This window comes from Juglans microcarpa x Juglans regia, chromosome 6D, assembly GCF_004785595.1.
Source record: "Juglans microcarpa x Juglans regia isolate MS1-56 chromosome 6D, Jm3101_v1.0, whole genome shotgun sequence".
Taxonomy (NCBI): Eukaryota; Viridiplantae; Streptophyta; class Magnoliopsida; order Fagales; family Juglandaceae; genus Juglans; species Juglans microcarpa x Juglans regia.
This window is the reverse complement of record NC_054604.1, coordinates 19,150,053-19,222,141: the sequence shown is the minus strand read 5'-3', so window position 1 is coordinate 19,222,141 and position 72,089 is coordinate 19,150,053. Positions and strand designations below refer to the sequence as shown.

The 72,089-nt window shown below is 37.6% G+C and overlaps 3 protein-coding genes across 4 annotated transcripts in view; 2 read left to right on the top strand and 1 right to left on the bottom strand.

The window, feature by feature from the left end:
- The window catches only part of LOC121236226 (probable pectinesterase 68), a 4,538-nt gene extending 3,464 nt beyond the window's left edge, over nucleotides 1-1,074 (top strand). The window contains exon 5 of the mRNA XM_041132765.1: nucleotides 789-1,074. Coding sequence (XP_040988699.1) covers nucleotides 789-945 — 157 coding nt within the window. The 3' untranslated portion in view covers nucleotides 946-1,074. The remainder of the gene's footprint in view (nucleotides 1-788) is intronic.
- Nucleotides 1,075-23,952: 22,878 nt separating this feature from the next.
- Nucleotides 23,953-52,906, top strand: LOC121234461 (asparagine--tRNA ligase, chloroplastic/mitochondrial). The gene is made up of 15 exons (XM_041130401.1): nucleotides 23,953-24,474; nucleotides 28,342-28,410; nucleotides 28,784-28,894; nucleotides 34,030-34,134; nucleotides 34,279-34,416; nucleotides 34,899-34,979; nucleotides 35,276-35,353; nucleotides 35,446-35,514; nucleotides 35,623-35,697; nucleotides 35,872-35,955; nucleotides 36,108-36,194; nucleotides 37,297-37,392; nucleotides 37,532-37,606; nucleotides 51,835-51,961; nucleotides 52,644-52,906. Exons 1-15 carry the CDS (start codon nucleotides 24,031-24,033, stop codon nucleotides 52,757-52,759), a joined length of 1,755 nt encoding a protein of 584 aa, XP_040986335.1. The 5' UTR covers nucleotides 23,953-24,030; the 3' UTR covers nucleotides 52,760-52,906.
- Nucleotides 52,907-71,308: 18,402 nt separating this feature from the next.
- Nucleotides 71,309-72,089, bottom strand: part of LOC121234040 (protein transport protein SEC16B homolog) — a 9,064-nt gene continuing 8,283 nt past the window's right edge. For both annotated transcript variants that reach the window (XM_041129841.1, XM_041129840.1), the window contains one exon: nucleotides 71,309-72,089. This exon is cut by the window's right edge and continues 228 nt beyond it. In XM_041129841.1, coding sequence (XP_040985775.1) covers nucleotides 71,801-72,089 — 289 coding nt within the window. In that variant the 3' untranslated portion in view covers nucleotides 71,309-71,800.

Sequence of the window (72,089 nt, the reverse complement as noted above, 5' to 3'; positions counted from 1 at the left end):
CTGTTTTTGTACGTCATCATTATTAGGGACCCTCCACCTCCATTTTTTGCCTTTTGACATTTTCACAACTTGGGGGCCATTTGTGTTTTTGAGCATTAATTTGGGTCCTAGCTGTTTCACAGTTTTCAAGAACCGAAAGGCAAGATTTAAGGGGTTGGCCTGTGGCCCTGGGAACAAAAAAGAGTAGGGCAGTGGATCCCCATTATGGCACACAAATCAGTCAACAAAACATGTCGTTGAAAGCACAAAAACAGATAATTGGAGCCCTTAAGGACAACAGATATTCAGATTTCTCTTAATTCACATAACATAACATAACATATTACTACATGCATGCTCTTGGATTTCTATTTACAAGTCGTGATGAGATACATATTTCATATTGATGATATTCCTGATAGGATTTTGTTATTTCATATAAAAACTTTATCCTTCACATCAGTTTAGAGAAGTGTCAGTTACAATCGCAAAATAAATTTATAAAAATAAATTCACAAATTAACGCGAATTTATGTGATTCATTACATCTATTTTATAATAAAAATCATTTTACAATTAGATATATTACTCATTTATTCACGTCAATTTATAAATTTACTTTTATATAATCAAATTCCATTAATCTTTATATGTGTGGGGGAGAGATTTGGCTCCATATACCTTTTAAAGTTCTCAATAAATAGAAAATAGTGGACAACCTAATTAAATTTGATTCTAAATATATAATTGCCAAGTTGCAATAATTAGTTGAATTAATGACGTTAATGGGTATGTTCCCTTACACGCAGGACTGTGTTTGTAGGAGTGTATAAGTGCTGGGGCCCGGGAGCTGAGGCACTGAGATGGATATCTGGGGCCAAAGAGCTAGATTACGACTCCGCCCATCGTTTCCTTGTCAAGAGCTTTGTCAATGGGAGGCATTGGATCGCACCCTCAGACGCCTAACATCTATACATACAGAATCTATTTGTTTAATTATTTATTATTTATTCTCTCTCCCACTCTTTATAATAATATAGGAATCATTATTTTTCAAATCTGCTAGTCCAATAAAATATTAATATATTAATATAATTACAGATCACTACATGGAAATTATTATTCATTTACTGTACTTATATACCCTGCAGAAATCGAATATTTATTTTTTTCCCTTTGGAAATTCATTTTATTCATGGTTTTGTTTTTGTAATTATTACAATTATTCATCATATTAAATATCGAGAACTCAATAAAGTATTATAAACTCTTTATTAATATTCGTCTTTTGGCCATTTCTGATATTAATTGACGCGTAAATAAAAAGCAGTGACCAAATCCATGGCTGAAATTTATAAACACCAATTATTTTCTCACAATTTTTTACAAAATATTATAAATATATCCGGTGTTTAAAAAAATAAATAATACAAAAATAAACCAAACCAACCCTTCATGTCTTTGGAGGCCGAGCTTTATGGCAGCAGGGCCAGCTCTAGTGGAGGGTCTGTTTTGGAATATTAGAAATGAAGAGATTGTCAAAGATTTGGCATGACAAGTGAATGCCAAAACCAAACTCTTTTAAAGTCCTGCAAGGAGAGGGATGGATGAAAATGCATTGGCAAGATGCCTAATTGACAAACACAGTTGCTCATGGAAGACTGCACTGATTCATGATACCTTTGAGCTAGAGGAAGCTAAGCTGATTTGTAGAATTCCTTTGAGTATTCATAGTGCCCCTGACAAGCTTATCTGGAGATGTACTAAGGATGTGAAATTTTCTTTTAATTAAGAGTGCTTACTCTCTTATTAATGAGGTCGAAGGTAGGGCAATAGCAGACTTCAGCTGGCTCGTATAAGCAGGAACTATGGCCTAAGATCTGGAAATTGGGAGTACCTAATGCTACAAAGATGATGCTTATTTGGAGAGCTTTTCACGAGTCCCTTCCCACTGAGCACAATCTGTTCAAAAAGAAAATTATGGATTCCCCTTTCTGTCCAATATGTTTGATTGAGGTTGAAACTGCCACACGTGCTCTTTAGTCCTGTAAATCAGTGCAAGATGTCTGGGAGGTTTGCTCTAAAAGACTACAGAAATTCAAGCTAACGGTATCCTTATTCCTAAAACTCTTATCCAATATGTTTACTGTCTTGGATGGACAAACTATAGATGAGGTTGCTGCAACAGTTTATCAAGTCTGGAAAAGACGAAACAAGTTGGTATTTGAGGAAAGATTTTGGTCTCCAGAAGCAGTGGTAAAGTTGGCTCAACAGACAGTTAGTGAATTAAAGGAAGCAAATCTGAAACCTGCAGTTGGCTTAGCACTGATCAAACCAAATGAACGCCAATGGAAAGCCCCTCCCTTAAACTTCATCAAAGGAAACTGAGATGCAGCTGTGGATAAGGTCCATTGCAGAATTGGAATTGGAGTTGTGCTCAGAGGCTTGATTGGATGGATCATTGCAAGCCTAAGGTCTCAGAGGGATTCATTCCAAAATGCTCATCTGGCAGAGACAATTGCAACCCTTAAAGCAGTAATCCTATGCTAGCAGCTTGGTCTAACACACATTATACTGGAAGGTGATGCCCAATAGGTGGTCAAGGATATCCAGAGTAGTAACGAAAATTGGAGCTCAGCTGGTATGATTGTTAGAGACATCAAGGAGCTGCTTACAAAGATGTCTAGTTGGTCTGTCAATTTTATTCCTAGAATTTGTAATCTTTTGGCACGTAATCTTGCAATGGATGTTTTGAAACTCTCTGAGGAGAGCATTACTTTGGAGGGTCTTCCCCATTGTATTCATCCTATGTGATTATTTATGAATAAGAGATCTTATTCTTTTTTTTTTTTTTTAAAAGGACATGATGATATACAACTCCAACTTGAGGGGAGACATTGCCTCACATTACACACGCCACAATTGGAATGGGATTTAGGGTTTGTTTGGCAATACAACTGTTTTAAAGTATTTTCAGATATTTCATTTCCAAACATCACTCAAGGAAAAAATATTTTTAATTTCAAATTTAAAAATATATATATTCAAACAATTTTTTCACTTTATAATATTTTTATTCAGCTTTTTTTCTCTCATTTCCTAAAATTAACTTAAAAAAAATCTTAACTCAAACCATTTCACTACCATTCATATACACTACAAGAAAAAATGATTTTTCCAGTACTCAAAATCGTCACAAATGCCCCCAATAATAGCTACATTTAATCAATTTTAGTGATTTTTAATTCGCTGCATTTTGGACGAAATTAAGATGCCATTTCTGATCAATTTCAGCGATATGCAAAAATTGTCGCGAAAAACTGCTATTCCTGAAAATTTTCGTCCATTGCAAATTTCCCAAAATCGCTGGAAATAATGTTTCCGTTTACCATTAAATTGTTGAGAAAAGCTTAATAAATCATCGCAAATGACTAGATCTTTTTTCCAATGATTATTGGTTGTTGTCGCTATTATGGATTCCAAGCGGGTTATTATCGCCAAAATAGATCATTTTTGGCGATCAAAGTTCACCGCAAATAACTTACATGGACGAAAAATTTATTGGTGATCATATTAGAGACCCTTATATATAATATATGATATATGTATATATAACTGTAAGATATAATTAATTCACCTAAATAGTGCAGGAACCCCTCACATTGACTGTTGTTTTAATACTGCACACACATATATATGTGCATATCAATGAAATTGGAGATTTTGTTGAAAAATGATATAAGCTCACTACCTATTTATTATTTATAAGCAAAAGCCAAGTTTTAAGGTAGGAATTATTAAAGTTGAAACAAAAAGTCCTCACAACCAATTTTCAAAGCAATTTTTTTCCTTAAGTAATCACTGTATATAGTGTGATTCCAATGAGTATAAAGCTCATGGGCTTGATTAATTAGTCTTTTGTGATATATATATATATATATATATATATATATATATATATGCGTGTAGATCAGGGAGTACTGGCGTAATTTAATTATGAATGTACAATTTTTTCTTGTTTTTGTGGTCCAAACTTTGTAACATCATTTGATTAGAATATGAACGCGAAGCTGAAGTGGCTACTGATATTTCCCCAATTACTAACTTATTTGCTCAAATAATTAGGTGAATTAATTATAGAATAGATATATATATATATATATATATATTATATGTATATTAGATATAATATATGTATATATAACTGGAAGATATAATTAATTCACCTAAATAGTGCATCAAATAGAAAAACTATACCCAAGCATGCATGATACATCTGTAGATAAATGAATTAAAGCCAAAGAAGAGTATCAAGAAATCAATCAGTCTTGAATTCATAATTCTATGCACAGACTGCCAAAGAATAAAACAAAAGATTACAATCTAATTTGAGAAAGTTCTCACAGATACCTATCTTGGAAAAATCCTATTATGAGCAATTAACTTGCTAAGCTATGGAAAAATGTGTGGAGTCTTGATGAGGATTTGAAAAGAAAAACATGGGAACAGAATGCGACATACTTAAAGTTTATTGGCAAGCTGTAAAACAGTTGGTATCAAGATTTTCAGAAGCTAACTTAGGGAACCCTTTGGCAGTACATGTACACGTCCATGTGCTTCCATTTTCTCCAGCATCTACATTAGAGGGTAATTTACCCAGTTAGTGTTGTAGATCAAAGTGATCTCAACTGCCCTATGATATATGTTCTAAATAAAACATTAGAATTAAATGCAAGAAAGAAGTTCTGTTTCTGCCCTTGATACGCAAAAATCGTTGCTGGAAAAGGTAGGAATTCTTGTAGTGATATATATATATATATATATATATTTATATATTGAGATATTCGAAGTATTTAAATGGTCCAAGACAGTTAACTTGACATGAATTGATAAGGTCAGACAATTAGCTATCTAGCTAGATTAATTATGGAAATTAATTAGCAGTGTTTATTCTTGGAAATGGTGAAATAAAGCAAATAAATTAATTAGCTAGATTAATGATGGAAATTAATTAGTTGTACAAAAATCTTACTAATTCTATTTTCTATAATCTTCCATATTCCACTCATACGTACTCCTTCCTCTTCGACAATCTACTACAAGTCTACAGAAAATCACCAAGCTACTTGCAAGACTACCATGGGTTTCTTATTTAATTATTGTCCATTGTAGTCTGTTTCCTTGCTAGATACTTGATGGACACCAAGATGGACCTAATCTTAAAGATCCTTTACAAGTTCCAGATGAGTCAATTATAAGGTCAAGAGCCAAGAAGATCAAGGAGACAATGCAAGGATTGGTACAATCCACTTGGAATGAAACTAGCAAGACTCCAACACTCAAGATGAGCTTCAGAGAAGGAAATCCAGTTTTGATCCACTTGATACAAACTATGGAAGACATGAGTTAGAGTTATTGTTTGGACCTTGTTTAATTTATTAAAAGGACTTATTTTATTAGTTATAGGAATTAGTTACGAATAATGGGGCTTGAGGATGTTTGGCCAACAAATGTTTTATGTTTTATGAACTATGGTTTCAAGAGAAGTTTTTAAGGGTAGTTTAGGGATTGTTTTAATTTGCAGTTAGGGTTTTTTTTTTTCGGGAAAGTCTTGTATTTCACCCAAGGGTATTTTGGGAAAGAATTTTATGTTAACTTAGGATTTTTGAGGAATTGAGATATGTAAGTTACTGTAGCCAAGTACTGTAGCCACGATACTATTCACTTAGGGGTATTTTTAGAAGATGAAGATTTATTTTGGTTAGGGTTTTAATTAGGTTTTGGTTTAAATACTCTTTATAATATCATTTTATTAGTTTTATAAAATTTGATGAATTTATTCATTGTGAATTGAGTTTATCTCATATTGTTCTTAAATGATCTTTTGAACTTATCAAAGACAAATCACAACATTTGTGGCGTTCTTCCTTATAATTTAGGTTCTTGAGATAAGTTCTTCAACAAGTTTAGATTTTCATATAATCTAGGATCTTGAAACAAGTTCCTCAACGGGCCTAAATTTTCCATTGGCTTGATTTTGGTTTTCGTGGGTGAGTTTTCAAATTGATTGTAGGTTCAAGGGATTCCATTCCCACGAGTTCATATCATTTGGTATTTAGAACAAGGTTTCCAATCAGGTCTGATTCTATCTTTTAATTCTTGCATCTTTAAATTTAATTATAGGGTTTCATTGTTCTAGTGTTGCAAAAAAAAGATAAAAAAGTAGGTTGCCGACGTTCTTGAAACCCTAGTTCATAAAATAGAAAACGTATGTGGGCCAAACATCCTCAAGTCTCATTATTCTAGACTAATTCATATAACTAATAAAATAAGCTCTTTTAATAAATTAAATAAGGTCCAAACAATAACTCTAACTCATGTCTTCCATAGCTTGTATCAAGTGAACCAAAACTGGATCTCTTTCTCTGAAACCCATCTTGAGTGTTGGAGTCTTGCTAGCTTCATCCCAAGTAGATTGTACCAATTCTTGCATTGCCTCATTGATCTTCTTGGCTCTTGACCTTGTAATTGGCCCCTCTGGAACTTGCAAATGATCTTTAAGACTTGGTCCATCTTGGTGCCAATCAATACTACCTTCGAGGTTACGTCGAAATGGTAAAGGGGCTCACTGTTCAAGGCACATAATGTAAAGGAAAAGGATACTCTACCTATTATGTGGTTAAAAATGAGTTGATAAATCTGAGAGAAGCGGTTATGAAGCTTATTCAAAAGGTGGATCTAGAGATGAGCTTGAGCTTGGGCTCAGCAAATGTTTCAGGCTAGGCTAAAAGGAAGGGGCATAACCGGGTTGGATATAAGGCCCAAGAGAGAAGATTCACTTGGGGCTGAGAAAGGCAAAGCTAAGGCCCAGCCCGAGAAGTCTCACCTAATACAAAGTTGGTGGGCCGAAGAACCTGGGTCATCCTCGTTTGAAACAGGTTCTGTCTGGTTTGGTATAGAAATGCCGACACCATCGAATCATTGTCTGATAACTGTATAGAACCCCTCCTCAGTGGAAGGTAGCTAGGTTGGTAGTGTTCCGGCTGTCGGGCTACCAGAACTATCGTTGTCGACTACGAGTAGTGGAAAATGACAATTTTGGAGGAGAGTTGGCTTCTCGAAATGTCGAACATAGCTAGAATGTGGTTGAGAGAATCTTCGTGACTAATGGAAGCTATATGGATACAACAATCAAAGGGATTTGGGAAGAAATGGTTGTTGTGACCTTGATGGTTGAAACTTATGAAGATATGGGTGCAAATGATGGTCAAACAGGTGTTGGTGCTTTGGTGATCTTCACATCCAAAGAGTTTGAACAAAGTTATAACTTAGGGGGATTTGCCTGGGTGTGCGAGGTTATGGAGGTGGTCGAAGGTCTGTGTAATGGCAATGGATAATCTTGAGATGAGTCGCCGACTCTATTCTTGGTATATCTGAACCTTAATCAAGCCTCCAATTGGGTTCTATTCAAGGCCAAGGAGATTCAACGGGCTCCCTTCTATTGCTTTTGAAGAACAATTTATGGCCTTACTTGCTACAATCAAAGCTAGAAAGACCAACCCAAACTCGGTTCGAGAGTGTAACTCAACCAAGAAAAGAGATAGGGGACTAAAGAGTGTGAGTTGTGGAAAGACAAAGGGAAAGGCAACACCAGTGGTCTTGTGAAGCCCATAATTGTCTCGTGGAATGTAATGGAGCTAAAAGATTTAAGAGAATCGCGCCAAAGTTAGAAATCAACTATGTGGATAGAAAGTAGACGTTGCATGCTTATAGGAGATGAAACTAGAGCTCATCTCCCTAAGCACAATAAAAAGCTTATGAAGTTGTCTTTAAGTTGAATGATCATATTTGCCATCTAATGGAATATCGGGAGGCATATTGGTAATGTGGGATAAAAGGATGGTGGAAAAAGTGAATGTCTGTGTGGGGCATTATATGGTGGCCATTTCCTTCAAGAATGTAAATGATAGCTTTTAATGGGTTTTGTCAAGGTTGATGGTCCTAATTCAGATGGTGCAAGAAGACTTATGGGATGAACTAGCTACACTTCACAATCTATGGAGTCACCTTTAGTGCATTGGGGTGATTTTTATGTTACTAGTTCCCTAGTGAACGATTAGGAGGTCATAGTTCTAATTTTGCAACAGTGGCATTTTCTAACTTCATCATTAGCTGAGTCGTTCTTTTGGGCTATCGAGTCGATCTTAACTCAAATAAATCGAGCTTGAACTAGCCTAGCCAAGCTCGAGCTGATCAAACATGAGCTCAAGCTTAGTTGAGTTATTTATCGATCTTTGCTCATGCTCTTCAATGAGTCCGAGCCAAGTCGAGTTTTTCTTGTAATATTTTAAATATTTCTTATTTATTTATGAATGAATTAAATAATTAAAAATACAAAATTAGAAAAACAAACATTAAATTTAATGAAATTTTTACAACTAATATATATAAACCCCATATTATATTATGAGATTATAAAACTATATGAATACGTTTCTTATATGGCTCCTTCATTGTACTATATGAAACTACTAAGTCCTACATACTATTTGTAATGACCTAAAAGAAATTCAATGGAAGAATTTCTTTAGACCTTAGAAAGCATTGTGAAATCCTGAAAAGATTTTACTAATTGAGCGACTGAGTAGGTTTTAGTCTATTAGCATAGTTAAATCTCGATACACTATAGTGACAGATTTTTCTTTCGATTTATTTAAGACACTTAGGAGTATAAGTTAGCAAAAAAAAATTGTGCATTAGTCTCAGATAAATATTTAAGATTTTACGGTACAATAATGTTTCCTGCATTTAAGATGAATAATAGCCGTAAGTGCCTTTTATTTAATTAAGTTACTTAGGAATCTAATTTTACAAAAAATAATTACATCACTAGACTCGTATGATTATTTAAAATTTTATGGTGAAATAATAATTGTTGCTATTTTTTGGGTGAATAGTAACACCCAAAATAGCGTCACGTGACACTTGGTTCAAACAACTGTCAAATCGCCATGTAGAATGTCTAAATCCACTTGGAATCACTAGGATTACTTTTGGATGGACACATGGCACAATCCTAGCCACTCCTATGAATAGTGTTAGGACACTTGTTACTTATAGAAAGTGTGATGGAATATGTGATCATGCCACCTATACAAATACTATTCCAACCAACCAAAATATGTTTTGATAAAAAAGAGAGGATTTCAACCATGGTGAAATCCTGTACCATTGGATTTCAATCAAAATCCTAAAACCCCATGTGTTGGTAAAAACCCTAAACTTGGTTTCAAACCCTAAAATTGTTAGTTTTGATTAAGTGTTTAATCACTTGGATTAATCACTTCCACATCTATCAATCAATCAATTTCTCACCCATACACCCTTAGTCACTCTTTTAAATCTTGGTAATCACATTGGGTCAAGAAAATTTTAAATTTGACTCACTCATAATTGAAGCACCAAATGAAGCCCATTGAAACCCTAAATTGAAGCCTATTGGTTAGGTCCATTTTTGGCCCACCGAAAACCACCTAAAGCCAAAGCTTTTTGAGGAGGTTTATTCCCCCTCCAAGGCCACGTCTGTGGCTGAAATACACTAAAGTGCTAGCTTCCAATAGTCACTTGATGGGAGTAAAAAAGCCTACACCATCACTAGCCATCAACTCGGCCAGTTTTGGTAGCAAGAGGCAGTAGTTGTGCAGCTCTTTTGTCCCCCATCTTTTGGTTGCCAACCTCCCATCCAAGGGTTACACAGCCACCCATTGTCAGCCCCCTCTCATGTATATCACGCCTCCCACATTTATCATTTCAAATTTTGCATTTTTCCTCACTTGTTTAGAAAGAAACCGAGAGAGAGTTTCAAACAGATTTTTTAGCAGTTTTTACATTGCATTTTCAGCCCTTTGTATAAAGTGTCCCCCTGGTTGGGCTGCTTTAACAGAGGTGGGTTAAATAAATACTACTTTAACTCTTGGAAAGCCCGATTGCATTCTTCGTTCCATGGGTGTATCTTTCGTAAAATCCTGAAAAATGGAAGACATTTGTCCGTAGATCTTGACACAAACCTATTTAAGGCTACCACTCTACCCGCCAACCGTTGGGCGTCGTTGATGTTCTGAGGCGGCTTCATATTCAAAATGGTGCCAATCTTTTCAATGTTTGCGTCGATACCTCTTTCAGAGACAAGGAAGCCTAAAAAGTTTCTCGAATCTACCCCGAAAGCACACTTTGCCGGGTTCAATTTCATCTTATACTTACGAAACACAATGAAAGATTCTCTTATGTCTGCTAGGTGTTGGGCGGGTTCCTTACTTTTTACCAACAAGTCATCAACGTATACCTCCATAGTCTTTTTTATCTGCTATTTAAACATCTGGCGCTCTTCAGCCTAAAGGGCATCAATCGGTAGCTGTAAAGACCTCGGTCGGTAATAAATGTCGTCTTCTCTTCATCCGACTAGTTCATTCAGATCTGATTGTATACTGAATATGCGTCCATAAAACTCATCACTCTGTGTCTCACTGTGGCTTTAAGGATAATATCGATCCTTGGCAATGGTAAGCTATCCTTGGGGCAGGCTTTATTTAGATTTGTGAAATACAAACACATCCTCTATTTTCCGTTAGCTTTCTTGACTAACACCACATTGGAAAGCCATTCCTGGTAGTATGTTTCTCTTATAAACCCTGCAGCCAGGAGGTGGTCTATCTCCTCAGCTATGACTATGGACTTCTCCGTACTGAAGGTTTTCCTTTTTTAGCGTATCTTCTTTGCCACTGGATCAACACATAGCTTGTGCTCTATGATGACATTGTCAATTTCTGGCATGTCTTCATGACTCCAAGAGAACATGTCTTTGAGTTCGACTAGTGGTTTTTTTAACGCCTCTTTATATTTAGGGGGAAGCCTTGTTTCCACCTGTGTCATGGCGTTTGGCCGATCTAGGTGTAAGGCTACTGTCTCTAGAGGCTCGTTTGCCTCTGCCTGCATCAGATTGTTATCATCCCTTACTTCCATATCTTGGCTAGCTACGGTTAACAGTGGGGATCGCGGCTTCCCTTCTAAACTTTCCGCGACATATATGCCTGGTGCCCCTGCTTTGAGTTCATGTACGTAGCATTCCCATGCCAGGATTTGCTCTCCCCGAACCTTGTCGATGCATGTCTCCGTTGAGAACTTCATTTTTAGGTGGTGAGTAGAAGTGACAACCTTTAAATTATTCAAAGTTGGATGTCCCAATATGGCATTGTAGGATGACGGAACTTTAACTACCAAGAAGTCCGTCATTGTCGTAACCATGTGTGACCTTTGACCGACTGTGACTGGTAGTGCGATGATGCCCATTGGTTGAATAGCCTCGCCAGAGAATCCCTTTAGTGGGTAGGTGACGAGTGTAGCCTATTGGGGCTAATGCCTATTTTGGCGAAGGCATCCCAAAATAAGATGTTAGCTGAGCTCCTATTGTCGATTAGGATCCGCCTGGTTGTGTAGTTTTGGATTAAAAAAGTGACTATCAAGGCGTCATCATAGGGGTATAGGACCCCTTGACAGTCATCACCTCCAAAAGAGATGGTAGGCGTGATACCCAATCTAGGGTGTTTAGAGGGTTTATATGACATGTACACCTTGTGGTAGTTTGCTTTACAGGCGTAAGCCTTTAAGTTGGATGTCGTCATGGCCCCGCCGACAAATCCTCCTGTTGTGGTGCGGATTTCTCCTAAGGGAGCTTGGACTTGGTCGCGAGATTGGCTGGGGGCGTCATGTCTCAATTCCCTTTCTTGTCTTTGTCTTTTTAGGCTACTACTCCGCCTAGGCTCATGCCCTTGGCCTTCTTCTTTCCCTGGTTTGACATGCTCAACCAACATTCGCTCGAGTTCCTTGCTTCCCGCTAATCTGGCTACTCTTTTCTTCATAGTTGAGCAGTCTTCAGTCCAATGGGTATCCGATTGGTGGTACTTGCAATAGTGCTAACCCCTTATGGATGGGCACGCTTCTTTCCTTGTGGTTTCTGCATTTTCTTGTACACTCCGATTGTTGTGGATAAGGCGAGGCCTTTGGTCTTGTTGGGTGGGGTATTTTTTTTGTCACTTGTCTTGATGACTTGGCCTGGTCTTCCTATCTCTCCACTGTTCGAGTTCTTAGTTTCCGACTTTACCTCATGGTTCTAAGAGGGCTTTTAACGTATCCTCTGCATTAACATAATCAGTAGCCTTGTCCATGAATTCCTTCAGAGTCGAGGGGGTTTTCCTAGCCAACTCGATCATGAATGGACTCCGGGGCCATATACCTCCCAAAAGGGCGGCTAGTGTGATCTTCTCATCCTGATCGCCCGTCATCAGTTTCTTCTTGTTGAATCGAGTTAGATACACTTTCAAACTCTCCTCTTCCCTTTGCTTAATGGTGAGAAAGTTAAGTAGCGGGCCGTCGATGTCTCATACTTGCCATGAATTGTGTTAAGAATTGCTTGGCCAACTCTTTAAAACTATTAATAGATCCTGGTCATTGAGTTCCAAACCAGCCTCGTGCTATTCTTTTTAATGTTAACGGGAAAGAATGGCAAGCTACCTCTCCTGGGAAGCTATGTAGAGTCATGTGTGATTTAAAATTCTCCAAGTGATGTACAGGATCCTGAGATCTGTTATACATGTTGATTTGGGGAACTTTGAGTTTAGGCAGGAGTGGTACTGCCATCACTTCATCGATGTGGGAAGATCAGTTTGATTCAACAGTTGCTTTACGGAGGAAGATCCTCCTATTTTTCTTGCCATCTCCTCGTACTTATCTACGAGACTACGCAGCTTGTCACGTAATCTCTTCTTTTCTAACTCCTCGGCATTCATGCCTCCTGTGCTTTGTGCTTCTCCTTCTGTCTATCCGTTGTGGACAGGTGTTGTGGACAGGTGGTGTAGCAACATTCTGTCATTTTAGTTCTTCGTTCTCCTTCCGTAACTGCTCTACCACTGTCGTCACCTTTTTCAACTTTTCTTCAGCTTCTGCCAACTTCGCTTCTACGTCTGTTGTATTCATCTCTTGGTCACAGGTTGCTTGAGATCGCGTGGTAGTTGGCATGTGAAAGCTACGTTGAAATCTATAAGAGATCCCACAGAAGGCGTCATTGTTAAGAACGTGTTTTACACTACTAACTGCATGGATAACTTGCAATAGATGAGATGTCTAGACTTTAAAAGAGATTTTGTAATGAAATTTATTTAGTTAAAATATATAGTCCTTTTACAAAATATTCTTTCGTACATTACATAAATATGTCTAGACTTCTGTCACCTTTTCCTAAGGGCCATGTTTGTCCTGACGCTTTGTTCTCATTTTGTTCCTAGAAGGGGGAGGGACATACATAAAACAAAATGAATCAAATACTCAATAAGCATTATTTCATACTGTAAAAATATACTAACATAGGTTTTCATTCGTGCATTCATGATTCATCTACATACTTTACATACAACATTTGTTTCCTTTGAAAATATTATGAGGTGGGGTTTTTTTTTTGAAAAATATTTGTATTTCTTGTAAAGCATTTTCCAGATCTTGTACATTTATTCATAAAGAAACTAAATCATTCATACGTTCAATTACTCTGATCATTTTTCCTTTGTCCGGTATATACTGTTACCTCCCGTGTGTTGGGGTTAGAGATCTTTTGGGCCTGGATTCCACTTGTGATCATACGTTGCGAATCCATTTCAGTTAGGGGCAGCACTGGGTGCACTACTACTTACTCGGCATTGCAATCTGTCCGATCCATTGGTACCATCATTCATTCAGTCATCACCATTACGTAGCTCCATACATTAAAACATTCATTCATTTCCTTTCCTTTTAGTCATTCCTTTTAGTCCTTTTGTTTTCATTCATATAATTCATCAGTCCATTTCATTTCATAGAACATCATTTCATAACATCACCATAAACATCATTAATAAACATCATTTCATAGCCTCATTTAAACATCATTTCATAGCATCATTTAAACCTCATTTCATAGTCTCATCTATATATCATCTGATAGTCTCATTTAAATATCATTTAATAGCCTTGATCATAAACATCATCATTTTATTTCATGGAACATAAAGATAATAATGTTATATACAACATCTATTTCACATGCATACAACTATTTTTGAGGTGCATTAAAAAGGGATGCCAAGGAGGGTTGTTACATACGCATATCTTAAAACATTAACACTTTAGCATACTTTCATAAATATCCTTTCATTTTCCTTCATTGCATAAAAATAACATTTTTCGTAAAAGAAATTTCATTTTCATTTTTATATCATTTAGAAAATTCTAGAAACGTATGAACATAATACTTACCTAAACTCCATATTATTTTTATTTCATACAGTCCATTCATGTGTGTGTTAGATTGCAATCTACATCCATACATAACTTTGCATCATTCATTTTCTCAAGTGCACGAACAACTTAAACTTAAAAAATGCATAAAACTACCATTGACTTAGACTTCCTTCACTTAGACTCATTCAATTATCAAATCCATCCTCCATACATTCCTTTATCGCCATTTTTTTTCTAATTTATCAAAATCATAGCTTATGACCCACTTAAGGACACCATCCCAACCATTGCATTTAACTTCATGTTGTTATCCTTTAAAGTGAACCTCTTCGATTCATTTTAAAGGTTAAGACACTATTACCTTCATCATGCTCATCCTACTAAACCATTTATTCTGATGCATAATTTGAACCAACCAAGTTATACAACTCAATCTTAGGCAATACATATATTCCTTCCTCCATTCATATATAAGAACCAACATTTTATTCTAATCGAAATCAAGTATAATACACAACTTTAAGCAACATCTAAAGCTTAAACATTGTATATTCATGTAAAAGACATAAACTCTATAGCAAAACTATCCAACACGACCACCATAGTTCACAAATCCCAAACCAACATAATCCCCATCTAAGAACACATGTATTGCTGACCAATACATTCAAAAGAATGGCTTCCCAAGTTTCATATATACATGAGACCAGGGGCAAAACCAGAAAATCTGGTTTGGGGGTGCCAAGTTTCATAAAACATTAAAAAAAAAAATCTAAGAGGGGCCAAGTACTAATTTTCATATAGTCTACTTTATAAAAACACATTTTAAAATTGAACTTTCATCAAATTTTGATTTTTTTTTTTTTGGGTGGGGGTGGGGAGCCCTTAGTAGTTCCACCCCTGCATGATACATTCAAGGTACACAAAGTTGTCCAATATATGTAATCAATAAATCACATATGTAGGGTTGTAATCGAGCCGTAGCTTGCCGGGCTTGGTTCGACTCAAAATACTCGAGCTCGAGATTTTTTTTATTCTTTGTTTAAGCTCAACTCGATAAGCTAAACTCTCAACTCGAACTCGTCCTACAAATGAGTTTGAGTCGAGCCGAGTTCGTGCTCGATCTCGAATTTTTTATTTTTTGAATAAAATTTAATAATCAATAAATTAAAAAAATAAAAAATCTAATATTGAATTTATACAACTAACAAGTAGAACATTTATTGAATTATAATATTTTAAAAAATTTATAAATGATTAATATCTAACTAGTTGATATTTATTCAAAAGAACAATATATTATATGCCTACATATATTATTAATACATACACTTAATATGATAGCATATATCTATTTCATATATGGTTCCCACATACTAGATATGAAATTATTAAATTTTATCGACTAATTATTATACAAATTATAAAATATACTTATGAAGTATATTCACTATATAAACATAAGTAATTAGATTACATATTATATATTTAATTATAAAAATGATATGCTTATATTATTAGTTACTACATATATATGTGTGTATATATACATAGATGTATGTATATATTTATCAATATATGAATGAGTTTTAATCAAGTCAAGCTAACGAGTCAACTCGAGTATAAACGAGCGAGCCTTAGCCGAGTCGAGTCGAGCTTTGTCGAGTATGTGTCATTTACAATTCGAGTGGGTATCTACTTTCAAGGATGAGTTTTTTTTTCCACAAGTCGAGTTCGATTCGAGTTTAATCGAGTGAGTACTGAGCGGGCTTTTGAACAGACTGGTTCATTTACAGTCCTACACACATGTACCCTATCCTGTTTATCACCTAAGTTCAACATACTGCCTATAAAAAAATCCACTTATTTTTACAAGCTTCATACACATACAACACATTCAATACAAGCTTCTTTACTCAACCCAATACATAACTCTTTATAATTTATCAGGCTTAATACACTACATGTATAAATATGTCCATATCATAAATTCTTGCACACTTAACAAAACACCAACACAAACCCAACCAACATAACACTTCACACAATACGTCCAACTACATAGCTTATCCCGACACTTCACACGACATACAACCACATCAAACCTACACGATGGTCCCCAATACTTCACACAACATATAACCATTTCACAAACTACACCACAATCCCATCACTTCACAAAGCACAACCACATCACAAACTTCTCATTTAATCACCATCACTTCACACTACACATAGCCACATCACAAACTACACAATTCACATTTCACAACAACATAACACAATTCACAAACTATAGAATCATCTCATCACTTCACAAAGCACAAGCACATCACAAACTTCACATTTAATCTCCAATCACTTCATTACTATGCATAGCCACGCCACAATTACACCATTCACAATGCACAATGCAATGCACATTTCACAATTATCCACAACAGTATAGAGTTCACAATTCCATCAACAGTCATATTCAAGTTCAGTCCATAGAACTACTTACAACGCGGAGGGGATTTCTAGATGATCGAGGCATCCTGCGCACCCTTGCTGTTCGTTCACGGTGGTCGTACTGTTGGTGGTGTAGGTGTCTCGGGCGAAGGATGAAAAACAATGTGTGAGTGTGATGTTCCTCATGGCTGTCCAAGGCAGTGGAAAGAGGTAGTGATGGAGGTTTTGGCTGGCCATGGATGATGATGCTGGGCTGAGTAGTAGTGGACTATGGCACTCCTAGCTGAGCAGTGGTGCATAAGAGCTTGTTTTGGAAGAGATCATGGTGGCAGACATGGGCAAACATGAGAGAAATTAGGAGAAATAAAGGGAGAAATCGAAAGGGGTGGAAGGTGCTGACTTCGTGCGGGGATGCGATGGACAACAGCTGGGCTTGCTGTGCATGGTGGAGAGAGAGAGAGAGAGAGAGAGAGAGATGTGTATGTGTGTGCTGGAGATCGGCAGAGGGAGGAGAGGAGAAAGAGAGGGAAATGGAGAGGGAGACAAAGGCATTAGGGTTGTGCATTTGGCTGCCATGTGCTGGCGTTGTGAACGGTGGCTGGGGGCACATGGTTGTCTACTGAGAGAAAACAGAGAAACAGAGAGGCTAAGGGAGGCATCGTGGGGTTGGGTGTGGGTTGATCAACATAGGGAAAAAGTGAGAAAGGGAGGTGAAGGAGCTACTGGTGACACACGGTGCCACTCCTTGGAGGAAGGTGGCAACAAAGCCTAATCGAGAGAGAGAGGGACAAAGATGAGAATGAAAGGGAAAGATAGCTCTGAGAGAGGGAGGGTGAAATAGAGAAATCGAGAGCAATGAGAGGGGGTGGTCTCAACGAGGCGTGGTGGATGGATGTGAGGCCTGCCTGGTTGCTGCAACTTGAAGAAGAAAGAACATTGAGGGAGTGAGAGAGAAGAGGGAATGAGATGCAATCAAAGAGAAACAGAGATAGAGAAGTTTACCGACGTGAGGCGGCCTGGCTGGCTGGGAGGCATGATGGGGAGTCACGATTGGGGGAAATAGCGTGAGAATGGGGAAAAAGAAAGAAGGGGGAGGGAACTAGGATTTTTGTTCCAAAACTACGCAGTTTTGATTCTTCCCCTTTGGATGGACTGGTTATTCTTTTAAGCCTTTGGGTTTTGCTATGAGCTGGGCTTCACACTCCGTTTAAAAAGCTCTTTAGGCCTTGACCTTAGTAGCCTTAATTCTATTTAATTAGGAGTTGGGTTATTTGAGAATAAGAACAATTTTAGATACTTGAGTTTGCAAAAAAGCTGTATTCTTTGGGTTTAGAAGAATTCTTAGAAGATTCTAGTGCAATATTGATTTTTAAGGAAAAATAAATTTTTTGGAACTTGATTGGTTAGTAATATTATTCTGGAAAATTTTTAGTGCTTTATTAATTTTGAGAATAAGAAGCCAAGAGGCTCATAAAGGAATGACACATGGCATATTGGATGGTTGCCACATTAATGGGCTAAACAATCTGGGTTATATATTTGATAGAATTGGAGAAGGCCCAATGAGAGGTTTACTAAGGAAGTAGCCTAGGAAACCCCGGACCTTTGGGAGCAGGAGGGGTCATTCGAGATAGGCGAGGTACTCTGCTTTTTGCGTTTTCTATGAATATTGGGTATGGATCAAGTTCACCTGTTGAGTTGAGGGCTCTGTTGGAAGGTGTAAAACAATGTAAACAAAGAAATTTTGGGGCGGTAGACATAGAGATTGATTCAAAGGTAATCCTGTATTGGTTGCAATGTAAAAGTTGTGGCATTTGGTATCTACAAGAATATTGGGATGAGCTACAAAATTTGCTTCCAGATATCGATTACACAGTATCTCATATATATAGGGAAGGGAATGCGCCTGGGATTGGTTTGCAAGAAGGGGTGCAAGGGGAGGTGATTCGGAATGGTCTCAGATGTCAGAAATTCCTTCTTATTTGCGGGGTTTATCGAGGATTGATAAATAGGGTCTTCCCATGATTAGATGCAGAGGTTCAGGAAGATATGACGGAAGATAACGTTTCTGGTGGTCTGGTTTGTTTTAAAGCTTATGTGTTATATATATATGGGTACTAACTTTTTGTGCAGGTGCTTGGGCTTTTTGCTCTTGTCGTTGGGTATGGACTCTGGGATTATTTGGCTTTTTAGGATGGTGTAGAAGATTTCTTGAAGATATGGTGATCGAAAATGTTTTTGGTGGTCGGTTTTAATTTTTAATTGGATTAAAGTTAAGTTTTATTTTTATGTGTATTAACAATTTTTTTGCAAGGGCTATTTTGTTTTGATTTTATTTGGGTATAGTCTGTGGGTTAGAATCTGATTGTTGTTTGGGATTTATTAGGACTCTGAGTTTTTATACTTGGAGTCATTGAATGTAATCATGGTTTTCCTCCGCCACACATGAGGGCTATAAATAAAATTGGGGAGGGACTCCTCGTGGACAGGGGGCTCTAACTCTTTTATAAAAAAAAAAAAAAAAAAAAGGACCCAACCTTTTTGGGTATAAAGGCTTAGGAGAGGCAATAAGACTTTAGAGCCCTAATGCATTTAGGATGTGATGTGCTAAGGTTAAGATATTAAAAAGCTTTAGTCCTAACTTGAGCAATATAAAGTTTTAAGTCTATTTTGAAGGACACTAGAAAATAGGCCCAATGAAAAAGACATAAGGTCATTGGGCCTAACTTTGTAAGAGTGAAGGTATTAGGCCGAACTTATCAAGTATGAAGGATTAGAGAAGCAAGCCTATTAGTAATCTTATTAAGGCCTTTTAACCTTAGGACATTTATGGACCAATCCTTAGAAGCCCTAAAACAAGCCTCATAAGAGGGCAAGACTTGGTAGAATAGTCTTGGCCTAAGTATGAGGAAGGCATAAGGCATTTGGGCCAAACTTGGTATAGATTTGACCCATGACCCAATTATGTCAATGTAAGCCTTTTAAGCCCCATCCTTATGAATCTTGAGATCTCTTCTAATTCTTCAAAATCTGGAAACAAGGCCTCCATTCATTCAAATCCAAAAGCCCTTGAACCATTAATCCACACTCGTGACCCTTTTAAGCCCACATGGCCTAAAGCCTTGTTTTGCTTATATTTTACTCTTCAATTTGAAAGCTCAATGTACCATACCATGGGTTTCCTCAATCCCATGTCATACCCTAAGTGCCCAAATTAAGTTTTGAAATTGGGTTAAGACCATTAATCAACTTACCCATGATTAGTGATCTTTAAACCATATTTTGAAGCATAATTTTCTTTCTTAATCTTTTTTTAACATTTTGATCTGAAATATTCTTATTTTATTACTCAATTACATCATTCTTAGATCATATTAAGACCCTAGATAAACCTCCAAATATGTCATTAGAGGAAATGTCATATCAAATCCCAAAACTACATCAATTGACACACATATGTGCCCTTTGAGTGCATGGAATGTTTTGCACTTAAATCCAATCTTTTCGTGCCTTTTTCTCAAAGGTAATATAGTCCTTAAACACCTCATGAGACTCCTTTGAACCCAAACCAAGCCTTGGAGGAGTTTGGTTTCAAGAACCAAACCAAAACACCAAACCAATTGCACCTAGGAAGCTAATTGGTTGCAATCTGATTTGGTTGAGTTTCAATCACCCACCTGCCATGGTTGAGCCACCACCCCACACCATCTCTAGCACCACCCAATCCCCAAGAGGCCCTCATGGCTATCATGAGCCTTTGACTAGGTTTTTCCAGCTAAAGAAGGTACCAAAACCGAATGGCCTTTGTGCATAACTCCATTTCAGCAACCACCCTCCATTGCATCATCATCATCTTTGAACTGCACCTTCATGATCACTTAGCAACCCACCCTCCACCTTCTACAACCTAAAAAAGACTTCAAAAAATGACCTTACCTCTGCACAATTCAGCCTTGAAGAAGAGTCGAGGATAGGAGTCAAAGTGATGATCAAATTTTCCCAAGGAAAACAACTTGAACCCGTCAGCCCCCTTGGGTGGTTTTGATGGTTTTTCTCATCTCTCATCTGCACCATTGCTTGACCACCATCCATAGGAGTAATGTAGCAACTGTAGGGAAGAAATCATGGGGGTTGCAGGCCACAATTCCCCTTGCACAAGGTGACACAAGTTGATGAAGACAATCTGTAGATTTCAGCTTCTTACACCACCTCCCATCTCAACCAATCCCCTTGGACCAAGGCTAACGCCTCCACCCTCTTGGCCACCAATAAAAGGCCCCTTCACTCCCTCATTTCCTCCACACCTCATCTCAAGCTTCCTCTTGAGCATAGAGAGCCATCTTCCCTCTTAGTTTTGAGAGAAACCAAAAGTGAGTGAGTTTGAGTGTTCTTGGAAGTTCTTGAGAGTTCTTATTCTAGGAGCTTGAGTGGGCTACGAAATTTGTGAGTATTCTTGCTCTAAATCTTAGTTTACATGTCAAGTTGAGATTTTAAGTATTAGATTGATTTTTTGATAAATTTAGAAAAAGTTACCATACTTAATTCAAAATCGGGTTCATTATAGATGGATTAAGTGTTTGAACTATTTTAAGGGGAAATTTAGATATGACATGTCTTAAGTATGTTTTGATATGATTTATTAATATCTTAGAATGATCATAGAAGGTTTGATTTTTTATTAGAAGTATGCCATGATAGGTTTTAATTCTATCTTGTTTTAATCATCAAAATATGCTTGGATTTTAAGTAAGTTGTGATTAAGGCTTGAAACTTGATTTGTTCCACCTAAGTTTGATGATTAAGCATTTAAAAACCTTATGATTGGGATAAGAATGAAAATACATGTTTTGGGTGAGTTTTGAAAGCATGACTTTGATATTTACACCAGGAACATCAAACTTGATTAATTGAGGATCAATGAAGATTAAGGTTTTTAGGCATGATTAAGTGTTGGGATAAACTTGCTCACTGAATATTTAGCCTTTATCATGTCACTAAGGACTATAGTGATTATTTGTGATTTAAGAAAAATGTATATATATGCATTCATAGGGATCAATAGTTAAAATCACACTTAGGCATTGACTAGAGTGCATGCCATGGGTTGGGAATGTTTGAGTTAGTTCCACTTTGAATTTTACAATTCTAAGAGTATGGATGGTTTTAGAATATAAAAAATATAAGGCTAATGAAGTTTGGTTAAATTTGAGGTTTGTTTACAAATAATGAAAAAAATGCCTTAGTGGCAACTTTTGAAAGTTTTGGGGTATTTTTGTAAATATCTATTTTTGAAACTTTTTGATTATGAGCATCTTCATTAGAGGTTCAAAATCTAACTTAGTATGAATTTGATTTCTGCCGCTATGACCTTTCAAACTCGGGAAGTTTGTAAGTTAGTTTCTAACTTACTCTTAAATGATTTATTTATGATCTTTTTGTAAACACAACATTCATATTAAATGTAATTTTAAGCATGAAACATCATATGATACATCATTAAGCATTTGATTACTTGTTTACATGACATGTGAGATTTTCATTATTTTTAGCAAATTACATATAAATGTCATTTTCACATGAAAGCTTGCCACATATGTACATGTCATGAATACATTTTTCAAGTATATCATGAAAATAAATTTTGTCACGAACCCAAATGCTAGGATGATGAATTATCTTAGTGGAACTCCTCGATCCATTCTAGAATGAGTAAAAATGGAGTGGTAACTCCTGAGTTGACGAAGAACAATCAACGAGTTTCGAATGGATTCTTTTTAAAGAACGCCGGAGCGAGGTCAAATGTTATAAGACCTAACGCTGGTGGGTGTGTATGTTATGATGTTATGATGATATTATATTATATTACCAATTGATTGAGAACATGTCTGCAGACAAAGACGTAATGTCAATATGAGTTGTGTTACGGACATCGGCAGGTGCTCACGGTACATATGGGGAATCGTGTTGCTACCATACGTATGTTAATGATGGATTTAATAACTATAAAATGTTATGATTTTTTTAAAGCAATAAGGTATAAAATATTCTCTTTCGAAATATCATGTTTTTGAAATGAAAATGTTCTCTGAAAGAGAAAGTGCATCAAAATTTTTCTGAAAATGTTGAAACAAATACGGATATTTTTTTTCTGCATAATATTGCATGCATCTCATGTTTATCATTAATCATGCATATCTTATCTCTGTGCAAGTTGATTGTTTAACTTGAGATTTCAAGTAAATCTCATCCTTTATAGATTCACTATCATTCTACGTGTAAGATATAAAAAAAATCATGAATACATAAAAAAAAAATGATAATGTATTCCTCAAAAGCCAACAGGGAAAAGGGCTCATTCCAAAGAAATGGAAAGGATTTAAGAAAAAAAAAGTAAAGATAAAAGATTTATGAAAATCTAAATTCATGGTGTAAACCAAGTCGTTTATCTCCATTGAAGCTTTACAAGAAGCCCATTTATATAGAATTAAAATTTTATAAATTTCAAATAATAATAATAATAATAATAATAATAATAATAATAATAATAATAATACTTTCACCTCTGGTATAGAGGTGGCAGCAAGCACCATTTTTTGGCGTCAAGGTGGTCCTAAGTAGGCCAAAATGGTCGGATTCGACCTCGCTGACACTGGATCTAGATAGATTCATTGCCTAAATTTTTTAGGCGAGCTTCCATCAATGGTGGCCGCCACCCCAAGTGACGGTTAGAATGATTTTTAATGATTGTTTAAAAATAATTACCCTTAGGGATTTTCGAAGTTTAGGGTCCTAAATTTTTTTATTTAAAAAAATAATTTAATGTAATTGAGTTTATTGTAAAATTTGTTGGATGTTGAGAGGGAATGCAAAACCTGAATTTTAACCCCAATCTTGACAACTACACCATGGAAAAGATTTATGTTTGGAGATTAAAAAAAATTATTAGAAAATTTTTATATCACATATTATTCACGTGATATAATTTAATTTTAAAATTAAATTTTAAAATTTAAATCTTATACATTAAATTATGTCATGTTGATGGTATGCAATATAATGTACAAACCTACAAATAACAGATATTATTAATAATTAAGTTGAAAAAAAAACGTAAGGAAAGGAAATAAGGAAAAAAGAAAGAAAAAAAAGAAAAAAAAAAAGAAAAGAACACTGAACGTATATAAATAGGGGTGTCCATAACGTTGTGACATCCCAGTGCCAGTGGCCAGTAGCAAGGCAACGCGAGATTAGGAAGCCAAGAAAAACTAAACGCAAATGGCTGCTGCTTTAGCACCGGCCACTCCTCTCCGCCTTAATCCCTACGCTGCCATTCGTTATCTCTCCCTCTATACCAAACATAATCGTATTCCCGACATCGTTCGCAATTTCTCCAAAACCAAACCCCTCGTTTTCCCGCCATTTCATCACGGGCCAGTCCCTCTCTCTGGCACCGGACTTGCAGTTCCTCGCCGTAGATGCTTCTGTACTATCGTCGCCGGAACTCTCCAGTCCGGCGAGGCAGTGGAGAGGACGAAACCGGAATCTGCCGAAAAGTGGAGGGGCGATAGGGCAGAGAAAATTGGGGAGTTCAGGAAGAAACTGAGAATTGTGGATGTAAAGGCCGGGCCCGATGAAGGGTTGGGTCGGGTGGGGCAGACCCTGGTCGTAATGGGTTGGGTTCGGACTCTTCGAGTTCAAAGCAGCGTTACTTTTATTGAGGTAACAGTCATTTGTGTCATTGTATAATTGTATTTGTGGTTTAGTTGTAGTGGCTCTATTTGGTTTCCGAGAAAATCTAGGGAGAGAAATGGAACCAAACATTTAAATGAAGTTGTAAAATTCAGTCAACTGGACCTAGATACGTTGAGTTCAGTTCTCGAAGTTTATTCTGCATACTGATATGACAATAAAAAGGCGACTGTTTTTGAAAAACTATATTTGCAATCTCTTAGGCTTCGTTTCCATGATAAACTCATCTCAACTCCTGTCAACTCATTATTATAATTTTTTTAAATTTTAACATAAAATATAATAAATAATTTAATTTTTTTAAATCTTAAAATAATAATAATATTAAAAAATAATATTTTAATAATATTTTATTATCTCCACTCAACTCAACTCACTTCAACATCTAAACGCAACTTTATTTTGAGACACCAAGACACACAAGTAATGCGAAAAATATACATCAATTAATAAATATAGTTTTGACTTTTTTTATAACTAAAAGAGGTCCCACAACAAACGGTGTGTCACACCAGGCTTGCAAGTAGCATAACCTTTTTTTCTATTCTCCTTTCCCAGGGTAATATTATGATTAAGTGTAGATTTGATTTTACAATTTCTGGTTAGTTGATATATAATCATACGAAATTGAAACAAAATTGGACTCTATGTCTATTTGATGGTGTTCTAATCGATAAAATCTTTTGATGCTATATATACGCTATTAAAGCAGTGGGGTATTCATGAGGGGCGGTGATATTTTAAATTTGAGAATATGTGGTTAAAAGCTGATGGGTTTGTGGAAAATGTGAGACCGTGGTGGTCCTCTTATCAGTTGTCGGGTACACCTAGCTTTGTTTTAGCTGGAAAACTCAAAGTTTTGAAAATGACTTGAAGAAATGGAATGAGGAAGTTGTTGGGAACATTGTTGATCAGAGAGAGTCTCTTTTCGAGGAGCTCCATTATTTTGATGAAAAATAGGTTTTAGGGGTTCTCTCAGTTGATGAGAAGGAAAGGAAACTCGGTGTTGCAACTGAGCTGGAAAAAATCACACTTATGGAGGAGATTTCTTGGCGACAAAAGTCTCGGACTCTATGGTTGAAGAAAGGGGACAAGTACCAAATTCTTTCATAGAGTTGCCAATACTCATCGAAGAAATAATGCCATTGAGGTGCCTCACTCGGAAAGTAGTGTCCTTATGGATCATTTAGATATTAAGGATCACATTGTTCACTTTTATGAAAAGCTTCTTAGGGAGCAATATTCTTGGCGACCTAAGGTTTGATGGACTGGTGTTTGATTCAATTGATTAGTCTAGTGCAGTTTGGTTGGAGAGAACGTTTGAAGAGGAAGTGCTCAACATGATAAGAGAGATGGACAAAGATAAAGCCCCGAGACCATATGAATTTTCCATGGAATTCTTTTAGGCTTGTTGGGACATTGTTAGGGAGGACGTTATGAAGGTTTTCTTGAATTTCACTCATATAGAAAATTTGAGAAAAGTCTTAATGCTACCTTCATTGCGCTCATCCCAAAAAAGGTTGGGTCTATAGAGGTGAAGGATTTTCGTCCCATCAGTTATGTTAGTGGAGTGTACAAGATCATCTCAAAGGTTCTTGCCAATCGCTTGAGTGAGATTATGAAGAAGATCATTACGAAGTCACAAAATGCCTTTGTCAAGGGAAGGCAAATACTTGATTTCGTTCTCATTGCTAATGAATGTTTGGAGAGTACAATCAGAATTGGAGTGCCAGGCATCCTTTGTCAACTTGATATGGAGAAGGCTTTTGATCATGTTAACTAGGATTTGTTGGTATCCTTGGTAGGTAATGAAGCTCTCTACTGTTACATTTTTGGTTTTGGTTAATGGCACTCCAACTGGTTTTTCTAATAGCTCCCAGGGATTGAGACAAGGGACCCTTTGTTCCCTTTCCTTTTGATTTAGTAATGGATGTTTTGAGCAGAATGTCAAAAGCAGTAGTGGATAGGGGCTTCATCTTGAGCTTCTTAGTGGGTAGCTCATTGCGTGGCAGCATTAATGTCTCTCATTTACTCTTCGATGATGACACTTTGATCCTTTGTGAGCCAAATTCTGACCAGATTCATTCGTTATTGGCACTTTTGTTATGTTTTGAAGTTGTTTCCAGTTTGAAGGTGAGCTTGTCAAAGTCTGAAATGGTCCCCATTGCTTTGGTCAATAAGTTAGGGGATTTGGCTGATATTTTGGGTTGCAAGGTATTACTTTGCCTATGGAGTTTCTTGGTCTTCCCTCGGGAGCACCTCATAAATCCAAGGCAATATGGGACGAGTCACGAGGTTATTGAGAAGGTCGAATATAGATTGGCTAGTTGGAAAAAGATTTAATTGTCCAAAGGGGGAATAATCACTTTAATCAAGAGTATCTTATCTAATATCCCAACTTATTTCCTATCTTTATTGCCTTTGCCTACAGGAATGGCTAATAGAATGAAAGGATCTTTCGTGCTTTTTTGTGGGGAGGTTTGGAGGATGAGAAAAAATTCCACTCGCTTAAGTGGGACAAGATTTGCACTCTTTTATCTTTGGGAGGTTTGGGGTTAGAAAGTTGAAAGTTTTTATAAGACACTTTTAGGGAAATGGTTGTGGCGGTACCATCAAGAAGGGGATGCCCATTGGAGGACTGATATTGATGCCAAATATGGGCGTATTTGGGGAGATTGGTGCTCAAACAAAGTAAGAGGGGCGTATGGTGTGGGAGTATGGAAACATATTCGAAAGGGATGGGGGGTTTCTCCAGAAATTTCAGATTTGAGGTGGGTGGGGTAACTAGATCAGTTTTTGACATGACTTATGGTGTGGAGATGAGGTCTTGAAGAATGTTTTTCCTTCTCTTTTTAGGATTGCCTTTGATAAAGGTGCTTCCGTGGCTGATTATATGGATAATTCTGCTGGTTTTATTAAGTGGTCAGTGAGATTTATTAGAGACGTCCGGGATTGGGAGGTGGGAGATTGCTGATTTTTTCAGCTTGCTCTATGCTCTAACCATAAAGTCAGGAGGGGATAATAGATTGCTTTGGATTCATCCTGGAAATAAGAAATTCTTTGTTACATCTTTGTACAAGGTCATAGCGATACATTCTCCTACTGATTTTTTTTCCTTGGAAAAATATTTGGAGAAGCACAACGCCTCTAAAGGTGGCTTTCTTTGGTTTGTTGGCTTCTCATGGGAAAATTCTTACTTGATACGCTGAGAAAGCGAGGCATAGTTGTAATGGATTGGTGCTTTATGTGCAAAAGGTGTGGTGAATTGGCGGATCACTTTCTTCTCCGTTGTGATGTGTCGAAAGCTTTGTGGGGTGAGGATTTTGTTAGGTTTGGCATTGCTTGGGTGATGCCCAAGAGGGTGGTGAATCTTTTGGCTTGTTGGAGAGTTATTTGAGGCACTCAACAAATTGTGGCTGTTTGGAAGATGGTACCTCTATGCCTTATGTGGTGTATTTGGAATGAGAGGAATGGACACTGTTTCGACAATAAAGAACATTCGTTGGGAGGGATTAGAGATTTTTTCTTTCATACGTTGTTGCTTTGGGCTTTGTTTATTGTATTGGATGGGCTAGTCTTGACGACTTTTGTGCTGTTTTTCCAGCTTTAGTTTGTAATTATGCGTTTTTCTCTTGTATATTTCCTGTGTACTTGGGCTATGCCTAATTATGTGGATTAATAATTTTTCTTACTTATAAAAAAAAGAGAGAGATGGAGCCAAGTCCGCTACAGATTATACACTTGCATTACTCATAAAAAAATCTATTGAATGAAATAGGATTTTGTTACTCGCTGTCAACTTCTTACTCTATTAAGGTGTACTTGTTATATCCTTAGGTCAATGATGGTTCCTGCCTTTCAAATATGCAATGCGTGATGGATTCGGATGCCGAAGGATACGATCAGGTAGCTATCACTATGAGCTAAAATGGTTCCTTCTTTTAAAGTCAAAAGGTTATTGATCACCCACAGATTAAAAAAAAAAAAGTGAAAACCTCAACACGTATGAGATGATGAGTGTGTTGTATAGGAATAAAAAGATGTACAATGTACACCTTTGATTGGCTTATGAGGTATCTGTCCATAAAGATTCCCAAGTTTTCAAAGCCTCAATGTATTTGAAACTGATTCGCTACAAGGCTAAAAACGTTTTTTAAAATGAAGAACCTTCCATTGTTTGCATTGTTCACATGATGTGTTCTTGCGGTATATTTGCTTCATTCCTGGACATATCTAGCTTTCATTCTGTCCTTTTTCAAGCTCCGGAGCTAATTGATAGGTAGAAGCTGGTTCTATTGCAACTGGTGCATCAATATGGGTGCAAGGGATTGTGGTGGCCAGTCAAGGTTCAAAACAAAAGGTGGAATTGAAGGTCAAGAAAATTATAGTGGTTAGTATTTTTATTTATTCTTATTTAACAGGGTTATTGCAGCACCTTTATGATATTATGCTACCACATAGACTTCTGCGAAACAAATTTGTTTATTTTATACACTACTAGATAAATCTTCAGTAGTTTGCATTTTAATTTCTAATATTCTGGCATATTAATATGTACATATATGTGCATGTGAGTGTACTTGAAAAGAAACAGAAAGAAAGAGGATGGTATGAATTTTGGCACACGTCTTTGAGCCTTGTCTGATACAGCAGGTAGAACTTATGATGAAATTTGCGACTTACTGTAAGGTTAGAGTTTAGCTGTTTGTGTACCCCTCCCTTTCCCCCCGCCCCCACTCCAAGAAAAAAGGAAGAGAGATTACAATTTTCAAAAGTAGGGCATGTGCTTTATTGATGGTTCACAATTGGAAGTATTCAAATGTAGTGGATTAGATCTCCAAGGCTAAGCCTCAAAATTATTAGGCTGAGCCCCATGTTCTCATTGTTCTAAGTATCTGATACTTGGATGGTAGAGGGTAACAGTATATGTTCCTGTTTGATGCTGGGTAGTCATATAAGGTAATTTCTTAAGTTCTAGGTTGCTGCATCAAATAGAAGAATCTTTTTAATTTGACCTAAATCTAAGCTAAAAATTAAGCTGTAATCAACTTTCTTCCCATATTGAAGCATCTTACCCAAGTCATTGTGCTGATTCTTCTTTGCAGCCAACTTTTAGAATTATATGTACTGCTTTCTGGCCTCTGAACATACAATTTCCACCAAACAAAGAGAGGAAATTTCTGAACTTAGACAAATAAATTTTTTTTTTAATTTATTTTATTTTATTTTTTTATAAGTAACCTTAAATAAATTCAAGCAGATAAGAGGTGTCTGACCTTGAAAGTAAACTGATTTATATTAGAATAGGAAACAGTGAGATTAGAACTCGGAAGTTTTCAATCATATTTTGTGGCCTATTGTATGTGTGTATGTGTGTTCTAGTGTAGGGGGAGACACCTTCTCTGCAGTGAGCTTCTAGTGTAGGGGAGCCTATCCCTTTGAACCGTTTATTACCAAATGAATCAACTACACTGGATTGGATGCTACAGAAGGTGAAAGACCTACAACACATGATAGGTATGGACTGTGTGGGTTATGAAGAGCAGTTTTTGGTGCTACTTACTGCCATTGAAGCGGGCCACACACAGTCTAAGAAATCAGGGTTGAAAAAACAGCGGGAGCTCAAGCGCCTCACTTGGTCCTTGAATTATGAAGGAAGCTCAAGCCGTGAAAGATCAAAAGGGAAGGGGCTTGCTTCTCCTTTATGAAGCCAAAAATTGTATCTTGGAACGTCCGGGGGTTAAATGAGGCAAATAAGAGGCTTCGTATAAAAAATTTGCTGGGAGAGTGGAGGGCGGATATAGTATGTTTACAAGAAACCAAGCTGAAAACTGTTTCTGGAAGACTAGTTCGAAGTGTTTGGAGTTGTACTTATGCGGATTGGGTGTATCTTGCTTCGAATGAGGCTTTAGGTGGAATATTAGTAATGTGAGATAAAAGAGTCGTTAACAAAATGGAGGAGTTTGTGGGGGAATATACAATGACATGCTCTTTTAAGAGTGTGGCAGATAATTTTGTGTGGGCCTTTGCTGGGGTTTATGGCCCAAATGTTGACAATGACAAAAGATTTTTATGGGAGGAACTTGTTGGGCTACACAGTTGGTGGGAGCTTCCTTGGTGTATAGGAGGGGATTTTAATGTCATGAGATCCACTAGTGAATGGTCTGGTGAGAGTAGGATGCGACCTGCAATGATAGAGTTCTCAGATTGTATTTATGAGTTAAACTTGTTGGATATTCCTCTCTCGGGGGGCACATTTACTTGGTCGAATAATCAGACATGGTCCCGGCTGGACAAATTTCTCATCTCACCGGAGTGGGAGGTGCATTATCCAGAGGTGTGCCAAAAGAGATTGCCTCGTCTTTGCTCAGATCATTTTCCTATCTTATTGGACTGTGGGGGCATTCGAAGTGGGCGCTGATACTTTAAGTTTGAAAACATGTGGCTGAAAAGTGAAGGTTTTATGGATAAGGTGAGGCAATGGTGGTCTTCTTATCAGTTTTACGGTAACCCCTCTTTCATCTTAGCTTGTAAACTAAAAGCTTTGAAAAATGCCCTTAAGCTTTGGAACACACAATCCTTTGGAGATATAGGGGAGCGTAAGAAACTCATGGTGAAAGAGTTGCAATAGTTTGAGCAAATACTTGAGGCTAGAGCTCTATTACCAGAAGAAATATCGAGGAAGGCTGAGTTGGTTTCAGAATTAGAGAGAGTATTATCATTAGAAGAGATTTCATGGCGCCAGAAGTCGAGAGCATTGTGGCTGAAAGAAGGGGATCGGAGTACAAAGTTCTTCCATAGGGTTGCTAACTCTCATAGAAGAAATAATACCATTGAAATGTTGAATATTAATGGTATGGTGTGTGAGGAGGCCCCTGTGATTAGTGACCATGTGGTGGATTTCTATGAACAACTGCTTATTGAACGTGAGGGATGGAGGCCAAAGCTGGATGGTCTTGGTTTTGATACTATTGAGCCCCAAGAAGCGGCGTGGTTGGAGAGGCCTTTTGAAGAGGAGGAAGTGTATGATGTAGTGAGACGTATGGGTAAAGATAAAGCTCCAGGCCCAGATGGCTTCTCGATGGGCTTTTTCCATTCTTGTTGGGAAGTGGTGAAAGTGGATTTATTGAATGTGTTTCAGGAAGTATCCTTGGTTGGGAAGTTTGAGAAAAGCCTAAATGCCACTTTTATTGCGTTGATCCCTAAGAAGATTGGTGCGTTGGAGATTAAGGATTTTCGACCCATCAGCCTGGTGAATGGAGTGTATAAAATTATCTCCAAGGTTCTTGCCAACAGATTGGGAGTGATTCTGGGGAAGATTATTACGAAACCACAAAATGCATTTGTTAGGGGGCGACAAATTCTGGATTCAGTTCTTATAGCAAATGAGGTCCTAGATAGCAGATGAAAGGCTGGATCCACAGGGTTTCTTTGCAAATTAGATATGGAGAAGGCATATGACCATGTAAGCTGGGATTTCCTCTTGTATTTGTTGGGAAGATGTGGCTTTGGGGTTAGATGGCGTAGTTGGATCAGTTGGTGTATTTCTAAGGCCAAATTTTCAGTCTTGATTAATGGCTGCCCGACCGGCTTCTTTAGCAGCTCTCAAGGTCTAAGGCAAGGAGATCCTCTGTCTCCACTTCTCTTTGTTATCGTTATGGAGGCATTGAGTAGGATGATATCGGCGGTGGTCACACACGGCTTGGTGGCTAGTTTTCCGATTGGTGACCTCAATGGGGGTACTATTATTTTGTCTCATTTACTTTTTGCAGATGACACCCTTTTATTTTGTGAGGCTGATCACAACCAGTTAAGGACATTGAAGGCTCTATTATTGTGCTTCGAAGCAGCGTCAGGCCTGAAAGTTAATTTTGACAAGTTAGAGTTAATACCAGTGGAGAATGTGAGTAATAGTAGGCAGCTAGCTAGTATTCTTGGGTGTAAGATAGCTTTTCTTCCCATTACCTACTTGGGATTACCTTTGGGGGCTGCTGCCAAGGCCTCATCTATTTGGGATTCCGTTATTGAAAAGATAGAAAGGAAATTGGCAGGATAGAAGAGATTGTATTTGTCGAAAGGTGGCCGGGTGACTCTCATTAAGAGCACCCTTTCTAACTTACCTACGTACTTTCTTTGTTCCAATTGCCTGTCAGTGTAGCGGCTCGGATTGAGAAACTGTATCGTGACTTCCTATGGAGTGGGATAGAGGATGAATTCAAATTTCACCTGGTCAGCTGGGACAAGGTGTGTAGACCAATCTCATCAGGTGTGTTGGGTATAAAGAATTTGAGAACATTCAATCGTGCCTTGCTTGGGAAGTGGTTATGGCGGTATAACATGGAGATAGAAGCCCTATGGAAACTGGTGATTGATTGTAAATATGGAAGCTTATGGAGGGGCTGGTGCACCAAAGAGGTAAATGGGGCAAGTGGTGTGGGGATGTGGAAACACATTAGGCGTGGGTGGGGGGACTTTATTTCTCATTCTAAATTGGTGTTGGGGTGGGGATTCCGTATTAAGTTTTGGGAGGATATTTGGTGTGGTAGTGAAGCTCTAAAGGATGCCTTTCCAGCTGTTTTCCGAGTGGCTCGCAATCAGGAAGCATCCATTGAGGACCTCATGATTATATCAGGGGACCAAGTGCAGTGGAATGTGACATTTAGTAGAGCGGCACAAGATTGGGAAGTAGACATCTTTGAGGCCTTTTTCTGCCTTATATATTCTGTGAAGCAGAATAGACAGCAAGCTGACAGTTTATGGTGGAACCCTGCGGGTAAGGGCATCTTCTCTATTAGGTCCTTCTATAAGTCCCTTTCCCAAGCCGCAACCATTCAGTTCCCATGGAAGAGACTTTGGAGAAATAAGGCGCCTCCGAAAGCGGTCTTCTTTACATGGACAGCAGCATGGGGGAAGATTCTGACCACTGACAACCTGAGGAAGTGACGGATAGTTATACTAGACTGGTGTTGCATGTGTAAGAGATCCGGTGAGACAGTGGAACACTTATTGTTACATTGCGAGATAACTAAAGCCTTGTGGGTGGAAGTTTTCAGTTGAGTAGAGTTATCCTTTGTGATGCCGGCAACTGTGGTTGATCTGTTGGCCAGTTGGACACTTTCGAGAGGAGTTCAACAAATTAAGGAGGTGTGGAAAATGATCCCAATTTGTATCATGTGGTGCATTTGGCAAGAGCGCAATGATCAGACTTTTGAAAACAAGGAGCGGTCGCCGGAGGAATTTAGAGCTTTACTTTTCCGTACTTTATTGCTATGGGCCATTGCTTTAGATTTTAATGGCCTGAATGTTCATGACTTTCTAGCTTCCCTTTAGTTGACCTAGATAGGTTTTATTTCTTGTATCCATCTTGTGTACTTGGGTTTTTGCCTATCTCTATTTATAATATTATCGATTACTTATAAAAAAAAAAAAAATGTGTGTTCTAGCATGCATGTGAAGTGAAACACTGATAAGGGTCAGCAGAGAAATATCTTTAATTTGTGTTGACTATGAATGTCCTGTGTATAGCTTGGAAAGAGTGATCCTTCTTATCCGATCCAAAAGAAAAGGGTCAGCAGAGAATTTTTGAGGACAAAAGCTCATCTTCGTCCGAGAACAAACACTTTTGGAGCGGTATGGTTCTGCTTCCTGTTTACCATAGTGTGGTACTATGTAGCAAATGCTTTCATGTCCAGGGTGATTTTTCTTCAGGGCCATAATGTGGTCCTTCGTCTTTTGTTTTACGTTTTCTTGCTTAATGGTGCATCATGGTTCTAGGTTGCAAGGGTAAGGAATGCATTGGCCTTTGCTACGCACAAATTTTTCCAAGAACATGGATTCGTTTGGGTCTCAAGTCCAATTGTGACAGCTTCAGATTGTGAAGGAGCGGGTGAACAGTTCTGCGTGACTACTTTGGTATGCATTTTAGATTTTAAAATAGTTTGTTCTATATAATGTCTGATGTTTATTACATTTAATTTTTTGTAAGGTAACGCAAAACTGCTTTTAAAAGAAAACCTTATGTTTTCCACCAAGCTGAAAAATAAAATGTTATCTATATTTAGCCATTCTTGGTCTCTCCTCCCTTTTGTGTTTCTCGTGGTAGGTACAAACACTCTGCATGTTTGTCGGAAGGAAAATCTCTTGTTTTAATCTTTATCTTGTGTGCTTGCTTTCTTGTTTACTGCCTTTCTTGTGTCTTTAAGTAGAAATATAAGCTATTTTTTTTTATAAACAATTAGAGTTACACATGAAATGCCCTAGTGTAAGGTATGAATTTAGCTTATTGTCTGTATAGTTAACACTGCATTTTTGTCTTGTGAGGCTGCCCTTTCATTTTGGTGTCCTGTAGACCTATTTATGCTTCTGTAAAATCTAATTCAGTTCTGAATTATCAGCTACCAAACTCAGGAGAAGGTTTTGATTCTCCTGTGGATGCCATTCCGAAGACCAAGGATGGGTTAATTGATTGGTCACAGGTGAGTCAGATTCACTTCAAACTCTTTTTTTGAGTTTCTTGTACAGAGAAAATCAGATGATGCACAGTAACCATATGAAAATATCATGCTTGAATATTCTTTGGGAAATCATTATGTGTCATTTCAAATATATGGATATATTAATGGTTCAAGACGTTTTTGGTGTTAAAGATCGTGTTGATTTCTGTTTGTAAAAATTGTGATAAGTGTACTCATTATATTGGAAATAGTCATTGCAAGTATGCCATCCTGTTAGTTGCCGCTGATTTTTCTCCTCATTTCATTTCATGTGTAAGGACTTTTTTGGGAAGCCTGCATTCTTGACCGTCTCAGGCCAACTCAATGCTGAAACATATGCTACTGCCCTTTCTGATGTAAAAATTTTTTCAAACCCCAAACTGTATTAGTTTTACCAATTTGTATAGGAGCAGATTCTAATATTTCCTTCTATTATCACTTTGTCCAGGTGTATACATTTGGTCCAACATTTCGAGCAGAAAACTCGAACACTTCTAGGCACTTGGCTGAATTTTGGGTATGCACTCTTGGTTATTTCTGTTCCTTTTAATGTCTCTTCCTGTGTAGTTCCTCCTGTATATGTATTCTGTAACAGAATATCTTACAACTCTTCTCATTGCTCTAGATGATTGAGCCGGAACTTGCATTTGCTGATCTGAGTGATGACATGGCCTGTGCAACTGCCTATCTCCAGTACGTAGTATGTTACCCTTCATAACCATTGTAAATTCAACATTGTCTTCTGGAAAGCTCATGCATGTGGACATATGCCTCTATTAGTAACATATGCATGTGGAAAGCTCATACAGTTCTTGGGTGGGATCTTCATTGTCAGGACTTCTATTAGTAACATTTGCCTCTATTATGCTTGAAGGTAACGCATGTCCTTGAAAATTGCAAAGAAGACATGGATTTCTTCAATACTTGGATTGAGAAAGGAATCATTGATCGATTGAGTGTATGAATTAGTCATTGCTCTTTTGTATTTTCTTTCAACATACCTTCTCTCCCTCAAACTGCCCCTTCTACTCACTACCTTTTTTTAATATGTTCTTTACAAATATAATGATCCACCCTCACTTTTGCAAATATTTTTTCTACAATCAACAGGATGTGGCAGAAAGAGACTTTGTGCAGATGACTTATACTGATGCGATTGAACTTCTCTTAAAAACAAATAAGAAGTTTGAATTCCCGGTACAACTTATTATTCTTGCTCATTAAACCAGCACAATCATTGCAAATTCACTTTGACTGTGGTTTATATATATATATATTTTATAAGTAATGGTTTATATATATGTGTTTGTGTTTGTGTATGTTTGTGTGTATGCATGCATGTATAGTTTTGGTAAGCCATACACATGTAGTGGGGTGTTAAACATTTGACCTCACCCTCCATCTTATTATTGTTAGAGAAGAAAGTGTCATTTTAGCTATGCCTCTTCGTCCTTACATTGAGTCTATAGCAGAATGTCATTTTAAGAACTTTTAAAAATTTTCCTCTAGCTGTGTTTCTCATAGTAAACCTGATTTGATCAAAACCATGGGGTTTTGTTGCTTTTCTTTATGTTATAAGAAGTAACTTAGACATATCAAACTCAAATGTTTTCGTGTATTGTTTGTGCCTGAAAGCCATAGCATTATGTTGCCCTGAGTTTTCGAGGGTAGTCTTTAGTAGCAGGTGATTTGTTCCTTTTCTCCTGGAAATATTCGTTCCAATATTGCAACCATTCCCAATTCTGAGAAGTTCAAACTTTTTTTTTTGGGTGGAAGAGATTTATTAACAAACCTTTGAATGACGACAGAATTTAGGAGGAATTTTTTTATGGACTTATGCTTTCAAGTTTCTACCAAAGCTGTTATTCATGTTTTGGATCATATGCCCAAGTCTTGTAATAAGAGCTTGTTTTTTGAATTTAGGACTATGTGGTGACTGTGTGGTACTAAATAGCTTCACTGTTGGACTGTCGATTTCTAAACGATGGAAGCACCACCTCTCTCTACCACTCTAGATCTTGAACGGATCACTTGTTGCAGGATAAGTTGAACAATTTAATAAAAATAATAGGCAAACCCTGACATTTTTTGGGGATACATGAATCTTTTTAGCTGGATGAGTGAAAGGATAGTCCTCTGTTCAAGTGTTTTGTGCCAAACCATGTGTTTTTGTAAGATGTCTTATTAGGGCCGCTACTGCAATATTTTGTGTTATGTGGTTTTTACAATGATTTTATCCGCTGTCTACTAATGGAATCTTTTTAATGTAAAATCCTTCTTTTATTTTTCTCAATTGTAGGTGAAATGGGGATGTGATCTGCAGAGTGAGCATGAACGTTACATAACTGAAGAGGCATTTGGTGGATGCCCCGTTATAATCAGAGACTATCCTAAGGTATTAGTTCCCTTCACCTCTTTTTTTCATTCTTTCCTTATTGCCTAGAATAATAAAGAAAAACTTGTGCCGATGATTTGGCACTTTGAAGTTATTCAATATAACTTTTTTTAATAAGTAATTCCATGTAAAATTTCAGGAAATCAAAGCATTCTATATGCGGCAAAATGATGATGGGAGAACTGTTGCAGCAATGGATATGTTGGTTCCTCGGGTAATCTTTAGATTTTTCATTTCATATCTGCCTGCGCTGCTAACTAGTTAAGGCTGGGAAACTGGCAATTTATAAAAATTTATTTATGGTGCATGTGATATATTTACCAATAAAGATTTTTTTTTTTAATCTAGTGATTTTACAAACTCTATTCTAAACCGCCACTAATTATTAATGGATAATTGACAGATAGGAACTCCTATCCTGGGGTATTTAGTTTGTTAGAATGTATATGGACTCTATTTGACTGGAAGAAATTGCATAAATGATTCTATATAGATACTGGATTTTACAAATTTCTTTTTCAAGAATGTGGACGATGGTTTTGAGTGGGCTTTTGGCCAGATTTGGATAGCAATTGGATATTGTTGTGGGATGAGATTACTGGTTTATGTAGTTCGTGGGACGTGCCTTGGTGTATTGGAGGGGATTTCAACATCACATTGTTTCCGAGCGAGAGATCGGGGGAATCTCATCTATGTCTGACCATGGTGGAGTTCTCTGACTTTATTTTTTATTTGGATCTCCTATTTGCCCCTTGTTGGGAGTGCTTTCCTATGGTCTAACAATCGGGTTTGGGTGAGATTTTATAGATTTCTTATATCTCCTTCTTGGGAGACATTTTTTGGAGTTGTGTCAAGAGATTGCTTGGGTATGTACGGACCACTTCCCCATCATGATAAATTGTGAGGGTATTTAGGGGGCTGCAGGTATTTTAAGTTTGAAAATATGTTGTTAAAAGCTTATGGATTCCTGGAAAAGGTGAGGCAATGGTGGTCATTTTATCAATTTAGTGGCACTCCAGGCTTTATATTGGCTGTTAAACTCAAAACCTTGAAGAATGAATTGAAGAAGTGGAACGTGGAATTTTTGGGAACTTAGATAGTGTGAAGAATTCCCTTCTTGAGGAATTATAGGGGATGGAGGGTTGGGAGGAGAATGGGGCTCTCTTTTGGATGACAACTTGGTGTGGAAAAGCATTGTGGCTGCTGAACATGAGAAGATGATCTCATGGAGGCCAAAAAGTCTCGGGCTCTTTGGCTGAAAGGCCAAAATCTCAGTCTTTCCAACAGTTTAGTTTTTGAGTCTATTAATATTTTCAGTGCAAGCTGGGGTTGGAAAGACTGTTTGAAGATGGCGAGGTCCATCACGTGACTAGAGGGATGGCTAAAGATAAAGCTCCTAGACCGGATGGTCTCTTTACGGCCTTTTTCAAGGATTTTTGGAACTGGATGCTCTCTCCATGAATTTTATCCTTCCAAGAAATTTAAAAAAATTCTTAATACAACTTTCATTGCATTTGTCCCAAAGAAGGCCGAGGCCTTCAATTGAGTGATTATTACCCCATTAGCCTTGTGAAGGGGGTTTATAAGATCATATCAAAGGTCCCAGCCAATTGTATGAGTATGGTCATGGAGAAGATGATTTCAAAGCATCAAAATGCCTTTGTTAAGGGAAGACAAAAACTAGACTCGGTGCTCAATGCCAATGATTGTTTGGAGAGGAGAATCAAAGTTGGTGTTCTAGGCATCTTATGCAAGTTGGATAATGGAGAAAGCTTACGACCATGTGAATTGGGTATTGTTATTTTATTTTCTTGGGAGCTATGGGCTTGGGGTTGGCATATGTGGATCTAGCATTGTGTGACCATTGTCCGTCTCTTAGTTTTGGTGAATGGCTCCCCAATTGGTTTCTTTAACAGCTCGCGTGGATTGAGACAAGGGGATTTGTAGTTTCCTTCCCTCTTTGTTATTGTTATAGATGCGGAAGCCGCTGTTGAGGAAGTTTTTTCTATTAGGATTCTCATTGGGATTTACCAACAGTTTTGCAATGTCTCCCATCTTTTTGCTGATGAAACCTTGCTATTTTGTGAGACAAACCATGGCCATGTGAAATCATCGGTACTTTTGGAGTCTCTCTCTATACGCGTGCAAAACAACAAAGCCACTGCTCGTTAAAGGCCCTCTTGCTTTGTCTTGAAGCTGTCTCCGGCCTTAAGGTGCACCTCGAGAAGGTTGAGATGGTCTCAGTGAGTGTAGTGCCTAATACTAGATGTTTGGCAAGTGTTTTGGGTTGTAAGGTAGCTACATTGCCCATGAAAATACCTGAGTCTTGGTACTTGTGAAGATTGAGAGGAAGCTGGCAGGGTGAAGGATATATTAGTTGAAAGGGGGAAGAATCACTCTTATTAAAAGCACTCTTTTAACCTTCCTGCACATTTTCTATCTTTGTTTCCTTGCCCTGCAAATGTGGCTAATCGGATATAGAAGATTTTCAAGCTGTCTTATGGGGAGGAATTGGGAAGAAGGCCAAGTTCCACATGGTTAGTTGGGATAAGGTTTGCTCTCCAATTTCTAGTGGAGGGTTGGGGGTTCGGAGTTTGAGGGTCTTTAATAAGGGTCTTCTTGGGAAATGGTCATGGCGGGAAATTCTAACAATAATAATATTAAAATATAATATTTTTAACAATATTTTATTTAACTTTCGTCTAAAATCATCCCATCTCATCTCACTATCCAAACAACACCTTAATTGTACTTAAAAGAAGTATTTGCTTCAAAAGATTTCAGTTAAAAAAAAGACATTACCTGTAACACCCCATTCCCGTACGCTAGGAGTGTCACGTACTTTTCATAAAAATAAAATCCGGCAAGAGATCTTAAATTTCATAAATGAAATCAACAATTTATTTTGTAGAATAGGTCTAATAAAAAGTCTTCCAAAAACATTACATGAAATAAACTGAACGAAACTCATGTCGTAAAAACATGTTTTATTTTAGAAAGTCTGAACAAAAATTTAATGCTCCTTCTACTCCTGGCCTGCCTGCTTGTATTCATCATCATCACCTGGGTGGTTTAAAATTTGAAAATAAACAAAAATGAGTCGAAGACTCAGTAAGAAATCCATCACAACGTAAACATACTAAATATAAGGTTTTCATAAAAACTTTTATGCTGAGAGTTTAAAATCCTGACTATTCATACTGATGCTTGTGCTATGCATGACTGTTTAACTGAATTAACTGACTGATTAATCTGACTGATCTGATTTATCTGACTGGCCAACACACTTAACCCTGCGTGCGAGGTTGTGCACCGGCCCCACATCCCATGGTAGCAAGGGGAGCCGCTGATAGTATTCTAGCATACTATGGTGGACCACAACTGAGTTCATGGCTTGCACATCCACCCTGAAACTAAACTGCATTGGTACCATGCATCTGAATGGCCATCTTATTAACTGATCTTATCTTATCTTTCACTTGAAATTAAGATGGCTTACGTGTCTTATACACATGAGATGCATGACATATTACATATATAATCATAATTTCTGAATTTAAACATGATGCGGAATGACAAAATAGTATGCTATGCTGGATGACATGTTTGCTGTATATGATATGAGTGGTGCATAATTAATTGGCTGGAAATGAACTGGCTTGAATACTAATTATCTATAAAATGAACTGTGATGATCATAAACTTGTGATCAAATTACTTACCTCACTGCGTGTTTTCTTGAATAACACTTCGTAACTTGAGACCTATACGAAATAATAACTATCACTAAATTGGTTTGGAAACACGTACTAATATCTTAATTAAATTTACAATCTAAAAGATAGTGTTAACAATTCAATAAATCCTAGTATCTAAATTACTAAAAATACTAATTTATAATTTAGATGAATACTCGAACTATTTTTAAAATAATTCATAAAACTTAAATTCTTAAACTAAGTTTTATTTCTTAACATAATTATTAAATCTTATAAGAAACCTAATAAATTCTATTAAATATTCTTAACATCACAATTTTATTAAATTCTTAACATAATAATTTTATTAAATTCTACTACATAGACAAATGAATATTAACAAAATACTAGCAAAACATCCTTATAAAATAACCTTTGACTACTATATTTATTTAAGAAAATTGACTTTTAAAAAAATGTAAAGCCCAATAAAATTAATAAACTGCTAATAAAATAAAATCAAATACAAATTAAAATACAAGTTCATTTAAAATAATTAGAATAATTTCTGTAAAAACATACTACCTGGCCCATAACATAATACTGTACTACATGAGCCCAACAAAAATGAGCTCAACACACGTGCAAGGCCTAGGGCCCAAGGCCCATCAAAACTCACGGATTTCTGCTGAAACCGAAAACACATGGGCTGAAACCGAAAACACAAGGAAATAGAGAGTTCGAGAGAGGGAGAGAGGTTTTGTGATGGAGCTTACCGAGAGAGGTCTGAGTGTGACGGCGGCTCCGGGTGGCTGGGAGTGACCGGCGACGCGACTGGGAGTTCCTATGGTGGTGCGGCACCGAGTGAGGGAGAGAGAAAGAGAGTTTGGAGAGAAAAACTGTGCTAACCGAGAATTACCGAAACCACAACAAAGGCTGGCGGCGGTCGAGGTCTTACTGGAAGGGAGTGGGTGCGCTGGGGCTGAGCTGGTCGGCAGTTTCTGGTTCCACGGGTGGTGCTCCGACGTCCTATGGTGGTCGGCGGCGGTTGGGAAGAACCTAAGGCTTAAACGGCAGTGTTTTGGTACTCTGGGTATTTCAGAAGCAGATGATTTGGAGTGGCTCACGAGTTACTCCTCTCATACGAGGTAAGTGATATTTATAAGTGTAGAAGATAGAGAAATAAAAGGAAATCTTAGAGGAGTAGAGATGTGCATGTGACTGAGAGTGTAGACGTGCGGAGTGGAAATCGTTACTTACTAATAGAGTCGGTTTCCACTAGAATTTAAATTTACTAAGCTAGGGATAAGGCTGAAAATAAGGTTAGGATTTCAAATTCGACAGAAAGTGGGATGAAACCTACGGGTTGGTGGTTTAAAGTGTTTAACTAAGAGGCTAAAACCAATAGATAAGGTTTGGTGGAGATAGAGAAAATAAACTTTAAATTTCAAACCAAACCTAGTGAACGTAAATCTGATGTAATATAGAAATCATTATTAAAAACAAACTCTAGCAATTTTAAATAAAATCATAAAAGTAATTATATAAAAAAATATAAAGTAAATATAAATTCTGATAAAACTATAATCATAATAATAATAATAGAAAAAAACTTTTACTAGGAAATTTACTAATGTACCCTAAAACCAAAACTAGTATTTTACAATTCTTCCCCCCTAAAAGAAAATCTCGTCCTCGAGATGGAACGTACCTCGTTTTAAATACGTCGGGGTATTTCTCTCTCATGTCTTCTTCGTGTTCCCAAGTGGCTTATTTCTCGCTGTGGTGACTCCAAAGCACTTTGACCATTTGAATAGTTCTGTGTCGCAACACTTGGGCCTTCTGTGCTAAAATTCTCACTGGAAATTCTTCATAGCTGAGTTCGTCTCGAATTTCAAGAGGCTCATACTCCAAAACATGTGTAGGATCCGAGGCATACTTCCGTAGCATAGAGACATGAAACACGTTGTGTACTGCCGACAAGTGAGGTGGAAGTGCTAGTCTGTACGCTGCAGCACCAATTCTTTCTACGATCTCAAAGGGGCCTATGTACCTCGGGCTTAGCTTCCCCTTTTTACCAAAACGCATTATCCCTTTCATCGGTGCAACCTTCAAGAGTACTTTATCTTCTACATCGAATTCTAATTCTCGACATTGCTGGTTTGCATATTTCTTCTGTCGCTCTTGTGCTGTGGCGAGCTTCTTTCTAATAATTGATATTTTCTCACACATGTCTTGTATAATTTCTTGCCCCAAAATCCTCCGCTCTCCTACTTCATCCCAGTAGAGGGGCGACCTGCATTTACGTCCATAGAGAACTCCATACGGCGCTGCCTGAATACTCTCCTGGTAACTGTTATTATATGCGAACTCAATAATGGGTAGATACTTAATCCAACTACCTTAAATTCCATCGCGCACGCTCTAAGCATATCTTCCAGGATCTGAATTGTCCTCTCTGATTGACCATCTGTCTGAGGATGAAATGTTGTGCTATAAGTCAGTTGAGTTTCCAACTCCTTCTGTACCTTCCTCCAGAAAACTGAAGTGAAACGGGTATCTCTGTCAAAGATGATCTTAGATGGTATCCCATGTAATCTGACAATCTCTCTAACATACAATTCCGCAAGTCTATCCACGGAGTACGTCATCTGAATAGGAATAAAATGGGCTGATTTTGATAGTCGATCAACAATCACCCATGCTGCATCTTGGCCTCCTAGCGCTTTCGGGAATCCTGAAACGAAATCCATTCCGATCTCATCCCAGGTCCACACTGGTATAGGGAGTGGCTGAAGTGTACCTGAGGGTCTCTGATGCTCTGCCTTGACTTGTTGACATGTCAGACACTATGCTACATATGTCACTATCTCTCGTTTCATCCCACTCCACCAATAGTGTTGTTTTAGATCCCGATACATCTTGGTACTTCCTGGATGAACTGTGTAGAGTGAACGATGAGCTTCTCTCAACATCAAATCTTTGATTACTCTATCATTGGGTACACATAATCTTCCCCTAAATCTCAGAGTGCCATCATCTGACACTAGAAAATCAGGTCTCTTACCCTCTGCTACTTTTTCTTTAATCTTCATCAATTCTGTATCACTTGCTTGGGCGACCTTAATTTGATCTATCAATGTTGAACCTAGTGTCAAACTATTCATCTTAGCTTGAGTGTCCTGAATTACCTCAATGCCAGCTCGCTCCATGTCCAGTAGAATATGCTTCTGAGGAGTGAAAATCGTAGCCAGGATGCTAGAGGATGACTTCCGACTAAGTGCATCTGCTACGACGTTTGCTTTACCAAGTTGGTAGTTAATATTGCAGTCATAGTCCTTCAGAAGTTCCAACCATCTCCGTTGTCTCATATTCAATTCTTTCTGTGTGAAAAAAATATTTCAGACTATTATGATCGGTGTAAATCTCGCCCTTTTCACCATAAAGATAATGTCTCCATATCTTCAAGGCAAAAACAACTGCTGCAAGTTCCAGATCATGGGTTGGGTAATTCTGCTCATAACACTTTAGTTGTCGGGAAGCGTATGAAATAACTTTCCCATTCTGCATTAAGACACAACCTAAACCCTTAGTGAAGCATCGCTGTAAATAACAAATCCTCCATCTCCCGAAGGAACTGTAAGAACTGGTGCCGTCACTAATCTTTTCTTCAATTCTTGGAAGTTGTCCTCACACTCACCTGTCCATAGGAACTTCTCATCCTTTCTTGTCAACTTTGTCATCGGAGCTGCTATACTTGAAAATCCTTCTATAAATCTTCTATAGTAGCCAGCGAGGCCTAAGAAACTTCGTACCTCACTGACATTACTAGGCTTTGCCCATTTTACCACTGCCTCAACCTTTGCAGGGTCCACTGAAATTCCTTTTGCTGATACCACGTGTCCCAATTCTTCCAATCAATGGTTAGCGGCCAATTTATGGCGCCTAGAGTTCCACAGGCCGGTTGTACCTTGGAGCAATTTTCCCGCCAGCATCCCCCTACTTTCGATGGCAGATTGAATTCCTTGGATGCGGAAAGCTGGATTGAGCGTATGGAGCAGATTTTCGAAGCGCTCTACTGCACGGATGATCAGAAGGTGAAATATGCCACTTACCATTTGACTGACATGGCAAACAAGTGGTGGAAGTCGACTCGGGCTTTGGTGCAGCTGGAATTAGGGGAAACAGTCCCCATTACTTGGGAACATTTCAAGAGAATCTTTCTAGATCACTTTTTCCCATGGACCCTTGGGGAGTCGAGAGCTCGTGAATTTATGGACCTCACTCAAGGAACGATGACGGTAGCACAGTATGCTACGAAATTCATGGAGCTTTTCCGTTTCGCCAGTTACTTAATTCCAGATGAGGAAATGAAAGCTGAAAAATTTGAGCGTGGTCTGGATCGTAGGATTCGAGAACGTGTGCGTACTCTCAGGATTCGGAGTTTCACGGAGCTAGTCACCAGAGCTACCATTGCTGAAGAAGACCTCCAAGAAAGCTTTGAGTACAACAACCAAGGGAAGCGCCAGCAACAACAACAACTCCAAACAGCGTCGCATAAGGACAAGAGGCCTCACATCGAGAATCGTCAAGAGCAACCACCAGCAGGGCAAACTTACCCCACGTGTGCAACATGTGGGAAACAACATTTGTGAAAGTGTATGTATGGCCAGAACGTGTGTTTTAAGTGCGGGAAGCCAAATCATCTAGCTCGGGACTGTCCAATTAAGAAACCTGGGGAACCAGGTAGGAGCGGAGGACAGAAGATGCAAGCTACGGCAAGAGTATATACCCTCACACCTGTTGACGCTGAAGCGTCAAATGATGTAGTCACAGGTACCTTTCGTTATCCTAAATTTAAATGTGTCTTTTGTACAATGAATAAATCATATGATTCTGATAGCTCTAAGTTATGACATTCATATAGACACATTATCGTTGTTTTCACGTCATGCCTCCATTTTATTCGACTCTGGTGCTACTCATTCTTTCATTTCAAATCATTATGTGCCTTTGACTGAGATGATACCTGAACCACTAGAACCTAGTATGTCTGTTGCTACGCCCTCGGGAGAGTATATTATTTGTGATTCTGTGCTATTTGGATGTCCGATAGAGATTCAAGGGAGAATTCTACCTGCGGACTTGATCGTGTTTAATATGTTCGGATTTGACGTGATTCTGGGAATGGATTGGTTATCCCAGAACCATGCCTGTGTGGATTGCTTTAATAAGAGAGTAGTCTTTAAATCCACAGATGAGGAGGAGTTTAGTTTTCAGTCAGTACGAGGAAGTTCTCCTCCTCGTGTAATCTCAGCTTTGCAGGCCACCCGACTTTTGAGACAAGGGTGCACGGGATTTCTAGCAAGTTTGGTCTTACCACCAGAAGATAGACTCAAGATTGAAGACATAAGCGTGGTTAGAGATTTTAAAGACGTATTTCCTGAAGATCTTCCAGGGTTACCCCTGGATAGAGAAGTTATGTTCGCTATTGATCTCATTCCGGGAACGGCTCCTATATCTAAAGCACCCTACCGCATGGCTCCAGTTGAGTTAAGGGAACTCAAGGATCAATTGCGAGAGTTACTAGAAAAATGTTTCATACGCCCCAGTGTTTCTCTATAGGGTGCTCCAGTACTTTTCGTGAAGAAGGATGGGTCTATGCATTTATGTATTGACTACAGGGAGTTGAATAAAGTAACTATCAAGAACAGATACCCTCTACCCCGGATTGATGACTTATTTGATCAACTTCAGGGAGCCCAAGTCTTTTCTAAGATAGATTTGCGATCCGGATATCACCAGTTGAAAGTTAAGGAGACAGATGTGCAGAAGACAGCCTTCCGGACACGGTATGGACATTATGAATTCCTTGTTATGCCGTTTGGTCTAACTAATGCCCCCGTAGCTTTCATGGATCTTATGAATAGGGTATTTAAGGATTATCTGGACCAGTTTGTGATAGTTTTTATCGATGATATTCTCATTTATTCTCCCTTCCCGTAGGCTAGAAATCCTGTGCACCCTTGTCTCAAAAGTCGGGTGGCCTGCAAAGCTGAGATTACACGAGGAGGGGAACTTCCTCGTACTGACTGAAAACTAAACTTCTCCCCATTTGTGGATTTAAAGACTTATCTCTTATTAAAGCAATCCACACAGGCATGGTTCTGGGATAACCAATCCATTCCCAGAATCACGTCAAATCCAGACATATTAAATACGATCAAGTCCGTAGGTAAAATTCTCTCTTGAATCTCTATCGGACATCCAAATAGCATAGAATCACAAATAATATACTCTCCCGAGGGCGTAGCAACAGACATGCTAGGTTCTAGTGGTTCAGGTATCATCTCAGTCAAAGGCGCAAAATGATTTGAAATGAAAGAATGAGTAGCACCAGAGTCGAATAAAATGGAGGCATGACGTGAAAACAACGATAATGTGCCTATATGAATGTCATAACAACTTAGAGCTATCAGGATCATATGATTTATTCATTGTACAAAAGACACATTTAAAGTTAGGATAACGAAAGGTACCTGTGACTACATCATTTGACGCTTCAGCATCAACAGGTGTGAGGGTATATACTCTTGCCGTAGCTTGCATCTTCTGTCCTCCGCTCCTACCTGGTTCCCCAGGTTTCTTAATTGGACAGTCCCGAGCTAGATGATTTGGCTTCCCGCACTTGAAACACACGTTCTGGCCATACATACACTTTCCCAAATGTCGTTTCCCACATGTTGCACACGTGGGGTAAGTTTGCCCTGCTGGTGGTTGCCCTTGACGATTCTCGATGTGAGGCCTCTTGTCCTTATGCGACGCTGTTTGGAGTTGTTGCTGTTGCTGGCGCTTCCCTTGGTTGTTGTACTCAAAGCTTTCTTGGAGGTCTTCTTCAGCAATGGTAGCTCGGGTGACTAGCTCCGTGAAACTCTGAATCCTGAGAGTACGCGCACGTTCTCGAATCCTACGATCCAGACCATGCTCAAATTTTTCAGCTTTCTTTTCCTCATCTGGAATTAAGTAACTAGCGAAACGGGAAAACTCTATGAATTTCGTAGCATACTGTGCTACCGTCATCGTTCCTTGAGTGAGGTCCATAAATTCGCGAGCTCTCGACTCCCCAAGGGTCCATGGGAAAAAGTGATCTAGAAAGATTCTCTTGAAATGTTCCCAAGTAATGGGGACTGCTTCCCCTAATTCCAGCTGCACCAAAGCCCGAGTCGACTTCCACCACTTGTTTGCCATGTCAGTCAAATGGTAAGTGGCATATTTCACCTTCTGATCATCCGTGCAGTAGAGCGCTTCGAAAATCTGCTCCATACGCTCAATCCAGCTTTTCGCATCCAAGGAATTCAATCTGCCATCGAAAGTAGGGGGATGCTGGCGGGAAAATTGCTCCAAGGTACAACCGGCTTGTGGAGCTCTAGGCGCCATAAATTGGCCGCTAACCATTGATTGGAAGAATTGGGTAGCAGTAGCGACAAGAGGGTTTGGAGTATCATTCTGATTAGATCCAGAGGATCCCTCTCGATTTGGGTGATTTCTAGTGCCGGGGGCCATAATCTACGTCAAAATGTCCTAGTAACAATTATCTAGTATTTGATAAGAATGCAAGAATAATGACAATAAAACAACTACAATGATGGTTCTAACTAGTAAAACTATAAAATGTTCAACCCTAAATAAAACAAACCTTGATTACTCGCGAGCAGGCTAGGAGCATTTTAGATAATTTAACCTTTCTTTAAAAAATTTTTAAAAAAAATTTCTTTTTAAAGTCTACAGGTCTCGACCTGTCTCTGATACCAAATTGTAACACCCCCTTTCCGTAGGCTAGGAGTGTCACTACTTTTCATAAAAATAAAATCCGGCAAGAGATCTCAAATTTTATAAATGAAATCAGCAATTTATTTTGTAGAATAGGTCTAATAAAAAGTCTTCCAAAAACATTAAATGAAATAAACTGACGAAACTCATGTCATAAAAACATGTTTTATTTTAGAAAGTCTGAACAAAAATTTAATGCTCCTACTCATGGCCTGCCTACTCGTATTCATCATCATCACTTGGGTGGTTTAAAACATGAAAATAAACAAAAATGAGTCTGCAAGAAATCCATCACAACGTAAACATACTAAATTTAAGGTTTTTATAAAAACTTTTATGCTGAGAGTTTAAAATCCTGACTATTCATACTGATGCTTGTGCTATGCATGACTGTTTAACTGAATTAACTGCCTGATTAATCTGACTGATCTGATTTATCTGACTGGCCAACACACTTAACCCTGTGTGTGAGGTTGTGCACCGGCCCCACATCCCGCGGCCGCAAGGGGAGCCGCTGATAGTATTCTGGCATACTATGGTGGACCACGATTGAGTTCATGGCTTGCACATCCATCCTGAAACTGAACTGCATTGGTACCATGCATCTGAATGACCATCTTATTAACTGATCTTATCTTATCTTTCACTTGAAATTAAGATGGCTTACGTGTCTTATACACATGAGATGCATGACATATTACATACATAATCATAATTTCTGAAATTTAAACATGATGCGGAATGACAAAATAGTATGTTATGCTGGATGACATGTTTGCTGCATATGACATGAGTGGTGCATAAATAATTGGCTGGAACTGAGCTGTCTTGAATACTAATTATCTATAAACTGAACTGTGATGATCCTAAACTTGTGATCAAATTACTTACCTCATTGCGTGTTTTCTTGAATAACACTTCGTAACTTGAGACTATACGAAATAATAACTATCACTAAATTGGTTTGGAAACACGTACTAATATCTTAATTAAATTTACAATCTAAAAGATAGTGTTAACAATTCAGTAAATCCTAGTATCTGAATTACTAAAAATACTAATTTATAATTTAGATGAATACTCGAACTATTTTTAAAATAATTCATAAAACTTAAATTCTTAAACTAAGTTTTATTTCTTAACATAATTATTAAATCTTATAAGAAACCTAATAAATTCTATTAAATATTCTTAACATCACAATTTTATTAAATTCTTAACATAATAATTTTATTAAATTCTACTACATAGACAAATGAATATTAACAAAATACTCGCAAAACATCCTTATAAAATAACCTTTGACTACTATATTTATTTAAGAAAATTGACTTTTAAAAAAATGTAAAGCCCAATAAAATTAATAAATTGCTAATAAAATAAAATCAAATACAAATTAAAATACAAGTTCATTTAAAATAATTAGAATAATTTCTGTAAAAACATACAACCTGGCCCATAACATAATACTGTACTACATGAGCCCAACAAAAATGAGCTCAACACACGTGCAAGGCCTAGGGCCCAAGGCCCATCAAAACTCACGGGTTTCTGCTGAAACCGAAAACACACGGGCTGAAACCGAAAACACAAGGAAACAGAGAGGGAGAGAGAGGGAGAGAGGTTCTGCGATGGAGCTTACCGAGAGAGGTCTGAGTGGGACGGCGGCTCCTGGTGGCTGGGAGTGACCGGCGACGCGACTGGGAGTTCCTATGGTGGTGCGGCACCGAGTGAGGGAGAGAGAAAGAGAGTTTAGAGAGAAAAATTGTGCTAACCGAGAACTTCTGAAACCAAAACAAAGGCTGGCGGCGGTCGAGGTCTTACCGGAAGGGAGTGGGTGCGCTGGGGCTGAGTTGGTCGGCAGTTTCTTGTTCCATGGGTGGTGCTCCGTCGTCCTATGGTGGTCGGCGGCGGTTGGGAAGAACCTAAGGCTTAAACGGCAGTGTTTTGGTACTCTGGGTATTTCAGAAGCAGATGATTTGGAGTGGCTCACGAGTTACTCTTCTCGTACGAGGTAAGTGATATTTATAAGTGTAGAAGATAGAGAAATAAAAGGAAATCTTAGAGGAGTAGAGATGTGCATGTGACTGAGAGTGTAGACGTGCGGAGTGGAAATCATTACTCACTAACAGAGTCGGTTTCCACTAGAATTTAAATTTACTAAGCTAGGGATAATAAGGCTGAAAATAAGGTTAGGATTTCAAATTCGACAGAAAGTGGGATGAAACCTACGGGTTGGTGGTTTAAAGTGTTTAACTAAGAGGCTAAAATCAATAGATAAGGTTCGGTGGAGATAGAGAAAATAAACTTTAAATTTCAAACCAAACCTAGTGAACGTAAATCTGATGCAATATAGAAATCATTATTAAAAACAAACTCTAGCAATTTTAAATATAATCATAAAAGTAATTATATAAAAAAATATAAAGTAAATATAAATTCTGATAAAACTATAATCATAATAATAATAATAGGAAAAAACTTTTACTAGGAAATTTACTGATGTACCCTAAAACCAAAACTAGTATGTTACATTACCACAGAAAGTTTATCAAGGTGAAAACGGCTATTTAGAGGTGTATTGATTATTATTGTTTCCAACTTTACAAGTCTCCATCAACGTGATGGATAATTAATTTTACGGGGTAGTAGATGCTAAATTGGAGTCCATCAAACTATGAAAGTAAGAGAAACGACTGTAAAACTAAAATCTCAATAATGCTTCTGGTATACAACAAGCTAGGCAAGTAGATGATAACTAGGTGAGGCATGCCCTTGTGATTCCATGTAGCAATTAATATTTTATTTTCTACCATCAGTATTGACAGGTGAAATTTAGTGAATTAGCTTATTGCAAGCCTTGTCTTGGACACCCTTACATAAGAATTTTAATGCTATTGCAAACCTTTGTCAGGTAGGTGAGCTTATTGGTGGTAGCCAAAGAGAAGAAAGGCTTGAATATCTGGAAGCTCGTTTAGATGACTTAAAGCTGAATAAAGACAGCTACTGGTGGTATCTTGATTTGCGTCGTTATGGTTCAGGTCAGGATTTGCTTTCTTTAAAATAAAGAGAAATCCTTAATTTGGTCATTTCTGAGAAAGGTGGACTTGCTTATAAACTATTTATGACTTATTTGGTTATACATACATCAGTTAAATTTATAATATATAGTAATTACATTGTAAGGTTGGTATGTTAAGATCTTAATTGCATATTAAAAAAAAAAAAAGTTAAGATATGAATTGGAAATGGGGTTTGCTGCTGATGGTAGGTCTACAACCAGATTGTTGCCATTAGTGCAGTTTGCATACTTAATTATTGTCTGGTAATGAATTAGTTTGAGGAGCTCATGATTTGGGAAGTGATAACAGTTAGGAAAGCATGTCTGGTTGGTTGCAAACTTGCAGTAGAAAACTTAAGAGAGGATGTGCGTGTTTATTCACTGGAATTTTTTCACTTCACTCTAGACCTTTATCTTAAGTTAGTCCGGATGTGCAGCTGCATTTTCATTTAGGCCCTTTTTGGGAGTTCATGGGCTAGCAATCTCAGCTCTGACAGCTATGGCTTAGAGTTGTAACCATACTGAATCCCAATATACTCTGGAAAAAACAAAATGTATACTTCGCCAGTTGTTTAGTAACATGAGAGTAATGGTTCTATGCATTGTTAGTTAAAATCTATGATTTATAATTTTTATTTTTATATCGTTTTGTTGAATGCCAGTTCCTCATGCGGGATTTGGGTTGGGCTTTGAAAGGCTTGTGCAATTTGCTACTGGAATAGAGAATATAAGAGATGCAATCCCTTTCCCTAGGACACCTGGTTCCGCTGAGTTTTAATGGCAAAACTGCTTCTTTTTCTTTGTATTTTATGTACGTCAATTTTTTGAACTATGTAGGGGTGGACTGGACTATAAACAATATCTTAAAGATTTCCACCCCCTTCTGTCAACAGTTATTTAATTTCATTTTTGGTATTCTCTTTAACATTTCGTTTTTTATATTTGCACTGCCTTTTCACCGCACATGGAAATGAGACTTCTATGTAGTATTTATTCGGAAGGAAATTCTGTTGTGTAAAATATTACTTAAAGCTTTCGGAAACTGGCATTCTCAAATGAGATAACAGAAGGTATTATTTTATTTTATTATTCTGCTAGCATTGTAAACTTTTTTAAATTCATCTCATTTAATTATTACAATTTTATTAAATTTTTACACAAATATAATAAATAATTTAATTTTTTTAAATTTTAAAATAATAATAATATTAAAAAATAATATTTTATTTAATTTTTAACTTCTATCTTATTCTTATTTTTATTTTTCAGAAAGAAAAACTATGTAATCCTGTGGACAGAAGTGACTTGATATCTTTGATGACTGCCATAACTCGAGATGACTACTTTTGGGAAATTGAAAGAACACTTGTCAGGTTCAGAGCTCTCCTAAGAGCGGTGCTATAGTGATTGAAATAGTATCTCGAATAAGTTATCGAATAGTATATTTTAATTTTTTATTTTTTTTCATATATTTTTTTAATCATCATAAATATTTTTAAAAAAATAAAAAACTTATAATATCATTAAAAAACATTTTATTAACCACTAAATAAATAATAAAAAAATTCATTCGGAACACTATTTAAATTCCGAATTCGGATCCAAAGCATTTCTACTCTCCTAATTTTTTGCTGACATACTTGGATTCCACGAGATCATGGGTTGCATCAACTGTCAGGCACCACAGCGGCCTTGGTTTTACTGCGACGAAAATGAAGAAATTCTCTCCCATGTGGAAACATTTTCAGACAGTGCCGAGATAATGAAAAGGAAGCGCGTTTTCAAAGATCGTTATAATATCATGAGATGGATTTGACTTTAATTATTCTATTCAAATTAAATTTTTACATTAGATTATTTATTTATTTATTATAGAATAATAAAATAATATTTCTTTAAAAAATATTTATTTTTTAATTATTAATTTATTTTTTAAAAAATATTTTTTAATCATGTGCGAAGCAATGCTTGATAGGAGCTCGAGCAAAGAGAATAGAGCAAACTTATACGCAAAAATCGTACAAAAGTTCAAACCATCGTCGCGGGCCATTCAACGGTATTGTTGGCTCCAAATTAAAATGAAATATTTTCTCTTTAGTATCTAAAATAGTCCTGTCCTTCCGTCCATATGTTTTATTTTTTGCATAAACACAATCCGATGCAGATGGATGGCAACCAGAAAAATGCCTTTGACCTTAAAGAAGTTATTTCACTTTATCTGCATTTTATAGGGTTGGATTTGCAACATCAAACAAGCATGTTCTTCACAAATCTCTTACAGAGGATTTTAAATAATTTAATGTTGGGTGAATCTCAACATATTCAGGTGTTAGTCTAAGTGTCTCCAATATCCCAGATCTGAATCAGAGTTAATAATCACAATGGAGAAGAAAAAAAGATCCTTGTGTGTGTAACCCTATTTTGATAGTTGACAGAAACCCTATGCTCGGTTTTCAGCTTGCTCATCTCCTGATATGAAGAATTCACATACATGCTTAATTCCATAATGTGTTTGAACTCATGATCTAATTTGAGCATTTCTGAAGATCCATTACAGTTACAAATTGTGCTTAAATTACAACAATTATATGCTCTACATCGTTCCTCGATATCGTTGGCTCTTAGAATGTAACAAAATATTTTTTATATCACCTTTTAAGGATGAGATTGTTTTTACAAATATTAACCACAACAGATATATATCATTGGCAAGGTACTATGGTGTAAAAGTATTACTATTGATTGAATAGTTTATCTAACGAGCATGTCTGTAAATGAGTTCAATAAATATAAAAGATTTTTTTAGCACGTTGATGCCATTATGTAAGCAAATAGCCTAAAAAACTGTCATATCTAAATATCATATGATGCCATCACTTTAAAATATAATTGATTTATGGAACTGACTATAGAACATATCTTTCCACGTAGCAAGATAGCCTTTCCAATATCAAAGCATGCAATCAATACTACCTAGCATACCTCAAAATCTACGACTTCAACCAATCGATAGCTAGACATATAGTGATGTCGTTATTTGGTGCCTCAAGTACTAATTAGAACAAATAGTTACATCTAATTTAACGAAATGTTTAGACTCTACATTGTGGTTCTTTCTCCAATCCTCGTTTATCCATCCATAAAATCACTTGTTAAACAATAAGTAAAGGTAATCTTTTAAATGGAAATAAAAGCACCCTTCAAAACGTTTTTGCTTTTATTTTTAAGTTTTGTTTTTGTTTTTGTTTTTTGTTTTTTTTACTTTATTTTTAAGGATAGTGTTAGGGTACCGATGCATCGAACCGATATCACATTTTGCCCTTTTTTTATTTAATATTAAAGAAAAGACTCAGTATGTTGCATCGATCAGATGCATCGATTCGATCGGCATTTTTCTTATTTTTAAGTCTTTTTATTTTTTGAATATTATGACACGCAGTGCATTTTTATTATTGGTGATGTGGCATATGAGTCACATGATTGGGATTTCGTTAATGGGTCTGTAACAAACCTCTATTGGAGCTCCTTCAGGGGAGATCAGAGTGGTGGCAGTTGGGAAGGGTTAGGGTTGCAACCCTAACCCACGTGCAGGGAACTATCAAGACTTGAAGAAGGACCTAAACTAAAGTCTTCACTTCAGATTGACTAGGAAGCTTCCATGGGAAGAAGCACAAGGGCTAGACTTCGGGCTAGGGCCATTCACATAGTGGGTTATGAGTAAAGACCCGTAGTTATGGGCCGCAGGGGAGCCCAGGGTTGTTAGGGCTTTATTCTTTATTCTTTATTTGCTTATTTGTATTGTTTTTAGTTAGAGTCCAGTTTGTACAAGGCTGAGGCCTTTCTTACTTTGCTGTAGGAGTCTGTTACAATGGTACTGTAGCTGCAGAAAGGGATTATCTAAAAAGTAAATGAAAACCTAATTTTTCTCTTCTATCCTCTCTTTCCCTACTCTCTCATCTCTTCCTGGAGGCGCCCCCATTCAAGAGAGTTTCTGTGTGAGTCTGGGGTGTTACAAGTGGTATCTAGAGCCACCGATCATTGTGCACTGCTTTACATTAAGATGGCTGAAGGGACAAGATTCACCCAGCTATAAGATGGGCTCACTGCCCTAAAAAAAAGCTTCAGAGTCCCAATACAATGAGCTGAAAAAGACATCTGATGCTAAGTTCTCACACCTAGATACATAAATGGCTACCCTCAAAAGACAAAATGAGGCAATAGTATCACAGCTGTCTATTCTAATAGGGGAAATACATAAAAGAAATACAAATAGCAGTCCTCGAGATTCTTCTTCAAGTGACCAGTTGAGGCAAGAAAATGAAAATCTGCAGGTACAACATACTTTCTAGTAGCAGCATTTTCAGCAACACAACGACCAACATCAAAACCAGCAAGAATCGCCACCACACCAAACTCACCTAGGCAACGTGCAGACCATAACAGTAAGGTTGGACATCCCTATCTTCAATGGTGAAGACCCTGCAGGTTGGATTTACAAAGTTAATCAGTTTTTCCATTTTCATAATACACTACCACATCATCGATTGAGGCTTGCCTCTTTTCACACAGAGGGAAAAGCCTTCATTTCGTTCCAAGAAATGGAAGCCACTGCTCAGACCTGAGATTGGGACTCTTTACCACGACATTGTTAATAAGGTTTAGGCCTAATGCATACGATGACCCTATGGAAGACCTCACTAGGTTCAGACAAATTGAGACAGTAGAGGACTACTAGGCAAGGTTTGAAACCTTATCTAATAGATTACGGGGGCTGTTCGACACTACAAATTAAGTTGCTTTTTAAGCAACTCAAGGGATGAAATATGGTTATCGATATGAATGTTCAACCCCACCAACCTAACCACATCCTATAGCCTAGCCAAAATACAAGAAAAAAAAGTTATCCTATCCAAAAGAAACCCAAAATCTAGCATAAACTATTCACCTAACTCGGGAATCTTGAAAACCCCAAACAGTTACCAACTCGAAACCAGCAAAAACAACCCAAACAAGACAACCTTTCCCATCCATAAAATAAGCCAAACCCAGATGAAAGAAAGAAGAGAAGAAGGGCTTTGTTACCATTGTGATGCAAAATGGGTCCCGAGTGATATGAACCCACGGGAATGGAATCCCTTGAACCTACAGTCAATTTGAAAACTCACCCAAGAAAGCCAAAATCAAGTCAATGGATGGAGAATCTAGACTTGATGAGAACTCGTTTCAAGAACACAGATTATATTAAAATCTAGACCCGTTAAAGAACCCGTCTCAAGAACCCAGATTACAAGGAGGAACGCCACGAAGGTTGTGATTTACCTTTGATAAGTTCAAAAGTTCAATCAAGAACAAGAGGAGATAAACTCAACTCACAATGAATAAATTCATCAAATCTCATAAACTTCTTAAAATGAGGCAACAAAGAGTATTTAAACCAAAACTTAATTAAAACCCTAACCAAAATAAAGCCCCAACTTCCAAAAATACCCCTGAGTGAATAGTGCCACAGCTACAGTACAACGCTACAGTAACTCGGCTACAGTACTTTTGAAACCCTAGTTCGCTACAGTACTTGTTAAAACCCTAGTTTAACAAAATAATAAATTTTCTAACATGCTCTTGAATAGACCCCCCCTTAAGTCATTCTCATAATTAAACCCAATAATTCTAAACTAATAAAATAAGTCAATTAAATGAATTAAACAAGTTGAAACCCTTCAAGAGCCCAAAGCCTTTAAGTCTTGTCGTTCCTCTTCCATAGCTTATCAAATGAATCAAAACTAGATTTTCATCCTTCAAGCCCACATCTTGAATGTTGGGCTCTTGCTAAACTCGTCCCAAGTAGATTGCATCAATCATTGCATTGCCTCATTGATCTTCTTGGCTCTTGACCTTGTAATTGACTCATCTGGAACTTGCAAAAGATCTTTAAGATTAGGTCCATGTTGGTGCCCATCATTCCCCCTCTGCTTAAAAGGATTCGACCTCGAATCTCCACCTGGATCAAAGGGAAAAATGTTAGTAATATTGAAAATAGCAGAAACATGATACTTACTTGCAAAATCCACTTAATATGCATTATCATTAATTTGTTCAAGAATTTGGAATTGTCCATCCAAGATACTCCTATCATCAACTGGTAAAGACATTAAATCTAGAGGAGTAAATGGATTAAGTCTATAAATAATTTCAAAAGGTGAATATCGAATAGTAGCATGAACACTCCAATTATATGTAAACTCAATGAATGGCAAACAATACTCCCACAAATGTTCATGAAACATATCTAAAGTCTTCCTTACACCAAAATGACCACTCCAATTATATGCAAACTCAATGAAACGCAAATGATACTTCCGCAAGCATTCATGCAACAAGTCAATGTATGGTAAATGATACTTCCACAAACGTTCATGAAACACACCTAAAGCTTTCCTTACACAAAAATGACCACTCCAATTATATGCAAACTCAATGAATGACATGCAATACTCCCACAAACATTCATGCAACACGTTAATTAATGACAAATGATACTTCCACAAACGTTCATGCAACACGTCAATGAATGGCAAATGATACTCCCACAAACGTTTATGAAACACATCAATGAATGACAAATGATACTTTCACAAACGTTCGTGCAACACGTCATTGAATGGCAAATGATATTCCCACAGTTCATGCAACACAATAAAAGTCTTCCTTACACCAAGGTTACCCAACAAACTACCATGTCTATCACACACGAGCAACTTACGCATAAAACTAGTAGGCATACAAAATCTATTCTCTCTAAACAAGTACCAATCTAGTTTATAGAACTTATCAAACGATGCTTTCTCACATGTTCCATACACACTAGCAAAGTCATCATCATTAGCATGCAATTCCTTATCATATTCAAGTCTTAACAATTTTGCATCTAAAATGAAGATAAGGACATACCTTCTTACTAAATCATCAACTACAAAATTTTTCATACCTTGTGTGTATTTGAATACAAGAGGAAAGGTATCAATGAATTCCTCCCACTTGGCATGTTTTCTATTCAACTTACATTGTCCCTTCAAGTACCTCAAGGACTCATGTTCGTCAAAGAAAGGTCGAGTAGGAATTGTCGCACCTGGCACACAATCAATGTAATGCTCTATCTCTTTAATAGATGGCAATCCAATAAGCACACCGCTAGGAAACACGACCTCATATCCCTGTAACAAAGAGACAACAATACTAGGCAAAGATACGTCAAGTTCGTTAGTACTAAGACTCGTCTTAGCATAAAAACTCACTTTTCTCTTTATTTTTCTTTCACTTTCTTCACTCTCTATTTTATTTCCACTCACTTTTTCTGTTTCACTTACTTTTTCTATTTCACTCTTTTTTTTTATTACTCTCTTTTTCTTCATTTTTTTTTTGAACTCTCGACCTCACAATTGTTTTCCAACTCATTCTCTATTTTTCTTGAGATCTCAACCTTACTGTCATTTTTTTCTCTCTCATTTTTCTCTCTCTCCCCTTTTTAGCCTCACTATTTCTTTTTTTCTCAAGCTCACATTCACTCTTGTTTTTTAGCTCAATCTCACTTTCACTCTTACTTTTTAGCTCAATCTCTTTTTCACTTTTTCTTTTTTGATCACTCTCACTTTCACTTTCTTTTTTTATCACTCTCATTTTCACTCTTTCCTTTTTGAGCAACCTCACTTTTCAATTTCAATTGGTCTCCATTTGCTTGTGTTGGAGTTAAAGGAGCAAGTTTGATTATTTTTCCATCATTTTCAAAACTGTACATGTTCCTTAGCCCATCATGGATCACCTTCCTATCAAACTGCCATGGTTTCCCTAATAAAATATGGCCAACATGCATAGACACTATATCACAAAGGACCATATCCTGGTATTTCCCAATTGAAAAGGAAACTAGCACGCACTTATTTACTCTAACCTCCGCACAAACACTCAACCACTGCAACTTGTATGGTCTAGGGTGTTTCAAGGTAGGTAAATTCAATTTCTCAACTAAAGTAGTGCTAGCCAAATTAATACAGCTCCAAAGATCAATGATCATACTACATATCTTATTGTTGATGTGACATCTAGTATAAAAAATGTTCTCGCTTTGCTGTTCTGTATCATCCATCTTAATTTGTGTATTGAGTGCACGCCTAGTAACAAGAGAACCATCATACTCTTCTTTTTCATACCCATTTTCAACACTAAACTCACTTCGCCTCCTATCTCTCCTACCCTGTAGATTTCTAATTACTGTACTTGATAATCTATCCTATCCCTCACTTCACCCAGCACCAAGTTCAACCGCTCAAACTATTGTTGCATGGATTGCAACACAAAAGATGAGTTATCTACCATCCCCTTTGGTGAAGAGCCACTCCGGTGAGACATTGTAAAGTGCTGCACAAAAGAATGTTAGTAGAAAACCTCACATACTCCCTTACATGTTTACACTCAAATAATGTCACTCCACTCGTATTTCACTCTTAATTGGTTTTTTTCCGAAAATAGTCTTACACTCTCTTGCCTTTTACCTCAATAGTTTTCCCGCTCAAGTTCTTTAAGAACTAATTGAACTAAATCAAGACAATACAACCTTGTATTATTCCAACTAGTAATATAGATCCAAGAAACAAGAAACAAAGAAGGAATAAAATGACACGAGACTCAAGAAATTTATACGAGGGAAATAGTAATTATAAAACAAGATACCAACTACAAAGATGTATTCAGCCCCTTTCATTATAAAACTCAATCAACAAATGTTTTTCTTTCTCTTTGTTGTAACTATGTAGCAACCTTTGAATATGCTACCTTTTCTTTTCTTCTTCTTCTTCTTCTTTTTTTTTAATTTTTTTTCTTTTCCTTTTTCTTCTTTAATTCAATCACAAATAGCATTACTCAATTGTGAAAATCAAGCAATTGAATTCAAGCACACAATAATTGACAACGAAATATAAGAGAATCAATGGAACGACACTCCAAGTAATTAACAAGCTTAGGGATGCATTAAACCCTAGAATTTTGAAACTCTAGGTGATGCAAATTTCAGCCAAACCCAAAACCCTAAGAATTTCGGCAGTCTACTTTTTGTTTCTGCAATTTTTTTCTTTTTTGACAACCTTAGAACAATGTAACCCTAGAATTAAATTTAAGGATGCAAGAAATTAAAAGATAGAATCAGACCTGATTGGAAACCTGTCTCTGATACCAAATGATATGAACCCGTGGGAATGGAATCCCTTGAACCCACAGTCAATTTGAAAACTCACCCAAGAAATTCAAAATCAAGTTAATGGATGGAGAATCCATACCCGATGAGAACTCGTTTGAAGAACCCAGATTATATTAAAATCTAGACCCGTTGAAGAACCCGTCTCAAGAACCCAGATTACAAGGAGGAACGTCATAAAGGTTGTGATTTACCTTTGATAAGTTCAAAAGTTCAATCAAGAACAAGAGGAGATACACTCAACTCACAATGAATAAATTCATCAAATTTCATAAACTTCTTAAAATAAGGCAACAAAGAATATTTAAACCAAAACCTAATTAAAACCCTAGCCAAAATAAAACTCCAACTTCTAAAAATACCCCTGAGTGAATAGTGCCACGGCTACAGTATGATGCTTCAGTAACTCGGATACAGTACTTTTGAAACCCTAGTTCGCTACAGTACTTTTTAAAACCCTAGTTCAACAAAATAATAAATTTTCCAACATGCCCTTAAATAGACCCCCCTTAAGTCATTCTCATAATTAAACCCAATAATTCTAAACTAATAAAATAAGTCAATTAAATGAATTAAACAAGTTGAAATCCTTCAAGAGCCCAAAACCTTTAAGTCTTATCGTTGCTCTCTTCCATAGCTTATCAAATAAATCAAAACTGGATCTTCACCCTTCAAGCCCACATCTTGAATGTTGGGCTCTTGCTAAACTCGTCCCAAGTGGATTGCATCAATCCTTGCATTACCTCCTTGATCTTCTTGGCTCTTGACCTTGTAATTGGCTCATCTGGAACTTGCAAAAGATCTTTAAGATTAGGTCCATGTTGGTGCCCATCACCAAGGCATAGATGTCAAAACTCTAAACTATATTACTGGAAGAAAGTGTTGCTGGACAGTGACATTAGTGGGAGTTTTGAGGAGGAAAAGGGTGAGGAAGAGGAAGAAAACCAAGCTGTTTTTGACATGTCAATAGCTAAAACTAATCTTGAAATTTCATTACATGCAATAACCGAATCTCATAACCCACGTACCATGAGGGTAAAAAGAAGAGTTGGAAATCAATGGGTCACTATATTAATTGAAACCCGGTCTACACATAATTTTTTAGACCCATCAATCTTAAAAAAATCCAACTTGCTTATGGATGACTTGGAAAAAGTCAAGGCGAGGGTGGCCAATGGAGACCTTATTCCAATTGAAGGGAGGTGCAATGACTTAATGGTCATAATTCTGGGGACTACATTCCGTTTGGAAGTGCAAATTTTGGTCTTAGCTGGATGTTATATGGTTATGGGGATGAAATGGCTAAGAGAGTTGGGTGTTGTTTTGTGGGATTTTGAGAAGCTAACCATGAAATTTTGTTATGAAAAAAAAAGAAGTTTTGTTGCAGGGACTTACAGCAGTGCAGTTGATTGAGGAGTGGTCCTTACATACCCTTAAAAAGCTGGAAAACAAAGGGGTGATTCTGCAACTCTTAGAAGCAGAAAATGACAGTACACAACAACCTGCCTCTCAAATTCCAGGAGCTATTCAAGTCCTTCTAAATCAGTTTGGCAATGTGTTTTCCGAGCCAAAAGGGCTATCAGTCCCATGAACCCATGACCACTCTATAAACCTGATACCCAACACAAAACCCATCTTCATAAGGTCCTACCGTTATCCCTACTACTAGAAAGACGAAATTGATCCAGGAACTATTGAAAACAGGAGTTATACAGCCAAGCCAAAGTCCATACTCCTCTTCTGTCTTGTTAGTAAGAAAAGCGGATGGAACATGGCGGTTGTGTGTAGATTACCGGGGGTTGAACAACATGACGATTAAATATAAGTTTCCTATATCGGTGGTCGAAGAACTAATGGACGAGCTCCAAGGTGCTATTATCTTTTCAAAGTTGGATTTACGATCCGGCTACCAACAAATCCGGGTTAAGCTCGAGGATGTAGTCAAAACTGATTTTAGAACTCATGAGGGCCAGTATGAGTTTCTAGTGATGCCTTTTGGGCTCATTAATGCCCCATCCACTTTCCAAAGTCTTATGAACAAGGTATTCCGCCCCTTTCTAAGAAAATTCATTCTTGTGTTTTTTGACGATACTCTTGTGTATAGCAGATCAGAAAAAGAGCATGTAACTCACCTACAGCTTACTCTAGAGATGCTGGCCCAACACAAGCTCTTTGCCAAACATTCAAAGTGCCACTTTGGGTGCAAGTAGGTAGCCTATCTAGGCCATCTAATCTCAGCTGGTGGTGTGAAGGTAGACCCCGAGTAACTCAAGGCCATGGTTCAGTGGCCCTTACCTAAATCACTAAAGGCATTAAGAGGATTTTTTAGACTAATCGATTATTACCAGAGATTCAGTAGAGGATATGGAGCGATTGCAGCCCCACTTACAAGAATGCTCAAGAAAGATGGATTTCATTGGATTGAAGAGGCAAAGGTTGCTTTTCACAAGTTGAAGGAGGTGGTGACCCAACCTCCGGTATTGGCACTATCTAACTTCTCTATACCATTTATGATCGAGTGCGATGCATCCGACACTGCAGTTGGGGTTGTTTTAATGCAACAAGGGAGGCCATTAGCATTTTACAGCCAAGCTTTAAAGGGTAGGGCACTCTCTATGTCCACGTATGAGAAAGAGCTCTTTGCTCTTGTTTCGACAGTCTTAAAATGGAGGCCTTATCTATTGGAGAGGGCTTTTGTAGTAAGAACAGATCAGCAAAGCCTTAAAACACCTGCTGGACCAAAAGATCGGGATACCAATGCAACAAACAAAAGTGGATTACCAAACTCCTTGGTTACGATTTTATGGTGGAATACAAGAAAGGGTCGGAAAATAAGGCAGTAGATGCGCTGTCCAGAATGGAGAAAGTAGAGGATGCTGAACTTATGTTAATTACCTTTCCTAATGTGGAGTGGGTGGAGGAATTGAAATAGGCCTATAATGTAGATGTACACTTGAAAACCCTCCTTGAAGATTACTCACGGGGTAGTTTGAGTTCCAACTATGCCTTAAGAGAAGGCCTACTATTGTACAAAAACAGGTTGTATATTCCCAACAATGAGGAATTCAAAAGCAGGTTGCTGGAATTGTCTCATAGCAGTCCGTGGGGCGGACACTCGGGGTATGACAAATCTATTCACAGGATGCGAAATGACTTCTACTGGCCCAGGATGAAAAAGGATCTAAAAAAGTTCATTAGGGCATGTGATCTTTGCCAAAGAGTCAAAACTGATAACTCTTTGCCAAGTGGTTTATTGCAACCATTACCCATCCCCTCCCAACCATGGACACACATAACGATGGACTTCATTGATGGACTGCCCAATACCCACAATTATAACAGCCTATGGATTGTGGTCGACCGTTTGACTAAGTACAACCACTTCGTGCCATTAAAGCATCCCTATACCGCCAAGACAGTGGCTAAACTATTTCTCAAAAATATATTCAAGTTGCACGGCCTACCAGTATCTATTGTTTCCAACAAGGACAAAACTTTTACCAGTCAATTTTAGCAAGAGCTCTTTTCATTACAGGGGGTTCAAATGGCAATGAGCACCGCCTATCACCCCCAGACGGACAGCCAAACAAAGGCATGCCACAAGACAGTGGAGAATTATTTGAGGTGCTTTACGGGTGACAGACCAAGGGATTGGTCCTTATGGATTTCCCTCGCCGAGTGGCGGTATAATTCTACGCAGCACCTATCCACTAAGCTTACGCCATTTGAAGCACTCTATGGCTACCCACCACCCCGAATCCTAGACTACATCCCTGGCACAGCTCATGTGGACTCAATAGACCAAACCCTACGCAACAGAGACCACATCACCAAGCTTCTCAAACACAACATACAACAAGCCTAGAATAGCATGAAGAGGTATTCAGACTTAAAAAGAAAGGAGCGGGTATTTCAAGTGGGAATGGGTCTACCTCAAGTTGCAGCCGTACCGTCCAACCAGCATAACCCACTGCCGTAGCCTCAAACTCGAACCTCAATTCTTTGGACCATTTCAAATTCTACAAAAGATAGGCAGTGTTGCGTACAAGCTCGATCTCCCTCTATCATCTCGGATCCACCCAACATTTCACGTGTCCCAACTCAAATTGAAGATCGGATCTTAAAGAAGATAAACAATTGATGAAAATTGATTTTTAATTGTATTCATGTGTAGCTGTTGTATATATACAGAGTATTACAAAATGTAAATAAAAAAGGAAAGAATATAAATACAAGTTATTATAGTTTACGTTACTCTATAAATGGGAAGATATATACAAGTATTTTGGCCTAAAATCATCAAGTAACCGACGACAATGAGCTGTGATGATCTGATATTATTTTGAGCCATTATCTGTAATATGCCCCTTCAAGATGTGTGTTTCATTTGCAACACCAATGTTGGATGAAAGTTTCTGGAAACACTGGCGTGATAAGCTCTTGGTGAGGAGGTCAGCAAGTTGATCTTCGGTGCTAACATGTGAGACATTCAATACACCTTTGGCAACTAAATCTCAAACAAAATGTAAATCAATTGCAATATGCTTCATACGTGAGTGAAAAACAGGATTGAGACTTAGTTGTGTTGCACCAATGTTGTCAAAAAAAATTGTTGGAGATTTTGGAATTGGGATCTTTAGCTCACTGAACAGAGATGAAATCTAGGCTAGTTCCGATGCTGCAGAGGCTAAGGCTCTATATTCTGCTTCTGTGGAGGACCTTGCAACTGCACGTTGTTTGCGAGTGGACCACGATATAGGTGTTGATCTGAGAAAAATAATATATGCAGAGGTCGATGTGCGATCAATTTTATTGCCACCCTAATCTGCATCCGAATAGCCATGTAGATGTAACTTGTCCATATGTCTGATGATAATTCCATGATGGAGAGTAAGCTTGAGAAATTTGAGTAGTCGTTTTGTAGCTTGCCAATGAATTGTACTTGGTTGATGCATAAACTGAGCAAGCTTATTGACAGTAAAGGCTATATCTGGCCTTGTAAGTGCAAGGTATTGCAAAGCTCCAATTACCCTTCGATATTCAATGGCATCAACAAGTGAGGATCCATCATTGAGTTGCAATTTATCTTTGGAAGCGAGTGGAGTGTGGACTTCTTTAGCACCATCCATTTTTGTTTGGACAAGGATGTCACGAATATATTTCTGTTGGGTTAGAAATAATCCATGTTTGCACGGAATTACTTCCACACCAAGAAAATAGTGGAGAAGTCCAAGATCCTTAAGTGAAAATCTTGCTTCAAGTTGACTAATCACTTTGTTGACAATAGCTTTATCACTTCCTGTAATAATTAAATCATCTACATAAACAAGTAAATAGATCATTAATGTGTTTTGCTGAAATATGAATAAAGAACGATTTGCTCGTGAGTTTGTGAAACCCAGTTCTAGAAGATAAAGCTAAAGCTCCTTGTACCAGGCTCATGGAGCCTGTTTTAGTCCATAGATAGACTTCTTTAGTCGGCATACATGCATTGGAGAATTAGCATCAGCAAATCCTAGGGGTTGGATCATATAGACATCTTCATGCAAAGTTCCTTGGAGGAAAGCATTATTAATGTCTAATTGCCGTAAGGACCAATCACGAATCACAACAATGATGAATATGGATCGACCTGTTACCGGCTTGATTACAGGACTAAAAGTCTTTGTATAATCCAAGCCTGGTCTCTGATGAAAGCCCTTAGCCACCAATCAAAATCGCACTTTATAGCGCTGAATACTGCCATCAGGATTTCTTTTTATTCGAAATACCCATTTGCATCCTACCAAATTTTGTGCTTCTATTTTTGGAACAAGGTCCCAAGTTCCATGTTTCACAAGTGCCGTGAATTCTTCTGACATTGCTTGACGCCATTGAAGATCTTTCATGGCTTGCATGACACATGTGGGTTCAATAGGTTGCGGTAGAGGATGTTTGGACACCATATAAAGTTGTTTGGGCTTGTAAATGTGATTCATTAACCTTGTTGTCATTGAATGATTCCTTGAGAGCTGGACAGGAGCAGGTGGAGGCAAGGAGCTTGAATTAATTGGAGGTGATGACTCAGTTGAGGAGTTCAATTGTGTAGGTGTCGAGGCAGTGGGAACAGCATCCTGCAGTGGCAGATGTGAAGCTAGTGTAGATGGTTTTCCATGCACCAGATGCAATAGTTCAGCCCGATTGCTTGCACTAGAAGGTGGAACAATTGGCAAGGACTGATTAGAAACAGAGCCATAAAATGGGAAGACATTTTCATCAAACTCAACATGTCTAGAGAGATATATTTTTGAGGATTCAAGATCAAGACACCGATAAGCACTTTGTGAGGTGCTGTAGCCAATGAATAGACATGCCCAAGACCTGGGATGAAGTTTGGTTGGACTGTATGGTCTTAACCAAGGGAAACATTGACAACCAAATGTTCTTAATTTTAGCTAATTTGGCAGTCAACCAAATAACACTTCAAATGGACTTTGATTTTTAAGAATTTTGGTTGGCATTCGGTTTACTAAGTAAATAGCAGTCTAAGAAGCATGTGACCAGTAAGACAAAGGGAGAGAAGCTTGATGGAGTAGAGTAAGACCAGTCTCCACAATATGGCGGTGGTGACACTCACTTGTCCCATTTTGTTGAGGAGTGTGAGGTGCCGAGGTATAAAAACTTATTCCATTTTGTGCAAGAAAGGAGCGCAATGCTTGGAACTCACCCCCATTGTCTAAATAAAAATTTTTGATTTTGTGTTGAAATTGGTTTTCAAGCATTTTTTTTAAGTGAAGGAAAATAGAACTCACATATGATTTTTTGCAAAGAGGGAAGAACTATGTGTACTTTGTGAAATGGTCAATGAATATTACATAATATTTGTAACCATCCACAAAGGTAAAGGATGCAGGACCCCAAACATCGGCATATATATACTATAAAGGATTATGGCTAATAAGCGAAGTGGTTCTTAAAGGAAGATGATGACTTTTATTGCATTTGCACGAGATACAAAGATTTGTCAATGAAGAATCCTTATCTAAAACAAGTAAGGAATTTTGATTGATAATTTGACACACAATAGTAGAAGTTGGATGGTCTAGCCTCCGATGCCAATTGTTGAGTGAGACATGTTCACCTACTAGACCAAGTGGTCGAGATGAACTTGTAGCAACTGGTATTGGAAGTGGATAAACACCATCTTGACATCTACCTCGAAGCAGTGTCATTCCTGTGCTCCGATCCTTCACAAAGAATTCAAAAAGGGTGAAACTCAAGAAAGACATTGTTAGCTTTTGTAAAGGAATGCACAGAAATAAGATTTTTATGAATTAAAGGAACACATAGAGTATCGGGTAAATTGAATGTGCAAGATTTGGAAGGAATTGACATGGATCCAACATGTGTAACACGCAAACCTAATCCATCCCCTATAACCACTTCATCAATTCCATCGTATTCAAAGTGAATAGAAAAATTTAATAAGTCTGAGGTTATTGTGTGGGATGCTACCGAGTTCACCAGCCACTTTTTGTCCGAGGCACCTCCATTAGTTGCACAATTTGCAGATGGTGAGCCTTTGGTGACTGCCAGACATTGCTTGGCTGTGACCTTGTTCAGCACATAGTTGACAGGTTATAGGTGGCTTTCCTCCTTTGTCTCGCTTGGAAAAACGTTTGTCACCATTGAAATTTCTCCCTTGCTGTTTTTTGTTGTGGAATTTACTTTGATTGCTACGGCGTTGAGTGGAGTTGGCTGTTGCTACTAGATTAGCAGTAGCAAAGTCCATTCTTTTGAGATAGGTTTCATGACCAACCAATAAATCATGAAGTTCTTCAAAATTTAGAGTGTTTTCTTTAGCTCTAATGGGCGCCACAATATCCTTGAATTCTGTCCCTAATCCATTGAGAACATACAATGTGATGTCATCTGCCGAGAGGGGTGCATCAATTACTGTAAGTTCATCTGCAAGCATTTTCACAGATTGAAGAAATCTCTAACAGATCGATTGCCACGCTGTATCAGCGTGAGATCCTCCTTAAGCTGCAAAACTCGAGTACGAGACTTGTTGGCATACAAGCATCGAAGTCTCTCCCATGCTGCATGGGATGTTGCCACAGATGCAATCAAGGGCATCACAGTCTTAGAGATGAGGCAAATATGGTGTGAAGTAAGAGTTGATCCTGCTCGTACCATAACTTGTATGCAATTGATGGTGGCAAATTGAGGTCACCGCGAGATAGGCAACGAGATGTGCCGTCAATGAATCCCATAAGATCGTATCCAATGAGAAGAGTGACAAACTAAGCTCGCCAGGAAGGATAATTGGTAGGGGTAAGCTTCAAAGGAAGTTGGGTGCTGGCATCGATAGATACCAGGGGCTGTTGTTTTGTCGAAGAGTTTAATGTAGTGTTGGATACTGGAGTGTTGGAGCTGTTGGAAGCCATAGGATCGAGGAAAAAAAAAATTACAGTCTTGTTAGAAAAGAGAGCTGTCTGATACCATAAAGAAGATAAACAATTGATGAAAATTGATTTTTAATTGTATTCATGTGTAACTACTGTATATATACAGAGTATTACAAAATGTAAATAAAAAAGGAAAGAATATAAATATAAGTTATTACAGTTTACGTTACTCTATAAATGGAAATATATATACAAGTATTTTGGCCTAAAATCATGCAAGTAACCGATGACAATAGGCTGTGATGATCTGATATTATTTTGAGCCATTATCTGTAATAGATCTAAGGTCATGACACTTCCAATCCTACCACCGATTGAAAAATACGGAGTTATACACCCAGAGCCAACCAAAATCCTAAGCAAGACATGAAAAAAGTAGGGAATAATGCAAGAGTAGAGCTACTTACCAGTTGGCACGGCCAAGACACAGCAGATGCGACATGGGAGGTTTATTCAAAACTGAAGATGACTTCCCCCACCTTGCGGGCAAGATGTTTTAAAGAGAGGGGGGGGGGGGGGGTTATGTAACAAACCTTTGTCGGAGCTCCTTCAGGCGGCAGAGATCATAGCAACAACAGCGAGGAAGGGTTAGTGCAAGGAACTATCAAGACTTGAATAGGGAACTAAACTGAAGTCTTCACTTCAGATTGAGTAGGAAGCTTCTATGGGAAGAAGCATATGGGCTAGACTTCGGGCTAGGGCCATTCACATAGTGGGTTACGAGTAAAGAGCCGTAGTTATGGGCCGCAGGGGAGCCCAAGGCTGTTGGGGCTTTATTCTTTACTTTTATTTGCTTATTTGTGTTGTTTTGAAAAAGTAAAAGAAAACCTAATTTTTCCCTTCTATCTTCTCTTTCCCTATTCTCTCAACTCTTCCTGGAGGCACCCCCCTTGAAGAGAGTTTCTGTGTGCTTTCTATTATAAGCCTGGGGTGTTGCAGGATCTAACTGATTTGTAACAGAAGGACTCAAACGATGGAAGTTAAAAGTATTAAGAATGAAAAAAAATTCATTTTTAGAAGACAATTAATTTCAACCACATGGGTTATTTTAATATTTAACCTTAGAACATAATATAATAATATTTTTATGGTAAAAAGTCATATATGTTATTACAAATACGAAATATGTTAATTTTCCTTGTATAAATTAATATATAATAGATTACCAAACTTATTATAGAGTTTTAATATACTCGAGTAATTAATTATTAATGAGTTTATGAAAGTGTGAAATTTCTGCAACAAAATTTCTTTCATTTAAGAAAATAATATTATAATCAACGACTTGGGGACAACCTCAAATCGTTCAAAAAATAAATAGTGAACAAAAAATATAAATCGATTGCAGTAAAGTGTTGGTGAAGGAAGACCGACTAATGGAGGAAATGGGTATCCCTCGGTGATCTGGGTTTGGGAATCAAATCCAACTTAAACCGGCAGTGGGGTAGTTTCTGCCTAGGCTCTCAAGATGAGAAGTGCAAAAAAAAAAAAAAAAAAAAAAAAAAAAAAAAAAAAAAAAAAAAAAAAAAAAAAAAAAAAAAAAAAAAAAGGAAACAGAAAAGGTTTTTAAATAAAACTTAAATAAAAAAAAAAAAAAATAGATAAGCTGATGCCAATACCATTGAGACCCAAATTCAAAGAACAAAATTTCAGCTTCCAATTTGGATATTTTGTTTAATTTTGTAAAACATTAAAACCATGAAAATTAACAAGCAAAACACTAATTTTTGCAATTCAATCTGTGCTATCTTTCCTTTTCAGACCCTACCTTCCCAGGTGAACTGTCTGTTTCTCAATAAATGAACAAATGAACTGTACAAAGCTGCCCACAGTGTTTCCTTGCTTTATAATAAAAAGTATAAACTCCCGAACCTCGAGTGGTAGTGGCTCCCCGCACCGGCACATCCAAATAAAATTTCGGCTTTGACATAACTGAAAAACTGCGCCAACCATATCTCTTCAAACACAACAGGAGGGGATAACATCGTTTGTTTCTTCTGAGGAGTCGGGTTCGGGCACATACCACCATTTCGCACTTTGAAGAGATCGAGGAGAAGGATTGTCCCAAGTATTCTATTGATCACAAAGAACAAAACTTCAATATTTACATTTTCCATATGTCGGCTCAAAGTTCCACTTCATGAAGGTCATCAACACTGCCACCATTCATTGGCATGCGCATCAAAGAAGACTCATTTGGCATATATGTAGAAGGGGGCATGCCCAAAGCTTCCCCTAGAGTTTTTGTTTCAGCCGGATTGGGAGGGCTGAATGGATCACTGAAGCTTCCACCCCAGGAGGCTGTTCTTCGCGAGTTAGGAGGGAGAGAGGCCTCGCCATTTGTTCCCACACCCTTGCCTGGGATGCTACCCATACTCGGGAACCTCTGCATGCTCATTGATGATGAAGGTATG

Excerpts from the sequence above, each read along its gene's own strand:
- LOC121234461 (XM_041130401.1), top strand. The coding sequence starts at position 24,031 with ATGGCTGCTGCTTTAGCACCGGCCACTCCTCTCCGCCTTAATCCCTAC. Across the intron at positions 34,417-34,898 it reads AGTTCTGCGTGACTACTTTG|CTACCAAACTCAGGAGAAGG; the intron begins GTATGCATTTTA and ends CTGAATTATCAG. Across the intron at positions 35,698-35,871 it reads CTGCCTATCTCCAGTACGTA|GTAACGCATGTCCTTGAAAA; the intron begins GTATGTTACCCT and ends TTATGCTTGAAG.